Here is a 72,089-nt window from a genome sequence, read left to right as displayed (position 1 = left end):
GAGAAGATGATTTTTTAAGATTTACTGTATATAATCACATGTTTAACTTTAATCCCCCATTGTGGCCCCAACCTACCCCCAGGGGTCATGATTTTCACAACTTTGAATCTTACTACCTGAGGATGCTTCCACACAAGTTCCAGCTTTGCCTTCGAATTAGTTACTGAGAAGAAGATTTTTAAAGATTTACTGTATATATTCCTATGTTAAACTTCGATCCCCCATTGTGGCCCAACCCTACCCCCGGGGGTCATGATTTTTACAACTTTGAATTTACACTACCTGAGGATGCTTCCACACAAGTTTCAGCTTTCCTGGCCAATTAGTTTCTGAGAAGAAGATTTTTAAAGATTTACTTTTTATATTCATATGTTAAACTTCGACCCTCCATTGTGGCCCTACCCTATCCCCAGGGGTCATGATTTTCACATCTTTGAATCTACACTACCTGAGGATGCTTCCACACAAGTTTCAGCTTTCCTGGCCAATTAGTTTCTGAGAAGAGGATTTCTAAAGATTTACTCTATTCAATTGTTAAACTTCGACCCCCCCCATTGTGGCCCCATTCTCAGGTGAGCTAAAAAGGTTAAGTTTACAATTCAATAAGTTGGTTTCTGGAAGAACAGATTTTGAAAATTTTCGTAATAAATATTGACAATTTTTTTACTTTTTAAAACGCTAAGCATAGCTCAGCCCTTTATTGTCGTTAGACTTCAACTTCCGGTGCATCGAATAACCGCCCCCTCTAAGCAAAAGTATACATCATTTAAACTGGTTAGGGAACCAGTTTCAGGGGTTTATGCACATAACTGCACGGGCTATTGTGAATCTAATTTACGGGTTATTGTGAAATTAATGTACGGGGCTTACATACATCATTGCAGGGACTGTCATGCAGTGATGAGGAAATATAGTGCGTATACAGAAGCTGAAATGCTATATACATATATCTGTTATATACATACAGAAGCTGGGTTAGCGCTTTTCAGTACTATCAGTACTTTGATTTAATCTTTAGCTTTTAAGACCTGTGTACAAACATAGAATTGTTAGCAAATCTCTGTATCTTGCTTATAATTCGAAGCAAACACTCAAAAATGGTTAGTAAATAGAAATTGTTAACAATTAAACACAAGAAACATGCACTACATGTATAACAAATAAAGAACACAATTTATTTTTTCGAAATGAATCATATATATACATGTATATACCTACATATTTCCGTAAGCGATATCAAACTCTATTTAAACTGAATAAACTAGAGAAAATGCCGAGCATCTCAACAAAAACCTATTGCATTAATCTACCATTACGCAAAAAAATAATGCCGAATTACCGATAGAATGAATTGTATTTCAGTACTCCTACATCAGATTTTGCTTAATTTGCGCAGGTAAACAGTTAACGTAACTGTTTGATTTACCGAAGTCTCTGTTTGATTTGATACGTAAAAATCACGAAATACAGACGACAGTTTCCAGGTTACAAAGCATAAATAATGAAAACGAAACGAAAATCAGAACAAGAACGTCATGTGTGAAAACTGTCAACGCATTGAAATATTTAGCCTCAATTTACTTCACAAAATCGGCACCAATATATTTTTCATGTTTCAAAAATTTCCCTTCATACGCGAACTGTTGCACAACAAGCAAATTCATCATAGTCAGATCGACCCTTTTTCGTATAATGTCATGGCTGCTTTAAACAAAGAACCTCGTTTTAGAAGTATGGAATACAAGTCTTGGTAAAATGGGTAAGCAAAACCGGGCCGTGGCAAAATAAAAGCCGGGGCAGATCGGCAATCGTCAATTCCAAATACGCATTATTTTGCAGCAATATTTACAGCAAATACAAATATACTGGTCCATCAAATATCCTGAAATTTTAATGAGATTGGCAGATTAATAACTGCTTATCTTTTGTTTTGCCCAGGCCAAGTCTTGTCAACCCATTTTACCGGATGCCGAATCCGAGGCTATTAAACTGATTGAAACACGCCTTTCCTTTATTATTATTTTCGTAATAACTCAGATTTGAAACAGAATTAGACCTTAATTTTTGCAATTTATATTTTCCTTCTCATAAGGATAATTTATGCTAAACTACGTTGAATTGGAATCAGTAGTTCTTGAGAAGAAGATTTTTAAAAATGCACCCCCCTTTTTCTACAGTTTCAAGGTTTTCTCCGCTTTGAATACAGATCGGACTTTTATTTCTGCAATTTATATTCGCCCTCCCATAAGGATGCTTTGTGCCAAATTTGGTTGAAATTGGATAAGTGGTTTTAGAGAAGAAGTTCAAAATGTAAAAAGTTTACAGACTGACAGACAGACGGACAGACGGACAGACGGACGGACGGACGGACAGACGGACGACGGACAAAAAGTGATCAGAATAGCTCACTTGAGCTTTCAGCTCAGGTGAGCTAAAAACCCTGAGAGCAGAAGGAGACGCCCGGTATAACAATCCCACCTTCAGTGCGATAGGGAAAACACCATTCCAAGCTGCCACACAAGTGACATACACTTTAAGTAAAAATGTTACCAAGAAGAAGAATGTTGTGGCAGTGTTTTGTGGCAATAAACTGTGCAAGAAAGGCACCTATCTCAGAGCCAAGGGAAAGGAAGTTACCTGCCCCAGACATGAAGGCTGCACTGCAACCATTCCTCCAGAGACCACCATTGGAGACGAAAAGAGATGGGCTGCGGAATGCATCAGTGAGCAGCTGCAAAGTGATGACCGTCCACTCATCATTTCCCATTTCACCAGTGATGGAGATAGTGCTGCTGTTTCCGGTGCATCTGAAAAGCAAGGGCATATGATCGAAAACCTCAAAGACCTGCGCCACTTCTTTGACTCTCAGAGAAAACAGACTGCTAAAGCTCCATTCAGCAGTCACATGTTTCCTGGAAGAACAAAAGCTATGAGAGAATCCATGCAGAGGAGATTTGCCCTGGACCTAAAGCTTAGATGCAGGACCGAGTACGAAAACTGCTACAAACACTACTCCGGTGACTTACCTTTGATGAAACGGGCCATGTCAACCGCTGTCCATTCCATCATCAGCTGCTACCAAGGACAGTGCGGAAAGTCCTGCCAACTTCATTCCTTCTCCTGTCGCGGACAGAAAAACAACAAGTGGAACTCTTCAGTGTTGCCTCGTGACTTTGAATTAAGCATGACAGAAGAAGACATGTACTTGTTAAAAGACTGTATAAATCTGACTTTGGGACCTAATAATCTTGATAGAATTAGATATCACACTTGTACACAAAAATCTGAATCTGTTAATAGGGCATATTTAAAATCAAATCCAAGATGTATTACAAGTAGTAGAAATTTTGAAAGTAGAATACATAAAGTTGTGCACTCACTCAATCGGGGTCATGGAAATTCAACATTGGAACTTTGTGAATCTGTAAGGGCACCTGCTGTAAAAGGATGTAGAGTTGTCCATCATCTAAAACAACAGCAAAATAGGCAAAATTACTTTAAAATGAAACAAAAACTATTAAAATATAAATACGAAAGAAAATTTTACAGATCTTAAAGATATCAGCTCTATGATAAAAAGTCTAAAGATCCAAAGTTAAACAGGAAGTAGCTAAGTGTGGGTGGGTGGGGGGAGGGTGTAGTTAGCATGTTTGAAATGTTTGTTATATTATACCTATCATATGAATTTTGTATTACATTCAATGATTGCTCTGTTTAAATAATGTGCACTGAATGTATGGTAATGTGTGAATGATGTGTGTAAAATGTGAAATGTCCTTTTAAGGGGTGCTCAGTTCATGTAAATATGTTATATTTTTCATTGTTTCTCTTATTAAAATGATTGCAAACAATTATCTTGATTTTCTTACCTGTCTGATGTACACAACAAAGAGGACTGAGACAATTGGTTGAAATACGGGTATACAGGTGTCAAATTTCACCGTTGGTGACAAGACAGCATCCCGCATTGTTTATCCGCCATTGTTGATCTGTAACAAGGGAGACAACTCCTGAAACTCGAAAAAATGCAGTTTAAAAAAAAGTTACATGTTTCTCTTTAGGTCTCACACAATTAATTTCACTATATGTTACTATATAGCTTTAATTCAGTTAATTGATTAACTATACTCTCAGCATATAATTCATGAAAGAGAAATGCTTCAAGAAAAATTTTAGATCAGAAAAATAACGCCTTATGCGGTTTCTAAGAGAGACAAGTAATAGCTTTCCAAAAAGCTTGCCTGACTAAACAAAATTATTCAATAGAATCATGCATGTATCAATTAGGCTATATTATCAGAAATGGATTTTAATTTTCGCTGCTGATCATAAAGAACTATATAAGAGTTTAATCTGGCCCCCATAATTCACTATTTTTTAAAGTGTGTCGGGTACAATAAAATGTTATGTTATAATTTAGAAGAGTTGATATAAAATATATTTTTTACCTATTTGTTTGATTTATTTGCACTCACTTGCAGTGTATGACGTCAGAAGTGACACTATTTCTATAATTCAATCAAAATTAGTCGAAAATTGACATTTTTCTTATCTTTTTACGAATGGGAAAGATCGAGCGCATGCTTGAACCAGGACAAATTTTTTGTCACTTATTAGACTTGGCTAGATGCATCTCTGATTATAATATTTTGTTAGTTCAAGCATGCGCTCTATGTTTCCTGAAAGAAAAACTGCTTGAAAACAAGATTTTTTATGCTAAAATGCAAAAATGGCGGGAAAAGGTTGTCTTTACAATGCCGTATTTCTAAATTGTGGGCACTTGAATCAAAATGAACATTAAGTTTAAACATCACATATATCCCTGTACAAAGAAAACAAAGAATTACAGTAAAATAATGATATTCCTTTTAGGGGGCCATTTTAGACCCATACCATATACACATGTATAGTCCTTTATAAACGGAACGTGCAAATTAAGGACGAAATGTCAGTCTTTTCCTCGATCTAGAACATGTAAATATATATCAATTGAAATTCATTTATCTTATTAATTCATTTTTTAGGAATGTACACATATCATTTAAGTTTATGTAAGCTTGAAAGCTGGAGAGTAAATAGTCGGGTTTTTTTTATTATACATGTATTTGTTATATTAATTAAGATGCGAAATCAACTGAAAGGCATTTTAAAAAATTACCAACCATATGAAATATGAAAGGGTATACAAACACGTTTTTATTTTGAATGTGTGTGGGCAGCTTAATCAAAATCATCTTGACAAGCAATTAAAAAAGGGTGAATTCTCAAATTCATGAAAAAAACCCTAACTGTAACTTCAATTCAATTAGAATTCCTTATTTGCAGTTTCATTTATTGCATGCTCCTACAAAAGTGGAAGGGGGGGGGGCAAATCCATGATAGTTCCATTTATCCTATAAAGTTAAGAAAAGTGCCAGCTGCCAAAAAAGTGGGGAGGGGGAATGAAGCAGCCTCCCTCACCCCAACTCCCATGGCCACATGGTGTGCTCTGGGGTATTCGCATGATCCCAATTAACGGACTCGTCAACTCGCGCGCAAAAACTATGTAAGTAAGTAAGTAAATCATTTATTATAGTGACATGTGCATTTTGCATGTTACAATAATACAGTGAAACAATAATACAAGAAAATTTGCATGTTACAATAATACAGTGAAACAATAATACAAGATAATAGCACCCGGCCCATCGGACCTATATGTCACTGGTTATATAAATTACATATTTAAAAGTCAACGTGAAAATTTTGATTGTCTTAGTTTTAGAGCATTAATAATAAATTGAGAGCATTGCCGGGGATAAGTACATACTAAAGTTCTGAATAATTCAAATTCTTCATAATTTGTTGAGCCAGTGGTATTTCTAATAAGTAAATTTCGTAAATCATTATATAATGTGCATTTTAGGATGAAGTGAATTTCATTTTCAATTTCATTTAAATTACAAAAAACACAGAGTCTGTCAGTTAAAGGTTCATTTCGAAAGCGTCCAGTTTCAACACGTAAAGGGAGAATTCCACATCGGAGCTGAGCTAGGGCAGATCTTTGATTTTTTGGAATGTTCATGAGAAGATAATTTTCTGTTGAGAAGTTTTGCTTTAGGAGACGGTAAGTTCTGAGTTTGGGAGAGTTTTGAAGATTTGCGAACCAAATGTTTTCTGATGTCGAGTGTTGGTTTTGGATAAAAAGTTGGACGTCACAGCATATTGCGTTAGTATAGATATTTGACATGTTCACGGAATTTAGCACAGCTTTTAGTTGGCAGTTCCATCCCCTTTCGTTGTTAAGGCATTGATCCCAGATGAAAACTTGTTTTGCCGTCCTGTTGTTGTCCATTGTCTGAAATTTGTTCCAAAGGCGGACCATATAAGATTTGTGTCTGGAGCTAGCAGGGGCCCATCCGGTTTCTCCTCGTACGGCTAGTAATGGTGCTAAACGATGTGTTCCCAGGAAATATCTTGCTGCTCGGTCCTGCACTTGGTCCAGTGAATGGAAGTTTTGGTATCCCCATACTCCGCTGCAGTAATCTATTACCGGGGCGACACAGCTGTAAAATAATTTTTCAAACGTAGTGAACCCAATGTCCTTCAAGCTGTGGATTTTGGATATTAAGGAACCAAGAGCTCGTCCTCCAGATTTAGAAAGATTTTCGGCATTATTTTTAAAGTCGTTAAATAACACTCCGAGGTATTTATAAACTGATGCATATTCTAATTTCGTGTTTCCTATGTAAAATGTAAAGTTGCTTTTTTTACTGTTTCGTTTTCGGAAATGTAAGATTTTTGTTTTTGCTAAATTGATTTGTAAGTGCCACTTTTTGCACCAGTTACTTACAACGTCAAGAGTGTCTTGCATATTTCTTTCATTTTCAGTGATGAGAGCTATATCGTCTGCATATAGAAGAATTCCAACATCAGTATGATGAATAGGGATTCCCTTTTTTGTATTTTTAACTTCCCTAGCTAAGTCGTTAATAAAAAGGGCAAAAAGGGTTGGCGATAGGTTATCTCCTTGTCTAACTCCGGAGGTGCAGTTAAACCATGCGGTGTGATGATCTCCTATGCGCACACAAGATTCTGTATTGTGATATAAAGATTTAACATTGTTGTAAAAATGACCGTCCACTCCGTTAGTTAGGAGACTGTATTGTAGTAGATCCCGGTCAACCGTGTCGAATGCTTTCTGTAGGTCAATAAATGTAACGAACGTGGTATCTCTTTTTTGTATTAGACTGTTCAGAGTAAAAACGTGATCTTCACAATTTCGATCTTTTCTAAAACCATTTTGTTCATCAACTAAGAGTTCGTTGTCTTCTAGGTAAGCTGTTAATCTGTTGTTTAAAACGGAACTATACGCTTTGGATATGACCGAGGGTAGACTGATGCCCCTGTAATTCAGTGGAATTCTATGGTCAGAATTTGGGTCTTTTAAGATGGGATATATGATCGCTTTTTTCCCTGTTTGATCCTATCCAAATGTAATCAAAATTGTTCATGTATATTTCTTCTGATTCAGTTAAGTGGGTTTCATTGACGCTGATGATGTCGCAATTTGACTTATTTATTAGTTCTTGTCTCAGTTCTGTGTTGGCTCTAGTCCAACCGCATACATTTAAGTGACCAATTTGTACATAGGGTTTACCGAGGGGTCGGGTAGTGTCCTAATAATCAGGGTCGTGATCGTCGTGATCGTCGTGCTCGAATCGTGGTTCTGGGTTTAAGGTTGTAGACCTCGGTGTCTTTTTAACAATTCGACCGTTCGATGTTATACGAAACTGATTTCCGTTCGGCATTTCTCTCAGTAATGTACGAGCATTGAGTTCTAAAATTCTTTCAGTATGTGATTTGCTTCCTCTGAGAAAAACAGTTTTGTATTGATCTTTTTCTTTCAATTTTCTTTTCTCTCTCAAAACCTGCTTTTTTTCTTCCAAGTTCGAAAAGCTAATCTTAACCAAACCGGGTCTGCCGATTCTCCTCGATCTTAACCGGGCTGCGTCTACTACCGTCACCGCGTCGTTCACCGATTTGATAAGTTCTTTTTGGAGTGAATCGATAGCCTCCGCAATGACAGTCATTCTATGTAACATACCTCCAGAGCCTTCGGGGCTTTCGGGTGAGTTCGCCGCCATTTTCACTTGTTTTTGTTGTGGCTTGGGCGTTGTCCCGTCTGATGACCGGCGTCTCTTTTCCTGCTCCGAAGTAGTTTCAACCTCAGTTTTAGGTTCCTGGTTGTCCTGTCTCTCATTAGGCATCTCGCTTTGGAGGAATTCACTTTGCTTTATTAAAATTATCAGAATTTCAATATTTGAGACTCACTTAGAAAAATTTCGTGGTGTCCATTTTCACGCATGCGCACATCTCCCTATGAATGAGACATTATGGCGCGAGATCCTGCTATTACCGAGAGCCATGGGGAGGCGGGGGTCAGATGAACTTTGGACATTTGTTTTGTAACAGCTACATGTATATACATGTATATTATACTTTGGTTCGGATGTTTTGGAAGAAATCTATCGAATTAAGAAAGACATTTGATTAGTAATTGTTAAATGTAGTAATGTACGTTTAGTAAGACATGCGAGTTATGATCCCTTTTCAAGATTAATGAAATCGCCCAACTGAACGAAAATCGGGTCACACCCCGCTTTGGCGATTTAGTTCCTCCAGTAAACATTCCAGCTGTATAAATGAATCCAAACTGATGACTCTCTTGTAATAATGATAATCCAACACCAAATTATTACTTACATTGTACCGTAATAGACAATACATGTATGTTACAACTTGTTGACATGACCCCCTTCCCCTTTTTCACCGTTCAAATATGGTGGAATGCTGATCTATTTTTAAATCAGGATTACACACGTGTACTGCATGGTGAACGTCCCTTTTACTTGAAAACTCTTGCTCGCTGTTGTTATTACATGCCATATAACATTTTTATCAATTGTGAATGTAAATGCTGACATCTTAAACATGCATCGGCTAATCTTTTTTGTGAAATATCATGTTATTGCTTGTCCCATTGTCTGCACTGTTTCGGAGATTGCAACTTTTAAACCTTAGATATGCCTGACGTCGTCAGGCAATAATTGAGAGTAAACATACCTACCCCCAAGTACACGTGGGTTCCACATGTTGACAAACAGGCTCAGCACCATCCATCATGCGCATCTAAAAAAATAGTTCCACTGAAATTAGTGTGACAATTCCCCTAAAGTAATAATTCTCCTAGCCACTGAGTCCAAAATCAATACTATAGTCCTAAAATAAGGTGCCAAAAAAGGAAGAAAGAAAAGAAATTGTCTCTATATATATGGAACTACAAGTTTGATTGGCTATTTCCTTGCGTTAGACCTTAAAACAAATTTTACTCATGAAATTGAACTTTTTCACAATCCGGATTTGATAACTCAAACCCTGAGTAAACAACGTCCTTAAGATTAGGTTGTAATTTTTTTCAATCATTTTGATGCTTTAAGAGGTACTAAAATATGTCAGTAATACGTGTATTTATTTAATCAAAAATAATAACACATATTTATTATTATTATAATTCAATAAATTTGTTATGCATGTTAATCAGTTCTTGTCGCATGGTTTTACTCTAGAGACTGCCAATTTCCACTTATTTGCCCGTGGTATATCACTGATGCTTGCACGGGTCATTTTCATTAGGAAGTGTTGATTGATTAATCATTAAACCAATCATTGTGTAATTTAACTCAGGTAAAATTAAGTTCCACTTCACTCCACCTGCTTGCTGTTCTCTCTTTTATTCGGTAGAAATATCTATACTTATAAATTAAGACATTTCGCCAATATATCGAAACGCCAGCATCAGTACAGAGTAACTGCGCATACTTATGGTATTTCAAAACATGTGACAGGATGTCCATAAGCCATGATTGAATTATAAATAATTATTGAGAAATAAATAAAAAAACTACTTTTATTTTCGATAAACTAGCTCAAAATGCATGGTTGTTACACGGATGGTTACCACGGGGACGCATAGGTCGCCCTCTTCAAGGCTTACAAAATCGTTTGTTTTTGACTTGTAAGTCAAACCTTACCATGTGTACCGGTGTAACGAAGAATATTGACCCGGGTTGAAAATTGACCCGGGGGTCATTTTTCAACGTTGAATATTGACCCGGGGGGGGGGGGGGGTCATATTTCAACGTTGAAAATTGAGACCAAAATCGTGAAATTTATACCCGGGGTCATTTTTCAACGGTATGAGAAAGATTTTTCTAAACTCTGAAGACATCGACACGTTGAAAACTGATCCTGTTGAGAATTGACCCCAACCTCAGAGTTTTGATATGAACTGGAACTTACTCTACACAGTTTAAATGTACAATCATGCACCTATTTGAAATTTTTAGTTTTAAAATGTTCATACTGTCCGATACATATGCGGACGGGCTAATTTCTTTTAGGTTGATAGGTCCAATTAATCATTTAATTTTGAGACTGAAAATATGATATCCATTTATTATTACTATACTATGTAAATAAAGCTAAGAAAATGACCGTTTGCTTCGGAATGGAACAGGCGAGTAGGGCTAGAATACTTTTTGACATAGATGACATGGTTTTCATTCCCTCATGTGACAGAATTTTAAGTTTCAACTCGTCATAATCTCTGATAAATATATCTAACAAATGTATTGCCCGTTATTGCCACTTTTAAGGCAATTCAACAGAGCTCTATTCGACAAGCACCTGGCGTTGTATTTTTTAATAATTGAAAATATAACCTCTATACTGTTTTATTGAGTACAGGGTATATATATATGTATATATATATATAAAGACAAAAGGGTATAATGTCAGATACCTATGCTTAATTTGAAGAAGTCAGCATCCCTGACAAAAAATAAATGAATGGTTGTCATATTTTTATCTTTTTCATGTATACTGTATTATACATATATACTTAACAATAATTTTTCATAAACTTGTCGGATTAACTTTATTGAAGCACCATCCAATTTTCTGCATATGCAGAGTCATAGTTCTTTTTAAAAAAATGCAATTTATTTAGAACTATCATTTTGAGTTTTCAATTGTATTAATTACCAGTAAATGAGAAACACGGGCAACTGACGTAATATATTTTCTCAAAATTAAAAACATATAGCATACAGTAAAAATGTTATCAATTTTTAAAAAAAGTAGGTTTGCATCTAAATATACAGTCGGAGGATGGTTGATCTAATTATATTAACGGTATACATGAAAAGGCATGCAAAAAGTTGAATATATTAAGATTACTCAAGCATACAATTGATAGATAAACACTTGTTAAAATTCGGCTTTTATCAGACCTAGACTGGAATATGGTGATGTTGTTTGGAGCAGCTGTATCAAGGAAAATCCGAATTGCTTAAACATGTACAAATTGAAGCAACCAGGACAGTGACAGGGATCAGAGTTAATTCTTCTAAAATCATTCCATATTGTGAGCTTAATTTGGAAACCTTATAATCTCGAAGTGATAAACATAAACTAATTATATTCTCCAAGATTATAAATGGTTTAGCACCACAAGATATGTTAGATTGAATTCAATCTGAATTATATTTTCAAACTGAACATACATATAATCTTAGGTCGAATGAGCTTTTTTACTATTTACCACTACATACTTATTACAATATTATTTTACGTCAATTACGGAATAAAGCTAGTAAAGCTTACTTTAAGGATTTTTTAAACTGATGGGAGTCGATGTTTATAGTGTAGGTCTGCATCTGAAGGAAATGTGATTTTTCCCCCTGGATATCCAAGATACACTCAACAAAGAGACGAACTTTTTAAACAACTTATTGACATTAGTGTACCTTTTTATATGAACTATATACTTTATGGTAGTTCTGATTTTTCATATAGATAAAATTGTAAAATTGTTTCCGAGCTTCAAAGCGTTTTTGATTCTCTTAGGTTACACGGTTTAAACCTATTTAAGTATTATACATGCATATTTACTTAATATATAGTCCCCTTTTATTTACTGTTCTTTTCAAATGGGCTGGATCATGAAAATGGCATTCTTATGTTTGTATCCCTGCAGGTATAAATGAAAGTGATAGGTTTGTTAATGTAGGTGTTAGTCAACATGTCTACCAACAATATCTCATACAATCATACACATGTATATGATAAATATTCAGATAATTATTTAATATTCAAGTATCCCCTGACTTATATGCACATAATATCAATAATATTCTGTAAACTTGTAATACTATATTCTTATGACTATATATAATTTCTTCTTGACTTTGTATGTTTGAAAGGGTTTACATAGGCTATGACTCTTATCCAATCCATTCAATAATTTGAACATTCCGTTCAATAAAACACGTTTAAATTGAATAAATTATGTAGGTGGCTGTAATAGGAGGGTCAACCATCTACTCCAACGCTGCTGTATGATCTTCTTCTACATATTTCTATTCAAAAAATGCAATTTACCTATTTATTGACGAAAACAATTACTGTTAGTATTTATGATAATTTTTTGTAATCAAAGCAATTAAGAAACTATTAAAGCAAAATTATTTTATTGTCATCCTGTACAAAGATTAGGTTGCTAACTTGCTACAGATTCCATGAAGAAGAATTATTTATGCCTAAAAATATCAGCGATTTGATGATATCTAGTTACCCTGGTAACTACATAACAAATAAAATTTAAACAAAAATGGCTTTCAAGATATAGTTACTACAGCATTGTTCATGAAAGAGTACATGTTAGCATATTATCATTTTGTACACTGTTATTGGCTGGATAGGTGTGAATACAAGATAATCACAGTTTTAACAAACTGAGTGGGTGCGAGCACAAAAATCTCAATATGAGATACTCTAAATTTTGTATTTGCACACACCCAGAAAATCTACAATGAACAATATCAAAGTTTCAATTTACTGGGTGGACGTAAAACCAAAATTAAACAATATGATGTATTGTAATTTTTTTTAATATTTACATTTGTACACTTCTCCAGCGAATTTAAAAAATGGAGTTTAACTGCATTGAATATTTTAACGTGTAATTAATGTATAATTATGTATATGTCAAAGGGTAGCTGATATATACTATTCTGGGACACATTTGGGAACAATTAAGAACTCCAAGGCCTTTTGTGGAAATGACGCTGAATATTTATTGTTGTATTTGTATATTATCGAATAAATGGTTTCCTCAAGTACAGCTAGGTGATCTATAATCATATACAATTATAATATTACTAAAACACTCTCATTCTTCAGTTAAATAATATTTAAATAACACATATTTGATTAAAATAACTCACCAAGTATAACAGCAATATGAGCTAAGATCATAGTCGGGTTGACAAGCTATGAAGCTTAATAATTCAACAGTCTGTCTTGGGTGGCGTCGTGATATTAAATCAAAGTTCGTGCTAAAGATTCGATAATGCAAACGGACATGCGCACTCACTCACTTTAACCCGAAAAACTAGTCTAACACACCCATGTATTCACTGATCCACCCGCCAAACGTAACCACGTGACCTCTCGTACTACTATCATACTATGAATGATTGTATGAATGAATGAAGCGGTGTGAATGTAAACAAATGAACAATGGGAAATGAAAACATGAAATGTTGAAATAAGTGAACGCAAATATGAATGCTAATTAACTAAAATAATTAATTCTGTGACATATACAAATTATCTTAAAAAACATATATTTTTTAAAGAAATATATAGATATCACACAAAACAGCAATTATACGCGAAAATTTTATTATGAATAAAATAGTTATTACATATTTAAAGGGATAATATGTAAATTAAAAAATATTCATTTATAAAGTTTCATTTTTAACCCCCCCCCCCCACCCCCGTTGAAACATATAAATATAAAGAATAAATATGTATAAACTGATAATTTTTTATTAAATAAACTCAAGTTATAATATTGATTCCTTATTTTGTGCTTCTTTGCTGTTGAATTTTGAACCGGTTTCATGATCAAAATTCCACGATGCGGGTCAATTTTCAACGGATTAGGGTCTTTATTCAACACCTTTCGTCTTATTATTCAACGTTGAAAAATGACCCCCGGGTCAATTTTCAACCTGGGTCAAAATTCTTCGTTACACCGGCCCTAACAACCCCTTATTGTTAAATGAGGTATTTTTTGAGTAATAGGTAATTTTAGTTTAAACATGCGCACTTGCGAAATTCGAATATCGGCTAGTCTGCGCATATGCAGTCATTGGTCATTTTGGAAACATCCATCATTTTCTACTGTCTGGAAAATTTTGTGATTTTCGATCTCGACAGTCCTACAACGATTATAAGCGACTATTTATACCTCGCTAAGGATGCACATCAACAAATATTTGCATAGGTAAATGTTATGCATATCTCGTCCTTTGTGATTTATGCAGGCCTATAAATTTGAAGCATTTGTGAGCCAATGCAGTGCAAATGGCGCCCTGTGATGTTACAGTTAAAACGATGTTTTCTTTCGAAATCAATGTTATCAACGAGTGATATTACTTAATTAGGTATGGTTGTAACTAATTATACGTTATGGATACACTGTATATACCTCAAACAGTTTTGTATGAAAAATATCAAAATTAGGCCCGATAACTGTCTTATATTTTTTTCATAGAGAAGTGTTTGAGGTTTATATCATAGTACTAAGAACACTGACAATGAATTACATTGTCGATTTACGTAATTTTCAAAGTTTTCAGTAGCGTAACCACTGGTAACGTTTTGATATTAAGAACCTCACTAATATTGGACTGTCACAGGTGTTTTAAATGTATATAATGTATATAGCCGCAAGAACTTCTATCCATTTTGTGTGCTATGTGTGAAAATATTAGGGAATTTTAATTTGAGGAGTCAGTTAAACCTTGGCGTAAAATTAAAACAAAATAGAATTATACAAAAAAATATAAAGATTTGGTAATTTATTTTTTATGTACACAAAGTAAATTGCACGTTACAGTCTGTCCCAAGTTACAGTTTCAAAAAATTTTTGCCTAATACTTAGATATCATAAATACATTTGTGTCCAAACTACAACTCCATTATCTTATAAAACGTCTCCTTCTATGCACACCCAGAAATAAAATTTTAAGTAACATCGAATTTTACTGTTCTTTGACAAATGAATTTATCCAACAACAAAAAATATTTCTGAAACGGGAACGTGGGCAGACTAGAACTAAAATGTAACTGTATTACAACGATCTTAGGTAAAATTTGAATAATAATTTTATTTAAAAATAAAAACTCTTTAGACTGGTTTTTTTGACTTTTTATCAAAGAACTTCTTTTTACTTATATAGCATCATGTAAATAACGAATTTTTTCGGTAATTAAAAAAATTAACAAGAAAATGAATTAGTCAAGTCCATGCTCTAGCGTTTATAAGCAGCCAAATATTTTTCACAGAAAAAGTTAAAGAAAATGTGAGAGAATATAATTATGTTTAAAGGGGGTGTCTTGGAGAGGGTAGATATTAAAAATCCATCAACTACAAGGTGAATGCAGTTGCATATTCATGTAACACAGAAACATCTTTTCCAACAATTTGTTGATTGTTAAAACAAATGTAAATTTTTTTTGAATAGTCTAAACCAACTTTTTATATTCTTCCTTTCTCTTTTCTTATACAAAAATTGGTCAAAGTATAATTCCCTTCAAATTTAACAATCGAAAAGTTTCACTTATAAAAAAAAAAATTAAACAGTTCATTGTACAGTTTCAAGTACAGTTGCCCTTTAGTAGCTTTTTTCTCATTTAGTATATTAAGTAACAAAATACTTTCTGTCTGTTGAATTCGTCTCCTAAAATGAGCTCTTCCGAAGACATAATTCACCAATGCACCTTTTCTATTGTCGTATGGAACAAACAGAGTATGGACGTTTTTGTTAAGCTGAATTTTTTCATTGATAATTTTATTTGTTTTGCATTCACCTTGTTTTCAATCAAGTGCTCAATTGGGCATTACTCTACGTTTAAGTAAAGAATACCTGTTGTTCTGTGCCTAATTATCAAATGTGTACAAAACGGGAACGCACCATTTTCATTCTTAAGTTCCCCAGCGGTCGGTTAAATCGTAGCCGTTTCGTGTTACTTCTTCAAAATCTTTTATACAGGCTTTCTTATTGTCAAATCAACGACTGTCATTCAATGTCTACGTCTTTTGGTTTTTCTCGTCTTTTTTTTTTTAGGTCATCTGAGTCATTAGGTGACCTTGAGCAATTGGTCTTCGTCTGTCGTCGTGAGTCGTCCACCGTTCGTTAACAATTTTACGTTTATAACTTCCTTATGAAAACTTCTTCAAAACTACATCCAATTCTTACAATTTTAATGTGAAGCATCTGTATAGTGGAAGGTTTTTCAAACCACCTCAGGGTGTCATAGGTGTTTACCAATATGAAAAAGAAGCAAACTTTTCAAAAATCTTCTCTCACACATGTAAGGAAAAAACTAAATTCATGATAATAAATGTCCATGAAGCCTTGTGCAAAAATTGTGAAATTCATGGCCTCTGGGACAATGGTTCACACCGTGGGGCCAATACAGCCATAGAGTAAAAAAGTATGAAGTCTTTAAAAATCTTCTCTTTTCTTATATATATATTTGAGAAAAACTAAATGCATGGTAATGATGTCGATGAAATCCTCTACTTAAGTTGTTAGGATCCTGCTCTGCCGGTGCCCTATAGTGATCAGTCTGTCCGTCCGATATCGCTTGTCCGGAGCATATATTCTCTCCCCTTTGGTCCAATCTTGGTCATACTTCAGCCACAGAGTGACTTCGGGTAAAGAGTATGCAGTGACCTTGAACCATGTTTCTAGGTATAAGGTTAAGGTCATAGCAGAATTATATATAGAATTCTTGTCCGGGGCATATCCTCTCTCCCCTTAATCCAATCTGGCTCATACTTCACTTACAGAGTGTCTTTGGTCAAAGGGTGTGCAGTGATCTTCATTAAAGTTTGTAGGTCAAGGGTCGATGTCACATCTGACCACCAAAAATTCCTTTTTTAGAGCATTTATATTTTCACATTAGCCATATTTGGCTGATACTTCTAATAAACAGAGATTTGAGTAAAGGATGTGTTGTGACCTTTAACTAATTTTTAAGGTCAAATATAAAGGTAATAAAATCTGGCTCTTGCATCACCAATATAGTGCCTTTGATTATAGGATACGCAGCGACCTTGAATGATGTTTGTAGGTCAAGTGTGAAGGTCATATCGAATCACACAAATATCCCTTTTTAAGAGCATAAATATACTCTCCACTTAGCCCTATTTGGCTGATACTTAAAAGCTTTTTGGGTGATGGCGTGCAGTGACCTTGAACCATGTCAATGAGAAGGTCTTAGCGTGTCTCTTTATAATCAGTTTTAGACCGTAGATTATTTTCCATTTGATTTAACTTGCTCAGATTGAACAAAAATTCCTGTACGCAAGGGGTAATGAGATTAAATTAGAAGTTCAATGCCACGTGGAAAATATTTAAGCTGTATGTAGGTCAAGGTCAAAGCAAAATTGTCTCAAATTATGTTTATCCTAGTGTCCATTACTTAAGCGAGGCCCTTTGAGATGGTCACTATCTAAATGTTGTCTAGTTACCTCTAGGTCAGGAGTACAGACCGTAGAGTGGATTCAATATAGCCATGCAGTGAAAATGAATTAGACCTTAAAAAAATCTTCCACTCTACTCCCATGCATGTTCGTGAAAAACATATTGCATGTTTATGATGTCTACGAAATTCTCTACCTAAACTGTAAAATTTTAAGGCCATTGGTTCATGGGGTTCAGGGCTTAGGACAGGGTCAATATGACCATATAGTAAAAACATATAAAACCTTAAACAATCTTCTTCTTTTCTCCCATATACCGACTTTTGACCCCTACCCCACCTTCCCAAAATTTTAATGAATAAATGTTTTTTCAAACACCAAATAATAAAAGCGGGGCTTCAGTCAGAGGAGTCTAAGATAAGACTTCAAAATGAAGCTTAAAATGCAAAAACTCTGACATGTCTATCTAATGGTTATATGGTACTCGAGTGACTAGCAAAGCATGTTGGTCTCTTGTTTATAAAATTTCTGACGGCAGAGATTTAATATACTCATTAGACTAAGTGTGATTGATTTCAATAGATGTTTATGCTTGATAATGTTAATTAAATTAATCAAAATGCTTCTATGGGAATTATTTTATTTTTAAAATGTAAAAAAGGCGGATTTATTAAAATCTTGCATGATGAATTGGTGGAATGACGTAGTTAAGGCGATAAATTCATGGTAATATATAATGACTATGGCATTAAAATTTCCTCAACAAAAAAAAGCTCCCAAACATTATATTTGAACTGCCACCTCTTTCAGTAAAAAATTTAGTCGAAATTATCAGCTGAGATTTATTACATTACCATGCATTGCTGCTGGAGTTAACCCAATATAGTACGAATATGATGGATATTTCCTACATTTTTGTATAATTATTGATTTGTTCCCTGTTTATTATCTTTAAATGCCATCTACCTGTTCAGCATAGCATATGCTTTTTTGTTATAGATCTGGACATAGGACGATCCCTCTGCTAAACAAGACTCTCGTTTTACTGTTGCTATGGATGCAGACTTTTAAAAAAATTAAACTTGGTCCTTCAAATAAAAGAAAACCGGTTCAATTAAAATTGAAATGTGACATCCCCAGCTCTGTTTTATTTTTAAATCGCTATGAATGCACACTTTAGTTTAAATTAAACTGGGTCCATCAAATAAAAAAACCCCAGTTTGATTAGAATTGAAATGTGACCTCTTGCTATGGTTTATTTTAAAATCCTTGAGAAGTAAATGACAAACTGAAAAACAAAATCGCTAAGGAATAAAATAAGCAAAAAATAGATTCACACCTTATCTTGACCCAACATTCCCAATTTATTTCTTGATAAAAAAAAAAACTCGAGCCTTGTAATTAATTACATATGTGTTATATTTGGTTAACTTTCAATCAAATTAAATGCGTCTTTCTTATGTTGATTATATTATTTATTAACGTATTGTATCAGTTTACCTTGTTTGCCACGATCACTTTATCAAAGAAAAGGTAATTCCATACTTTACATTATTTGTTAACAAATATAAGACTTGAACTTTGTTTACATAACAATATTTCCATACTTTACATTATTTGTTAACAAATATAAGACTTGAACTTTGTTTGCAATAAATTCTTACCTCTAATGACTTGACTTCTAACATCAAACTGTGTTCAATCATTCGAGATACGCAAGTTAATTACTTTAAAGATTAAAACAATTTAAAAAATAAAACTTCGGTCTAAAATCGGGTCTGGATGGCTATGTCCGTTTTTTGTTTTTGTTTTTATCTATCGACTTAATTACCTTAATTAGACGAATAGCTCTGTACATAAAGATATAAAAAATGTGTAAATATTGAAGCTAACTAAACATATTTGATTTTGTTCTTTACGTAATAAAATTGTACCAAAGTAAAATTCTTAAAAGTTTAAGGTGGAATAACACATAAACACAAAATGAATGACCTCTGATCGAAACGACATTTCGTGCTATGAAAAGAATTTTATCGACGGCAATATGTATCTTATTTACTCTATAGCCGATTGGATAATGAGTCGGGCTTTTGATCCGTACATTCTGAGTTCGAATCCCGCGGAGGATTTTATTGTTATTTACGGAATTGAATTTTATAGACATTCATTTGATATACCAAAACTGCAGATTTTTCGCTTATTTGACGTGTTCACAGTTTATTTATTTTAATATCTTTTAAGGTAGGTCTTATGTTGACCACTCGGTCACCGATTATCACAACTGCCAATGTGAATGACTAATTTAAGATTTTAAATTTAAACTTTATTTTAAGACATTTTGTTTGAAACTTCAGATTCTATTCCTTTATTAGTTATTAAAGTCTTATAATTGTATAACATATTCCTCTTTTAAAAACTTTTGTTTACCTAATAATTAATCGTCTTAAATTAATTCTTCCTTTGTGGACTTCGTTTCTGTCACTTTTTGCGTATAGTAATAAATACTATTGTTTACAATTCTTTCTATATAATTTTGTACATGAATTTCAGCAGTCAGGAATTAGGTTTCGGGTTTTTTTTTTGGGGTGATGGATTTTTAAAATTCACCCCACTGATCTAAAGTTTGATGAAGTTATTTTTTGTTTTTTTAAAAACTATTTCAGTCAATGTCGCCGGAGAAACATAAGCAATTTATTTCCTTGATATAATTGTTTTACTGATGTGTCCTATCGTGCATTAATCGTTCGTATCTGCATGTTGTATATTATGTTCTATCGGAATGTTATAAAATACGACCAACCTATTCTTTGTTTTTATTTATCAAGCTATTATGTTTTACTGGGTTTTTTTCCAGAAGCCGCATCGTTGGTCTTTGTAATTCTAAAGTATCAATGCGCATATTCTGTCCATTCAAATGTCACAAACATCCATTCCTGCATTATATGTACTCATAAGCCTTCAAGTACAACAATTCTCAATTTTACAAAAATAATGACAGGTACTTTATCCAAACCTGCTACTTTATTATTTCCACTTGTAAAGAATATGTATAATTACTATGTTTATGCATACAATGTTACAACGTTCAGTTGCAACAAATATTATTAAGGTGGAATAACACATCATCAAAAAATGGCTGACCGCTGATCGAAACGACATTTTGTTTTATTAACAAAAAGGATTTTATGGTTTGAAACATATTACTTATTCCATAGCCGAGTGGATAAAGTGTCGGACTTGTGATCCGTACATCCCGAGATCGAATCTCGCAGGGGCTTTTGTTGTTACTGGAAAAACTATTTTAGATATTCATTTTTTATCCACAAACTGCAAATTTTTCGCTTATTTGACATGTGTACAGTTAGTTTATCATTATATCTTTCAGTATCAAAAAATGTCCTGTTAATTTGAGTGACTTTTTCCAGATGCGTTATTCCACCTTAATTATAAACAGAAACTACTCTGAAACAGACAGACATTGAAATGGTTAAAACGCGTTGTCTTCAAAAGCAAAATATAATTATACGTGAACAAAAAATAAATCCATTTCACTATGGGCAACGGCTAATGTGAGTAAAAGACTGACTTAATCGAACGACAAAACAAATACCCGAAAAAAACCCAAACCCCAGACATCAGCATAGACAACAGACATCAATGCAAAATTGGCATACTCTTAAAACCCTGCCTTTGCCCTCAATTTTGGGTTGCCTCGAAATTTTGACTTGGCCTAAAGAATAGATTGATTGTATTTCTATCGATATGAAACATATCACTAGAGGTATGGATGGATAATTCTAGTAGATTTTGATCCAATCTGAATTTAAATTCCGGAGAACTCAACAATTACATGTAGATGCTGCCTTTGTATTACCATTGTATGTATTTTGAACATTATTAACTCAAACTGTTATCAAAATCTGACAATACCAATTATCTATTTCTATATCAAATGCCGTATATCAGTTTTTTTCCTGCACGTTTCAAATTTCCGCTTTGTTTGCGACGATTATTGACTTGTGGAAAAAAAAATCAGAGTAAATTTCATACAAAGTTTAATTCTTGTAATAGTTATTAATATCTCTGCTTATAAAAACAAATAGGTAAGTAAATGCACGGTAAACTGTGCTCAGCTTACAGGTACATTTATGCAGGCCTCAATATTTCTTTAATAATCCATGACAAGCTCAATAAATTGATAAGTTCCTTGCGTAAACCGATGTCTAATTATACCTGAGCTACTAGAATATGTAACAGTACATGATCTACTGAACTATGAAGATAATTATCGGTAATTATTTTACATTACGGAAAACGTAAATTGTTTCAGTGTCTGAAACTAAGAGTTCAAATTGAGGTGTTTTACTTCACAGTTTACATGTAAATAAATCGTGCATTAATCATTTTTCACTTTGACTTTGAAATAGTGAAAATTTGATTTGCGTAAATTCTATTTACAGCTCGCGGAAAAACATGAAACGGAAAAAAACCTGATATACAGTTCTTGTTTGAAAAATAACCATTGTAAGGGAGCATTTTGTTTATTCTAATCAAGTTTAAAGGATACTTCCAGTCAAACATTTTTTTCAGCATTCAATAGAATTAATGTATATTACAATGCACAAAAAATCTGTACCTTGTTATCTTTACCACTTAGCGGATATAAGCAATTATATGTGACATTTTCTCCCCTCTAACGAAAACGACACTTGCCAAAATTAATGTGGATAAAAGTATATTATATAATCAAATTAGTTCCACAGTGTTAGAATTTCCAATTTTTAAAAAAAATGTTTGACCAAAAATATATTTTAAATGATTTTGGAAAGGTAAATTCTAGAAAAGCTTCAGTGGGATTCGAACTCATGACTTAGAACTTCCTTGTTAACGCGCTAATCCACTGCACTTCGCTTTTAGATAACGATCTTGTGAGAAAAAATATGAAATTTTTCTTGGTTTTAATGTCAATTTCGAAAGGAAGAACGTCACTATATGGATGAGTCCCTTACCACCTCAATAAAATATGCTGTTTGGTTTTTTTCTATGTTAAGGAGCACTACTGAATTCAAAATCCACTGATATTCCCAAAAATCGACTGACATTGTCTGACATCCACTGTACATTGACTGTACCTCACTGTACATTTCACTGACTTCAACTGTACCCCACTGTACATTTCTACTGAACAACACTGTATCGCACAGTACACCACTGTACAGTCCTACTGACTTCCAATGTACCCCACTGTACGCCACAGTACAGGGCACTGACCAGCACTGTACCCCACTGTACGCCACTGTACCGGGCACTGACCATCACTGTACACCACTGTACTATTAATTTGAAAAAAAATCTTATTTTTAAATCTTCAGTATATTTTTTTCTTCAATATTTATTTTAATTATGCTGCATATAGCATTAACATTATGCATAGATACAACTTGACAGAAGAATGCAACAGGTCGTTAAATTTATTTAGTATGTTTTATTTATTAACGTCTATTGTTATTGAATGTTACGATCACAAAATTATGATAATGTTCCTAGCTATCAGGTGGAAGTTCTGAATTTATCATGGTGAATCTGATTATCAAAAAAGTGCATGTCAATATGTTTATTCTGCCAGTTATTGGAAAATACCCCCCCCCCCCCCCCCAACCCGCAAGGTAAATTATCATTCCTTATTGATGATATACGACAATCCCTCGTTTAAATGATAGGGTCGTTAATAGCTCTGTGTCTCATGAGCTGTCTTTAACCCACTGAAAAACAGTCAATTAAACACTGAATCCACAAAATATATTCATGCTTGTTCGTGTACACATGTCCATGAATCATGACTGCGCGCTTGACTACTCCGGTACATTTTGAAGAAAGCGTGCGAGTTTCTAGCTCATATGTTGATTTCTTTTGATTAAAATATTTGAAAATACATTGCAAATGTTGGGTTTTAATTTTACAAAAAAACGTATACTGCAGAATGCATTTTAAATTTTAAACACACAGAGAGAGAGAGAGAGAGAGAGTGAGAGAGAGAGAGAGAGAGAGAGAGAGAGAGAGAGAGAGAGAGAGAGAGATTACATGTATATCACTCTATGCTGGAACTGGCGGTTGTAATGCCATAAGGGGAATTTTAACGTGCTTATTCCGTTCTGAGTCCGGACCTCAATTTTTAGCACTAGAAAATTCATAAAAGAGAGAGAGAGAGAGAGAGAGAGAGAGAGAGAGAGAGAGAGAGAGAGAGAGAGAGATTAATCAGAAATCGATTGGGGTAAAAAAAAATTGATTGTCTATTAATGACTGTGCTTATTTTACATACTGATTATTTTTCTTAAGTCTCAAGTTTATCTCTTTCAACTAACTCCCGGGTTAAAAAAAAATCTGAAATTTCTTACAGAAGAAATGCGCTTTTCATGTATTTGCCATTTCAATACTGTGTAATATTTTAAAAACAATCTGAAAAATTCTATTGAAAATTCCAATAATAGAACAGAATTTTGTTTGGTACCGTCACGACCGGATGTTACAGATAAAATACACTGCATTGATATTTACATGTAATAGAAACAATTTCAATAAAGTTTGGATATTATAATAGCACCCCAACCATTTCTGAATTAAGATTCTAAAACAAAACGTCAAAAATACATAAACAACGTCTCAGGCGTGCGGCGACTGTCCTTACATGTACCTAAAACTCTATATATGTTGTCTTCGGAAACAAATATCGTTTTGCACTAAAATTTTGAGATCTAAATAAATATTTGTAAATATAATACAGTTCGAGATTTTGTAATTACAGCGAGTTTTCATGATTTTATTGCAACTGTGACACTCTTTTTTGAGCAACTTTCGTATCAATCCTACAGTGTTGTGTATTTGGTGTTCTGGAAAGTGCAAATGTCTCCGAATGCTATTCATCTGAAAGTCTCATTTAACGCCAAGCTCGAATGATGTAGAGATTATTTGACTGATAAAATAATTTTTTGTTCATCTATCACTAGCTCCGATTAAAGAATGTCATAATTTTTCTCCACTTTTCCCTTTAAACTAAATCATTCTTTAATTTTTTATGTAAAGAAATGAATCTAATTTTGTGAGGTTTTGAAATGTGAAGTAGTAAAACAAATTTAAATGGTGCTTTAAAGGCGCCCAGACAGCAATCTGAAGATAATTGCAAGGCAGAGTACAATATATTTCTGCATCAAAACGCTTTGTATAATAGCAATTTTATCACAAATTATATACCTTCTATCATTTTTTTTGAAATCTTAAAGAGAGAGAGAGAGAGAGAGAGAGAGAGAGAGAGAGAGAGAGAGAGAGAGAGAGAGAGAGAGAGAGAGAGAGAGAGAGAGAGAGAGAGAAAGCATATCATTGCCTGTGCAGAACACTACAGTGGAACCTTTTTTTCTCTCTCAGATTAAGGGTGTATTCTGATTAGGTAAGGTGTGAATGCCTGCAGGGCTTCCTTTACCCGTGTGTACGTGTCGTGAAATCCTCCGCTAATCCGTATACACCGAAAGAGATTTAAAAACAAAGCGACTAAATATGGTGTTCAAATTATTGTAAAAATACTTATGTTTTTATTTTCTTTTTTTACTCAGATTCGTAAACAATTTGTCAAAATCTAATCCGCTATCAATATTTAATATTCCACAAAATAATTTAGTGATACGGCTATACTGTGATGTACCATACGCTAATGGCCGACTGGTTTATATAAACAAAGACATATTTTATATACATGTAAATGCATATGAGCAAACAGAATAATAACTCTGAGATAAATTGCAATAAGTGACTATGGGTAGGACCTTTTCCTTTAGAGGAAAGCCGGACCTTAAATGTTAACATTAAAGGTCCGGGCGGACCATTTTACGGACCGGACCTTAAATTATACGACACCGGACATTTGGGAGGATAGTTACAACATTAGAGAGAGAGAGAGAGAGAGAGAGAGAGAGAGAGAGAGAGAGAGAGAGAGAGAGAGAGAGAGAGAGAGAGAGAGCGAGAGGATCTCTTTTTTTCTTATTAAATCATCTATATATCATGACAACATTCTTAGCTGTGCAAGAGAAGATACAATGAACAGTGTTAGAATTCAATAGTATATAATTTAAAGTATCGTAACAGAGTGAAATATTAATTGAACACCGTTCGTTATCACCACATTTCATTTTTAATTTAACACTTTACTTATTTTAATATCAGCGACTGCTGAGGGTGGGGGAGGCATTTATAAATATTTAACATGTTTAATATCCGACTTGATTTAAATAATAAAAACGCATCTAAAATGATGAATATAAAGATAATTTCGTTTATTCATCCATGTTATATTTTAAAAAATATATATTTCAACTGGATTTAATACTCTAAAGACTACAAATACCCCTATAAGGGAATTACATAATATCTTGAACAAGGTGTCAGACTGACAATTTACAAGGTTGAATATTGCGACATTCACACCTTTTGATCTACTGAAAGTATGTATACTATACACAGACACTGACTCACGGATCTTCCTTGGAAGTAAAACTTCAAAGACATTTTAAAGTATAGACCAATAAGTTATGTTCTCTCACTTGAAAAAAAAAATCAGTATGTTGAGCACTATGGTGGATTTTTTTTATCTATTTTTTTTTATCTATAAAATGTAATACATAGTTTTAAATTCTCTGAATTTTAAAACTTTAATGTTACATGTAAACTAATATTCATTTGACAATACATATTGATAAAATTAAATTCATTGTAAAAAAAAACAAAAAAAAAAAAAAACAAAACAAAACAAAACAAAAACAACTAAATATTTAGTTACTAGAAAATTGATATTGAAATATATATAAATACTTTCCCCTTTAAATTGGATAAGTTGCTTTATTTTGTATGATAATTGGATTTTTAATACATGCATGGATCGGAGGATGGGGAAGGGGGGGGGGCAGACGATAATTTAGTTTTTTAAAACTTACATTGTACAACTATTCAAAATATGTATAAGCTCCCCCAGAAATCGATTATATCCCCGCACTTTCCCTGGAAAAAGATGCTGACCTAGCATGTAATTTTATATGAACTTAAAGAAATAGAAGCCCATTTTCTCTCCTGTAAGCAATAAGAAAGAATCAAAAGAAATCCAGATTTTGGTCTCAAATAAAGTAAATATTCAATTCATTGCTCGACCATATAAATAACTTATAAAAAAAATTGGTACAGTGGGTAACAGTGGTGTACAGTGTTTGTCAGTACCCTGTACAGTGGTGTACAGTGGGGTACAGTGCTGGTCAGTACCCCGTGCAGTGGTGTACAGTGAGGTACAGAGCTGGTCAGTGGGTAGGTACAGTGCTGTCCAGTAGAGTACAGTGGCTCTGTACAGTAGGGTACAGTGTGATACAGTGAGGTACAGTAGCTCTGTACAATGGGTGTACAGTGTGATACAGTAGCTCTGTACAATGGGTGAACAGTGTGATACAGTGTGCTACAGTAGCTCTGTACAATGGGTGTACAGTGGATATACAGTAGGGTACAGTGAATATACAGTGGATGTCAGACAATGACTGTCAATTTTTGGGAATATCAGTGGATTCAGTAGTGGAGGATTTTACAAATCAAGATGATTTTAGTTCAGATAAATTTAATTCAGAGGGTGCTAATAACGATGAAAGTAACATACTGTCAAACATACGTGTAAAAAAATTCACAAGGACTTTTCATCCTCAATTAAGTTATTGCCAAAATATGAAAATGTCTTATGGCCAGAGAGTTAAACATAGGATAAAAATCACAATTTTTTTCTCCCTCATTAGGCAATCACCCGCTTATCATTAACATCAACGTCAATAAAGAAATAATAGCATGCATAGTCTGTGTGCAAAGCTGCCAAGTCCGTTTTAACATTAATTTCAATGTAACTATAAATAAAGAAAAGGGTCGAACTTTATGGTTACATTGAAATTATTTTCAAACGGGCTTGGTCCCTATGCCTGTGTGTGAGGAGCTGGCGGTGGCGGTATGTATATAAGTAGCACTAACAAACCAACAACACTCGTAATCTATAGTGTCGGATCAAAAGATACACGGTTATAAGATGAGATATAAAAAAACACTAAAAATAACCAACGACACGAACAATAAAGTAAAATATTGTTAAATTCTCGGGACAACCCGTCCGTTCTTCAAGACAACAAAATAAAAACTACATTTGAAAGAAAAAACATCTACAAAGCTAGCACTAAACCAAAAACTAAATAATATATAAAACACCGGATCGGAAAGTGGCAACTACATCTTTGTATCATAAGCCTGGGCGCTTGTAAATAAACGTGTGATCGTTGGAAAAGGAATCGGTGCTTTCAACAAGTTGAGGCACAAGTGCTCCAGTACAGTGCATCCCTAACAGTGGTCTAACTGGATCGCTTTTGAGAACACGATATAATTTACTGCATGGGATTGAACAGAGATTTACAAACTTGTCATGCAAGGCTCGCGTGATAGTATGGGAAGTAAACATGGCGAATTTAGAAGTTGCCTATCCCGTTAGTATATACGTCACTGCTTATGGTCATTGCTATTAAATGTCCAATGAGATGTATTTAATTTAATTATTGTCTGCAGTATTCACGGCGACGATACCTGGTTTTATGGCTTGAATGTTGTCATATTTTAGCGACTATTTCACTCCCGGTACAGGTTTCCACAAACACTATAAATAAATAATTCCTAGCTTCCTGTAGGTTATATCTTTCATATTTAATAGCATCGTTAATTAAATTCCGATTATCACTAGTCAACATGTTTTCAAGTTGTATTTATGCCGTAGCGTATATGACCCACTGTTTCCTTCGAATAAAATGTAAATTATATGAGCCCGTCCTATGGTATCGCGGTAGTTAAACCTTTTGGTCGAAAAATCTATCAATACTGAAATATACCCAGAAACTAATGTTATTGTGAGTTTTGTCTATTATATGTCTATGCTATTATATACCTTAGTGATGTTCAGCGTGCCCCTGTTTACTATGTCTAAAAATATCCCGACGTCAAATGTCAATTTCAGCGCTTCCTACTGTTACTGCAATACTATGGAACGCCTCAACTGCCTTATGTAGATAATCTTCATAATATGATGATACTTCAACATTACATGCTGATACTTTAACATTACGTGATGGTACTTTAACATTACGTGCTGATACTTCAACATTACTTAAGAAATGAAGATAATAATTTTTCTATTGATCGACGTATCAAAGAAAAAATTGACCGGAAAACTTCATCAATGCGCGTAGCGCATTGATGAAAAAGTTTTCCGGTCAATTTTTTCTTTGATACGTCGATCAATAGAAAAATTATTATCTTCATTTCTTATCATTTAATAAAACATTTTCAAATAAAAAATGTGAAGTGTCATTGATCAAAAATGTAAATAATTTAAATGAAGCGGCGCGTATGAATACAAAACAACAACAGCAACAATATTCAAAATGGATGCGCCTTCAGCTGATGCAGAGCTATTGAACTGAATTTAATGGATTAAACACAAATAGTGAGTTAAAATCTGAACCGGTGTAATGAAGTATAATGACCCCCGTAGAATAATGACCGGGGGTCATTTTTCTACGTAGAATAATGACCCCCCTAGCTGAAGAATAATTGGATTTTTCTGAAGAAAAAAGACCCAGGGGTTATTTTTCTTCATGTGAAACATGAAGAAAAATGACCCCCATAAAAAAATGACCCCCCCCGTAAACATGAATAGAAATTGGTTACTCCGTATCCAAGATATGACTTTGAAGTTACTTTATTTTTCACTCTGTTCAACTGATTTTGAAGTTATAAACACCGATTTTGTAAATAAATTGCTGTATTTAGTTTTTCCTATCCGTAGCAAACACACGTAAACACTCTTACATTGTCACAAATTGATTGTTAACAGTTACGTTACTTCTCTTGTCGACAAACGGCGGGAAATGACGCATATAAAGAAAAATTCATACACAATGAGGATATTGTGTGATAATTAACGAACAATAATTATGAAAGAATAATTGTTGTAATAATATAAGCAATATTCATTGGTGAATGAATTGTCAATAGAAGAATGATACATGTATATATCTTTATGGAAAAAGACTATGGGGGCAGGTAACGTAGAAATATGAATACTACTTATTTACATTTCTTGGGGAAAGTTTTTTTTTGTTTTTTTTTTTAAAGCAGTCTGCGTTAGTTTTGTTTTCTTATACGTAATACATGAACATCATTTGTTGTAATGTTGTATTTGTGATCATGGATAGACTTTATTCTTTTAGAGCAAATTTGTGAAGAGTACCTGACTATAATAAATCTTAATAGATAATAAACACTGATCGATTATAATAAGAAAAGATTATTTCTAAAAGCGTTGATAAGAGGTTAGAACCCATGTTAGGGGTTTATATCCCGCTTGATTTTGATCACACGATCTTTATTGTATCCATCGTTACTAATGCTCATACAAACTATTGATGCATTAATCATCGTGGCATTAACTAAACTTACTAAAGTATGCCGAGGATAAAGTAAAATATATTTTCTGTACGAGTACTCTCAGTACTTTGACGATTTTCCTTATTAGCCGTTAACCTCTACTGGCGTAATGGCTGTAACTTCAGCTTGGTTATAATGCCTAACAGAGGAGTAAACTTTTCATAATTTTGGCTTCATCATTAATTCTGAGTGATGTACTTGTATACCCAGCAGTTTGTGTTGCGGAAATCATCAATGCAAGTATAATATTCATGAACAATATGAAGCATATAGAAGATGCGACGGCGAAGCGCGAAGACGAAAGTGCTCGAAGGCGAAGAAGTGATACTACTACCGCTTCTTCGCCTTTGCAACTTCGCACTCTCGCCTTCGAATCTTCGCGCTTTCGCCTTTTAGCTCACCGAGACGAAGTCAATGGGAGCATATGCTATACCCCCGGCGTCGGCGTCCGGAGCTGGTTAAAGTTTTAGTTGCAGCTCCGTATCTAAGCTATTACTTGTCCTCTCTTCACCAAAGTTACATGGAGGATGCATCTGGACCTACTGAATCTACTTCCTAACTTTCAGATGCTGGAGGAGGTTAAGGTTTTTGGAGCAGGTTAAAGTTTTTGTTGCAGGTACCTTAAATAACAATATCTAAGTTACTGCTTGTCCGTACTTCACCAAACTTGCATGGATGGTGTGTCTTATGATAATGATACACCAGACAGGCTTGAGTGCTGAATCTGAGCTATAGGTTTCGGATGCAGGAGGAGCTAAAGGTTTTTGTTGCGGTGCCCTCTAATGATAATATACTGGTGCGTCTTATTATAGTGATACACCTGACAGGCTTAAATGCTGAATCTGAGCCACAGGTTTCGGATGCTGGTGGAGGTTAAGATTTTAAGAGCTGGTTAAAGTTTTTGACACAGGTGCCCTCTGATGACGATATCTTAGTTATTACTGGTCCTAACTTCACCAATCTTGCATTGATATAGTCTTATGATACTGATGCACCTGACAGGCTTGAATGCTGAATCAGAGCCATAGGTTTATGATTCTTGATGAGGTTTAGTTTTTTGGAACAGGTCACATGTTTATAGCTAGAAAGATAGCTTGCATAGTTGATTAAACTATATTATAAATGAAACGTAGAGGTTGCTTCAGATGCAGAGCCTGATCTCCATTATCAAGGATGCTAAAGAAATCTACCTCACTCAAACCTGCTTGATAGATAGATGTAGTTGTTTTTAAATGATGTAACATGATCCCTATGATATTGTAATATTATAAAATATCGTATCATACGATATTGTATAATATGATATTGGTTTATATGATATATTATCATATCACATGAAATTGTATTTTATAAGATTTCAATATATATTATTGTATCATATGATACAATGTTTATAGTATGATTGTATTATTTAATATTTTACTTTATCCCATGATATTGTTTCATTTGATATGATACAATGTTTATCAAATTATATTGTATCATACAATACAATATCATATTCTGTATCAAATATGATACAGTATCATACAATACAATTATCAAACTATAATGTTTACATTCACTTTCTTTCCCTCTATTAAATTGCATTGGTTAATTTTAGTGATATTTACACACAACACAGAAGACTTAATCACCAAATCTGGTGCGTATGAATACATTTAGTATTTCTTCAGTATTTCTCGAAGAACAAGAACTGACTCTTCTCGCGACTTCAAACCGGATAACGACCTGATATTATACTTACGCTGATGAATATATCATTGATGTAAATATATTTTGACAGTTAAATGAATTCAATTGATTTATTTCTTAGTATACCAAGAGTAAATTCATTTAATTACAGAAAGAAAAATAAAATTGTGTTATTAGAATTTAAAACGCTGCGTACTATTTTTGTCAGCATATTGTGGCTGTTCAAGTGGCCATTCTGTTAATTTCGCATTACTTTTTGAATAAGACATAAACAAAAGCCCCTTTTTGAATAAGATTTGGTGATTATTTTTTGAAAGATGTGGTCTCATAACTGCAACAATGAGTGCAAACAAATTTTCATAACGTGCTAGCGCGCGTTATACTATTTGTATGCACACACCGTTGCAGTTATGAGACCACATCTTTCAAACAATAATGATTCAATGCTTAATTATACAATATGATATCATATGTTTCAATGTTATGATGTATTATTGCAGTTTGATATTGTTTCATATAATACTATATTGTATTATGTTTTATGATATTGTATTGTTTGATCAAATACAATAATGTATAACACAATAGAATGTCATATCATATATCATATCTCACAATATTTTACGGTATTTTATGGTATTATATATTATTTATTGTAATTATGATAGGATGCAATTTTAATTTTATATTATTGTATTGATTAACATATGAACATATGATGAACATACAATTTTTTAACAGATGATCATGATATACGATATTGTTTCAAAACAGAATCCATGAATATCCAAGATCATAAAGGATGGTTTTCATATGATATGATGAAGGTGGTCTCATAAAGGCGATGCCTCATAAAGGTGATGCCTCGTCTCGGTGAGCTTTGTAATATGTGATTACCTATGTTTTATAATTGCGGAGCTCTCCATCGTTTAAAGGGTTCCGAGGCATATTTTGAAAATTTTATTTCTATAAAATTAATAAAATAAAATTATCCAGGGGGATGGGGTCCGGACTCCCTCTCCCCTTTTACTGCGTGAAATTATTAATATTGAATTTTCCGGGGGGGGGGGACCCCTTATCCCCCTTTAGATCCATGCATGAGCAAGGAGTGTTGCATAATGAAATTACATTGTTACTGTGTTTGGTCCACGGTAAAGAGACGGCTGGTATGTGACAGGATTCTGGAAGTGCATATGTACACATTATGGCGGACATTAAATTTTGTGTGGAGTAGATAATGATTAGGCATAGCCAGCACTGGTAAACATATATGTTACATGTACACATTTAAATATTTATAAACATTCATAGTAAGCGCGATGGCCTAGCGCATGCGTACCAATAATAGCATTGATTAATCGGAAAACCTTAGCGAGTACGGTGCCCGTATTAAATTCTATGTAATCGACCGAGACTTGCTGAATGCAATCAAAAAGGCGAAGGCGAAAGTGCGAAGATGCGAAGGCCAGAGTGCAAAGTTGGGAAGGAGTGTTAGAAGTATCGCTCCTTCGCCTTCGCACCTTCGCACTTTATGCATCACATCTTCGCGCTTCGTCGTCGCATCTACGCACTTTTGCTCTTTCGCCTTCGCACTATCGCCTTTGCAACCTTGCATCTTCGCCCTAAGGTCGAAGTGGCCCTATCGGAACACCATAGATATATGTAAATGTCATTGTTAAGATGACAACCATACCCCGATGCAATACGTCAATATCTTGTTATAACGGAAGGATTTTTATTTTCTAAGATATACCCTTCTTTCACTTTAAGTTTATTTGAATATGAATTATAATTTCTGTTACTTTCTGTAAACTTCAGCAGTAAAAATTACAATAGTGTAAAGACTATTTCACAAATAATAAAAAAAATATACTGAAAAACTTTAATCTACAAGGGGGTCATTATTCTACAGGGGTCACTTTTCTTCATGTGGAATGTGCTCATTTTTATGAAAATGACACTTATTCTTCAGGCAAAGGGGTCATTTTTCTGCGTAGAATAATGACCGGGGGGTCATTTTTCTGCGTAGAATAATGACCGGGGGGTCATTTTTCTACGTAGAAAAATGACCCCCGGTCATTATTCTACGGGGGTCATTATTCTTCATTACACAGGTATCAAAGAAATTTTTCGACCAATCAGAAGCGCCGATATCTCATCAAACGAATAAATATTAAAGCTGCTTGGTCCGATTTTATATCAAATTTTATGCACGCTTTTAAACGATGGCTATGCTTAGTATATGTATAATAATAGACAATGCAGTAGTTTTACCCGTCAATTATGCCAAATTTCAATGAAGAAAAATACGTACAAAATTTGCTAACAAAACAAGCGACATTAAAACGTACCGCGTTATTTCGCCTCATGGTAAATTTCACCCCTGACGACGAGACGGTTATGGTTGTATTACGAATTTGACATCGCTTTAAATAAAGGTCGAAATGATCAGACAAATTACAAATAAACATGTGTACGTTTTGTTCGCTAATATTTCCAAAGTCTGCTTTCTTTACAATCGATGCATAGCATGAGGGTTGAATAACCCCAATTATTCGGGGGACGAAACCAAGGGGTTTCCTTTTCTTAACATTCCCGTGATGCATTTTGGTTTGTTTTTTCGTTTGCCCAAAGAGAAATTATTTTTATTTACTTTGAATATTTCTAACTTTAAGAGGAGACTGATTCTGCTGGTGTAAATAGGAGAAAGTCCATAACTTTCTAAGATAAATGATTTGTATGAAAAAAAATTTGATACTGTAATTACAAAAAAATCGGACCAAGCAGCTTTAAATGATATGCTGATACTTTAACATTACGTGATGGTACTTTAACATTACGTGCTGATACTTTAACATTACCTGCTGATACTTCAACATTACATGCTGATACTTTAACATTACGTGATGGTACTTTAACATTACGTGCTGATACTTCAACATTACATGCTGATACTTTAACATTACGTGATGGTACTTTAACATTACGTGCTGATACTTCAACATTACATGCTGATACTTTAACATTACATGCTGATACTTCAACATTACATGCTGATACTTCATTATATGATGGCACTTCACTATGCGGTAGTTCTAAAAATAGGGTTAGGGAAGCGTCGCCTAGGGATCGAAATACGCTAAAACTCAGAACACGTGGATGCCTGTAAAGTTTTTAACACTGTGCTGTTTCTCTGTTTCAGAGATTGATCAATGTTAAAACTTCCCTATTTTTAGAACCACCGCATAGTGAAGTACCTTCATTTAATGAAGTATCAGCATGTAATGTTGAACTATCAGCACGTAATGTTAAAGTACCGTCATGTAATGTTAAAGTATCAGCATGTAATGTTAAAGTATCAGCACGTAATGTTAAGATACCATTACGTAATGTTAAAGTATCAGCATGGAATGTTGAAGTATCATCATATTATGAAGATTACCTACATAAGGCAGTTGAGGCGTTCCATACGATACCATAGAACCCGCGATATGATAGGAAACAAGTTTACGCAAGGGGTGCAACTCAAGTTGCTTGCTAGATAGCGCCACCGCATCACCTCGTTTTCGTAATGAGATCTGCCAAGGGTTTATGATATGGGGAGCAGAATGGACCGAAAACCCTTGGCTAGCGAAGATGGGGTTTCTTCGAGTGTAAAACTAATAATTGGATAAGAACCTTTTAAACAATATGATTGTCCTGGTGATTAACAATTAGGCACCAGGGTATTTCATTTTTCACTTCTGTTAGAAGTATTTTAGTAATTTTTTATTCATTCCCCTGTTATAGATTAATCAAGCCTTCAAAAACTGACTTCTTATAACATATATGCATTTTGTAAGTATTTAAAACTGTTAACGGTTAGCTGTTAACGTAGGAACAAAAATCTGGTTTGAGTTCATTCTAGAAAATAGTGTTTAGGTATAACAAAGGATCGAATATAAAGCCATTTTCTCTAGAAACTAAGAACGGCAGTCCATTTTATTTATTCTTTCCATAGCTAATAAAAGCGAGATTTTTTACTGGGACACTTGATTAAAAAAACACTTTGTTTCACTGCTGTATCTCTTAATGGACATATTTATGACGTCACATAGCCGATAAAGCCGGAAACAGTCGACCGCAGGTTGCCCTCACTAAGGTTTGACATTTTGATAACGACTAGCTCAACCATAATCCCGTTTTGTGTTTTAAATGATATGACGAGGGTTTTAAAATAAAATAAAGGTACCCTTGAAAGGGGCATGGTCACGATTTTAGTCAAAATGTATTTTTTACTTTTAATGTTTACAATGCTTCAGTTAGACTTTACTAATAATCAACTAAAATATGAGTTTCAGTCGTCGAGTTATAAGCGTAGAGCTCACAATTTTAGATTATGAAAACATGTGAAAAGCTTCCAATGTGACAGCAAACCGGGTTTTCTTATATGTGAATTAAAAAACTGAATTGATGAACACCACCTACCGTATCCAGTGAAATGAAATACCCTGTATGTAATATTTTGCCAAAAAATGATTAAGTTAAAAAACTGGTATTTTTTCATAAATTATCAGGAATCAAAATCCTAGCTATATGCACACCTCTGATGTATGTACAATTAATCTGCAAAAGAACAACTTCCTATCTTGAAAACTGTAGGAGGATTATCCGTACAATGAATGAGGGTACCCTTTTGGCAGCCGCCTGCCCACCCGCCCGCCATTTCAATAACCGGACTTTTCCGTTGGGAAACCCGGTTAACAAAGCTATAGGTCATGTTTTTTGTTTACATTTTGAAAATTCCAGGTTTATCATTAAAATATATGGAACTGACGCTAGAAAATGTATTTCTGTGTTCCAAAAAAAACAAAAATGATAGAAAATCAACTTAATAAAGAGCTTGAATGGGTATATTGAACCAATGTAAATAAAAAACATAGCACTGGCATTGTTTACATAACAAAGAGTTGTAAGCTCTGTATCTTGATTATAACCCTACGACTGACACTCAAAGTTTGATTGATCTTTAGAAATGCATTTCTTAAGCATTGTAAAAAATAAAAATATGAAAATAATTTTTGACCAAAATCGTGATGATACCCCTTTAAAGGTCATTTTAAAGGTCACAAAATGTTTTGCTTTGTTCAAATTTCAAACAGCAGAGCATAAATCTACCCCAGTGTAGCAGGTTAGCGACAGAAGGAGGCTGATATACAATTTCTGATTTCTGCTGTATAGAGAAATTAGGGCTTGAAGGGTGTTGACAGGTTATGTAACCAAATGTGCATTTTTAAAGTGCATTACACGGAGTTAGAAATTCAATGCTTTGAATTATTTTACAAATATCTGAGATATTTATTATTCCTTCTATGAGGCGAGTCTCTTAAAATGATGTTTTATTTTATTATTCTATGAACAGTTTATCTTCTTAAGTAGGGGGTGGCCCGCGGCTCTGAATTTTAAATGTGATTGTTGAGTATTTGGCATATTGCATTCCTTGGAAAAGTGAGAGCAGTGCAATTAATGTAATTGTACATGCTTGTCATATGTACTTGTGTATATTAACATGATAAAATTTTAATTTGTTTATAACATGGATAAAATAAAAATATGAAACTCAGTCAGTGATATCATTTGTTAAATACATGTGTATTTGAAAAAAAAAAATATTTTACAATTTTTTTTAGAGAATTAGAAACAAAGAGATAAAATTCGTAGAAAATATAAAACTGAATATTTCAAAATTTGAGGCCAAAAATTATCGTAGATGCCAAATATGGGAACCGGGCGAAAATTTGAAATCAGGCCAAATTTGAGGCCAAAAGTGAGGACAGGCCAGGTAAATGTGGCTAGGCCCCGTGTTAGAGTTTTAATTGTCATGCAAAAAGAGCCAACATTAACGCTATATGCCTTGCAAAATATTCATTACCGATTGCTAAACAGCCTTACAAGAAGTAACGATGCCTGCTAAAACCGAAAACGCATTTTTTTTAAAATGACTTAACTTTTATTCAGAAATGAAAGTTCATGCCCTCGAAATAATCTAAATCCATGCATGAAGATATGTGTTCACACCTGATATCATCTTAGTGCTGCAAAATTGAACGAAGTCATTTTATTGTTTTCTATTCTAATACTTAAACATATAAAAAATCGTTAGATCTTGTCTATTATATCAAGTAATAGCAGACGTACACTATAGCTAGTCTTTGTCACGTATCCGTTTTTGGTCACGTCATATACATGTTGTACATGTGTTAACAGTTTAAAGCTGCTTGGTCCGATTTTATATCAAATTTTATGCACGCTTTTAAACGATGGCTATGCTTAGTATATGTATAATAATAGACATTGCAGTAGTTTTCCCAGTCAATTAAGCCAAATTTCAATGAAGAAAAGTACGTACAAAATCTGCTAACAAAACAAACGACATTAAAAAGTACCGCGTTATTTCGCCTCATGTTAAATTTCACCCCTGACGACGAGACGGGAATGGTTGTACAGTGTATTACGAATTGACATCGCTTTAAATAAAGGTCGAAATGGTCAAACAAATGATCAGACAATTTACAAATAAACATGTGTAAGTCTGTTTGCCAATATTTCTAAAGTCTGCTTTCTTTACAACCGATGCATAGCATGCGGGTTGAATAACCCCAATCATTCGGGGGACGAAACCATGCGGTTTCCTTTTCTAAACATTCCCGTGATGCATTTTGGTTTGTTTTTTCGTTTGCCCAAAGAGAAATTATTTTTATTTACTTTGAATATTTCTAACTTTGAAAGGAGATTGATTCTGCTGGTGTAAATAGGAGAAAGTCCATAACTTTGTAAGATAAATGATTTGTATGAACAAAATTTTGATACTGTAATTACGAAAAAATCGGACCAAGCAGCTTTAATAAGGCCATAGTAATATTGATTTCAAAAATACAATAAAACGTTTCCGATTTTCTACAGAAATACAAAAAAATACACAGGAGTATAAATACAATTAGACGAGTTTGCTTCATTGTGATTCTTAAAACAAACAAAACAGTAGCAAACTTATGCGTTTCTATGAATGGTAAATAGTTTAGAAATAACGTTTTTGCACCATCAAATAAAAAAAAGAAACCAGTCAAAAATATTTTTTCTTTCCTTTCAGAGTATGATGAAGGGACTGAAATATGGTTCTTTAGTGTTTTGCTGTTTTCTCGCCCTTCTCTGGCTGTACGCCTTCCTTTCCAACACTTTCCCATCGTCCGAAAACACACATCTGTTATCCAAGAACAAAATACAAAATTAGACGTCGGTCCAAAGGACTCTATTGAGAAATACCTTGACGCAATTTTGGAATAATAATAGGTTTGTATATTTAAAAGTGAAAGTTTAAGTTAACCTCGTTTAGGAAAGAAATATCGGGTGTATATTGTCCGTCTAGTCTGCTACTTTCTTTTGTTTATCTTGATAAAACATTACCTAAGTCATGTTCTTGGTCATGACTAGTAGTGATTGAAAGTTTTATAAACAACACGGCTTCGGAAGTTTTTCTTCACCATCTCATTGGGCAATTGATGTCAGCAAAATAATGTAATCATTTAATTTATAAAATATTTTGTATATTGAATTATTGTTTAATGCAGTCAGTATGAAATTAAAAATTAAATTAGAAAGATTAGAAATGTTTTAAAGATTTATATTTATTTGCTCGCTAAATAAATTATATGTATAATTTGATATGCAAAATACCAATCTTATCTAAATCAGATCTTTGATCTGCTCCGACAATTTTGTCGACTTAGACTTGTTTGTTAAGGTTGGAGCGGACCGAAAATATGATTTTAAATACATGTTAGCAGATTGGCTAATTACAAGTATCGCATATGAATAAAATACCGAAGTGTTCTTGGGCCTGTTCAACGAGGACGAGTGTGCGTTCATACTCTTTAAACTCATGTTTAAACAAGGAAATAAATTAATTAAAACCGTATGCATTAACTTCGCCTCTTTTACAAACATAATAACTTCTGTATTTTCAACTACCGATCTAACTTTAAAAATTCTTCTAGTTTTAGCTGATTATCGTATACGATTACAAACTTCTGATGTCAATAGTTGTATGGTAATTATATTTGTATTGATTCACTCAGAGTTTCTTGAAATGAAAAATAGCCATGTACATGTGTACTTCTCTTCACAACGATTACAAACTTCTGATGTCAATAATAGTATAGTAATTATCTTTGTATTGAATCATTCGGAGTTTCATGAAAAGAGAAATAGCCATTTACTTCTCTTCACAAGCTTATATTAATTGCATTTGTGCATTCGATAACATATATAGAATCATGTCTATTTAATATTAATATTTTGCATGTTCTATTACGTGGTAATTAGCTAGTCATGTCAATCATTGCATTTCATTTTTTGGTTCTCAGGCGTAAGAAAATGATGACATCAGACTAGCGTCATACTGAAAATATAGGATTTTTTGAAATCTGTAAGTTGTTTTGCAAAAAAATTGGCCGAGAACACTTATTGATTATTTTAATGAATTAATTCAAAATCATATCTTCTATAGTCGTGTTGAGTTAAATTAAGTTCATCTTAATAATTTAAAAGTTTGGAGCATAGTTTTGAAATGCGTTTCCCGACTAAGATATTCATTTTACTATATATTTCATTTAAATGGCGTTGCTTGATTTGATCAGCGACACTGTGTTTGAAACACGATAACATTATTAGTAGGTTTGCTCACAAGCAGTAAACCCGCGATCCACCTTAAATAGACAAATTCAATTAGTTTTGTAGTGTTTCATGTAATATTACATTCAGTTATTCAAGGTGGGAGAACTACTTCATACTGGGAAAGGGGTTCGACCTTCTGATGCACCGGTACAACTGTGGGTTTTTTTCTAATTTGATTTTAACCTGTACGTTTATTATATACTATTCATAGTGGGCAAAATTGCAATAACTTCGTAAAATGCATGGATATCATTGGTTAATTTCTTTTCATTTCATTTCATTAAAAAAGTTTGAAGAAAAAAAAAGATTTTTATGATAAAACAAGATATCTGTGAGCCAATGCTCAATAGTGATACCCCCGCTCTGATGTGAATATGCGAAATAAGCAAAGTCGACATTTAACAGAAAGTTGTCATCCGATTGGTACAAAAATATATCCCACAATATGGCATTCCTAAACAAATAGTGCATTAAAATTTAAAGCATCTGCGATAAATATTTGCTGAGAAATCCTAGACGGGTCGGATTGGTACGACAGTATCTCCAACGATCTGGCATGCCTAAAGAAAAAGTGTGTTTAAATTTCAAGCATCTGCGATGAAAAATGCGACAGAATTTTTTTTATTACGGACGGACAGACAGACAGACAGAAGGACAGACAGACACACAAAGGTAAAACAGTATACCACCTTCTCCTTCGGATCGGGGGTATAAAAATACTTTGAAGCTTAGGATCGGAAAACCATAAGTAAAGTATTACATGTACATCTAATACAATCCTTGATTTTATATTTTGAGAAGAGAAGCACCGGGCATTCTATGAATAAACCAAAAACATTTATTTAAGGATTACCTAAGTTTGCCATGAACTTGAATTCCATGGGCCCGTTTCTCAAAAAGGCGTAAATCTGGGCTGAAGTTAGTCCGACTAACAAAGTTACGCCAATATTTAGTCGGGTCTAAGTTGCGTTTCTGAAAAAGGCGTAAGTTAGGGTTTAAATGACATCTCCGCTGAGTACTAAGCATGCGCATATCGTATTTTGTTTTGCTTTGAGGCTATGGTTATATGTGGTGGATCAATTTTCCAATTCATAGTACATGTAGTACAAGAGGTTTCAGAAACCAAATATGTGACAATTAAATGCATTGTAGATGATATTGAGGCACAATCTTACATATTGATTGAACGAAACAATGCATAGAAATTAACTTCAATGTTCGTGTAAACTTCAAATATTTATAGAATACATGGACAAGGTACAGTGGATATGCCCCAATACGTCTGCAGAATGAGAAGTATGCTTCATAGACACTGTAGATCTTTAGATATTTTCAGATGCTGGGATAAGTCTTGATTCTTTTTTATCAATTCACTATATCATTTATAGAAAATAATATGACCATGAGTATAACAGCAACCAACTGACATCGAAAATATCTACTGTATAAATAATAATACATGAACCTTGTCCATCTTCTGTTCCAATATTGAAAGAATGTAGACAATGACATGGAAACGATTCTTGATTTTCTGCGATTCAAATGATAATAGTTTTGAAAGATATTAATATCAACAATTAACAAGACAGGAATTATCAACATTTGAGGCCGGGGTCTCCCCAACTCCCTTTCCTGTTTTGGGTTTACATCGATCGATTTTTTTTTGGGGGGGGGGGGAAGGTGAAAGTAATATACACCTTCCATAAACAGGGAATAATTCGCCCTGTTTCATTTTCAATCATTTCACCCACGTTGTCAGCGGGCAAATTTATGTTGATTTTCAATATCTAATATTAAGTAACTTAGGTAACAGCTGTGACTTGGCGAAGTCACGACCGAGTGAAACTGTTTGTAAGTGTAGAAGGACGGAAATATAACCCTGTATACAGTATCTTGATTAAAATAAAGATATGAAAGCACTTATCTAAGAACACCCTTCCTATTTAAAGAGGGTTTTAAAAATAAAAGGCTTTTACAAGTTTAATGGAAAAGGCATCTAAAAATTCCCCTATCCCCTTCCGGATACGACATTTTGCATCTTTGCGATTTTAACAAGTGCATGTGAGTTTTACTTTCTTCCCTTTTAAAGAAAGTTTTATAAATAAAAGGTTTTTACAAGTTTAATGGAAAATGCAAAATGTCTTATCCGGAAGGGGATAGGGAATTTTTTTAGATGCCTTATCTAAAAAATCCCCCATCCCCTTCCTGATAAGACATTTGTCATCTTTGCAGTTTTAACAAGTGCACGTAAGTTTTACTTTTTTCCCTATCTGCTTTAGGTTATTGGGATTGGGTGTATACAATTGTTCATATAATAAGTATGACAAATGCAAGCTAGTTAAATTTGTAAATAATGCACACTGTTGTAAAACTGCTAAAACAACGTTTTTGTATTGCAAGTCGACAACTTCGAAATAAAGAAAAATCCCTTGATATACGTACATCTTAAATGTGATGAAACAAAACTATCATGAATTCAAGTAATTAAAGATCAATTCAATTAAATGAGTACAAATAAACAATGTATATGAATATGCACGGATATCATTGATAGTACATGTGCCCCATACTTTTTTTAAAAAAGAATTACGATCGATGTTAAATATGAACGCAATTGATCACTTCATCCTAGAATTAATAAGATTAATAAATTTGATTTCCAAAAATTCAAGGTGTGCATGTGAAATTTAATAATAATCGATAACCTTGACAAACGCTTGTCAACAGATCTAAAATTGATGCACACTCTGCACGCTTCTAAAACATATTTTTAAGTAATATTTTAACAAACAAAAATTGATTGTATCTAAATGCGAGTTCATAAACATTCCAAAATACATGTAGCTTTCATACGGTTTTGTAAAGATACTAGGAGCAAAAAAAAAAAAAAATGAAAATGAGAATTCATACGTGTTGTAAAGTTTTCAGTAATACATGTATATGTAAAGAACAAACAACCACACACAAGGACAAATTACAAATGTAAACGTTTTGAGTTGCTCCTATTCATAATTTTGAAATCAGTTTCGTTTCACAGGTTCAAATTTGATTAGAAACATTAAATTCTAGTTCATGCTTACTGAGAATTGATAAAAAAAAATCAATAATCTATTCGTACTTATATACATCTATCTTCTTGGGGAATAAATGTTTAATATAGAAATAAAGCATTTTTTGAATAATTGTGTTTATATCATTTATTGGGGTAAACCCATTCTTCACACTTTAGGTAAATTTCATTACGAGTAGTAATGTATATTACATACGTTTAATAAGGTGAGCCCATTATTTATCAAATTGATTTAATCTTATTTTTTTTAGAAATAGAGACAGTTATCGAATAATAGGTATTTCTTAAAGTTATATGCACATGTACAAATAACACATAAAACAAACCAAAAAATAAAATTATCTGTATATTTTGCCTTAGAAACAAAACACTCGCCATTTTTTTGCACAGACTAAGAACTTACGCCTACCCATTAGCAGGCGTAGATTTAAACTCAAATTTAGTCCCGACTAAGTTTACGCCTTTTTGTGAAACGCAACTTAGTCTGGTTTTGAGGTCTAGTCCCTGATTTAGTCCGGACTAAGCTTACGCCTGGACGTAGGCCTTTTTGAGAAACGGGCCCCATAACTACACCGATCGGTAATTGTATGATAAGCTATCAATTTAGTCTTTTTGTGTCTTGTATGCATACAGTGCACTTGCGTAACGGACAAGAGCAAACATCACTTAATCTTCCTCTTTTGAATTCAATGAATCAATGAAGTTCATATTTTTCTTGTAATTGCTAATCTAATATGGAAGATAAAAACGTTTATGCAAGCTCACATGACATGATCATCAATGTATATTTCCTATTTAGATGTATCCTAGAACGTTTCAACTTTTTTGCAAACTGAATAGATTAATGTATAGCCAATTTATGATTTAATACGATTATTTGATAATTTGATGAAATTGAATTTTCCAGGGGGAAGGGTCCGGACTCTGTAAACTGCGTTTATAGATTGATAATTAGATCAACATCTCAAAATATTACAAAAAAATATAGAATGATTTTTACAATCATGTTTTCCAACTCACTTTTGCAGTTAAAGCTGTAGCATTGAAGAATGAAAATAAAAAGATATTTCCGAACAAGTAAGACTTTATCGTACAATATTACTTGATTTTATTTGGATTGTGTTTTTCAGCTCACCTGAACCAAAGGTTTAAGTGAGCTTTTCTGATCACATGTTGTCCGGCGTCCGTCCGTCTGTAACTTTTTACGTTTTTTACCTCTTCTCTAAAACAACTGGGCCAAATTTAACCAAACTTGATACAAAGCATTCTTATCTAAAAGGAATTTTAAATTATAAAAATAAATAATCCCTTTTAAAAGAGGAGATAAGTAAGAAACAGTGAGTATATAGGGTGTGTGTTTTTAAAAATGATCTTCTCAAGAAGAACTGCACCAGAAAAATCAATATTTATTCAAAAGCTTGTACATATAGTGAAGTGGTTAAATTGTAAAGTTCGTGACCCCCAGACCAAATGGAAGCCCCGGCGGGTTTCAAAGTTTGAGATAGAAATACGTAGGACAAATGTGTGAAAATCTCCTCAAGCGCCACTGTACCAGAAATGTCAATACCGCATACCGGGTATTTTCTGCGGCTCAAACTTTTGGCAGTTTAAGCCCTTAAAAGTATCAAATTATATTCTGCGTTTTCAATTTCTGCGGGTACATAAGACCGCAAAAAAAAAAAATACATATGCTTACATGGATATGACTTAAGCAACGTAAACTAAAGAAGCAAACTTAAACTATTGTAGCGTTTTTATTTCCGTATTAATACAAAATATTAGTATTCACACAAGCATACAAGTTTCTTTCATAACTGTTAAAAGACAAGATTCAAATACTTCAGTAGATAACTCCATCTAAAATGAGTGCAGTTTTATACACAATGTATCTATAATCAATGGGCACAATACATGTAGATCACTGCTCACATGATGGAAACTTGTAGCCATGATTTTTGTCGGATTAGTTAATAGCATGAACTTGGACAAGCCATTTTGCCGACAATGGCTTTAGAAAATTAATGAAAGTCGCAGATCAACGGGTGTCAAAGTTTGGTCAGTGTTACCGTTCACTAGCCGTTTTGATATTTGATTGGCGTACCATTTTTGAAAGCGTTCTTTTGATTTGTTTTTGACGATTTTTTGCACGGCCAAATCCATCAGCTGTAGTCGGTCGGTACAACTTGGGGGTACGAACACAATACATATAGTATTACTCTTTATATTTCAATCATTTATAAAATCTTCTCCCGTTTGCATCCTGAATACGTCAAAAATGCACAATGGTTTCTGTGAGTCAGGAATTCCCAGACGCATTTTTGTACGCGGAATCTGAGGCTTGATGATTTTTGCGGTATATATTCTATTTGTGCGGTATTGTTAGCCCAGTGGTTTGGACTGTGTACATGTAATATGCCAAGCCAGGGGAAAATCATGCTGGGTGACAAGCTGAAGGGCATACTCTAAAACCTGACCTGGCCTGGCTTGGCCCCATTGGCCTGGCCTGGCCTCAAAATTGGCTTGGCCCCAAATTTTGGCCTGGCCTCAAAAATTGGCCTGGCCTCAAATTTGGCCTCTTCAAAAATTTTTGGCCTCAAATTTATTTTTATATTTTCTTTACATATTTGATGATTTTTATTGCTTTTTTATTGATTTATTTTCAATCCATATTAAACATCTTACTTGGTGGCTGTGATAGTCTTTTAAAAATAACATAACTTTTTTTGTACAATTGAAAATATAGTACTAACAATGTATATTTATGACCAAAGGTATATCGAGTAATCCATTCTAAATGATTTTTATTCAGCAGCAATCAGCCTGTTTGAAATTCTTAAGAACTTAAGAATGTGATTTTTGCCCTGCCATTGTATAACCATGGCATGTTTTTGCAATGTATTTAGATCAAACTGCTCTCAGGATTGGACAATATCTATGTAACTCATCTTTAACCAACGACTTGTTTGAGAAAAAAATTTTGGAAGAGGCCAATATTTGTTCTAACCAACACCAAAGGTCACAAAATGTTTTGCTTTGTTCAAATTCTGATAATGACAATTCCCCACTGTTTCCTAAATATACAAGCAACACATGCATGAAACTCTACTCTAATTAGGAGGTGATGATTAATGACCATTGCTGGGTCAAGGTATCGGAGGATGCAATGTTGCAGTTGTTCACAAATGCCATTAATGAAATTAGACCGTGTGAAACGTTAAATGACAGGATAGGCGATGAATCTGACCCCAATGTAGCAGATTAGCGACAGAAAAGATTAATATTGAATTTCTGCTGGGGAGGGAAATTTGGGCTTGATCGGTGTTGACAGGTAATGTAAACAAACTGCAAATTTTAAAGTGCATTTAATTTACACAGTGACAACAATTTAATGATATGAACCAGTTTACAAATGTTTTGGATATCAATCAGGTTTGTCTCTTAAAATGATGTTTAACTTTTAAATAGGAGGGGGGGGGGGCGACTCTTAGTTTTAAAGTAAATAGCTTTGGTATTGGCATAATCTATTCCTTAACAATAGTAAGAGCAGTGCTGTACATGCATGTCTTAGGAATTTTCTGTGTGTTTAAACATGGATGAAATTAATCAAACTTGAAAAATCAGTCACTTGTTGTATATATTTTTTCATATGATTATTCTTTTAACATAAAAAAGCACCGAATTTTCAATTTCTTAAAGAAATTAAAAAAAAATCAATCAAATTCTAAGAAAGTGAAAAAAAGAAAAATTTTAAAATTTGAGGCCAAAAATTTTAAAGAGGCCAAATTAGGGGCCAGGCCAAAATTTGAGGCCAGGCCAATTTTTAGGCCAGAAGTGAGGCCAGGCCAACTTTGAGGCCAGGCCAGGCCAATGGGGCCAGGCCAGGCCAGGTTTTAGAGTATGCCAAGCTGAAGTTGTGAATTACTTGTGCAGGAACAAATTCCCCTGTCAGTGTGCCTACAAATTATATAATGGAGCAATTATATTTATCAAGACAATTTTCTTTTTACATCATACAGTCATTAATTACGTAGCTAATCTTTGAGTGCATTGATCTAGCTGTGAATCTGTAAGAACAACAATTACATAGTATTATTAACCGATAAAACAAAACAAACCCGCAAAAACTGCCGTTATCTTGCGCTTTTCGTTTAACCCAACAATCGGGATCTTCTGAGAACCCTGAATTTCCATGGTCCAGTTTGATACGGGGACGTAGTGTAGGCTGGTGTGGTCCCAATTATAAATAAAATCAGGTGATATGTCATTTTCTGTGACGGCAGTAGTTTTAAATCTCTGTTTTTATTGCATCAAACTTTTCATCAGGAAAGTGTTTTCGCAGTACAGCTTCCGCGGCGCTTAAGGTACCTCACTACACCCAGACTTATACTTTTTAAGACACTACGTTACAAGATGGCGATTTAAATGTTTTGTTTAATTGTTTATGTTTTTCGATTTGATTGTCATCGTAGACAAGTAATGAACGTATTGGGCTTCTGAACCGCAGATCATGAGTTCGAATCCGCCTGGAGCTTTTGTTTATGTTTACTAAATTAAATTTTCGAAAATGTAATTTTTCATCCAAAATTGCACATTTTTTTGCCTCTTTGGCTTGAATACTTCCTGTCCATTTTGATATCTATCACAATCAAGTAATTTTCTGCTGATTTGAGAAAATATTTCAAGGTGTAGTGAGCCACTTTAACAAAGTTTATTCGTTGTAATAAAGAATAGGCTGAAGTCTTTGTAAGGGTCATTGGGCCCCTATTCTCCGAGAGAAGTTGCTTGTCTTCAGACAAAACAATGCCCACACCAACTGCACGCACTATTGCCATGTTCACTACTCCCCCATATTTTCGCAAGTTAGTAATATAGATCTGAACATGATGATCCATATCGTCTGACAACAGAGTTTTACGGCCGCGTTTTTAAGTTTTAATTTCTTTAATTTGGCACTCCTCAGAACAATCAAAGTCCAATTTTCTTTTTCTGTTTGTAATCTCGCGTTTATATGTCTGAGTCTCTAAAATATCTTGTCGGGGTGGATAATCTGCTTTGAATTTTCCCACAGCCGCGACAGGTCATGTTCAGCGGTGTAGTTCCCGATTATGGCTCGGTCCCTAGGTAAATAGGTCGAATATGAACAACGTTTTACTCGTTTTTAGGCGGTGGCTATAAATAGCCACGGTCTATTGCTACGGTCCTGACCGGAAGAGTATTTTTCACGGGGACCCTAGCGGATAAGGAACGATAACTCTGTTAGGCATGCAGTGTTACACGCAGTGTTTTATCTTTGTGTCGATTTCAGTATGAGAACTAATTTTAATCTTATCAGATATTTTAAGCATTATAGCAACTAATTATTTTGTACATATATTTAAATAATTTATGAAATTGTGTTTTATTTTAAATGAGCCGTTACCCTGTCTGCTTACGCGGTATCGATAATCTATGCACCAACTGCCACTTGTGCCGTTAAACTCTGTATCGGGCTGCATAAACTATATCACTGCGATAACTGGCTAAGAGATCTCACAATAATCGCTTCTTGTTTTTTATGATGTAAACAATTGTCAGAAACACACAATTTAAACAGGTTTGCCATTTCATATTTCAGCAATTAGGCTTCATCGATAAATTCAGTCATTTTCAACGAATTAATTTTAGTTGAAGAAATATATTTATTTTGATGTAGCTCATTCCAAAGAATTCGCAACAAATACTGACAATATTAATGAATATTAAATAAATTACATTTTATTGAACTTTAACCGATCAATGGCACGCTTTCCTCTACAAGTGTGCATGGTTTTTTTTAAACTTACAAAAAACTTGAAAATTACGATACAAATGTGTTTAATTTTTGACTGACCTATGATGTACCAAATTTTGTAACCTACTCAGTCTGTAGGAACATTAATTTTATTACAGGCTCCTCAATATTCACCAGACAATATTTACAACTGATGTTAACGCTTTACTTGCTGCTGACTTTCTCTCAAACACGCTAATCGATCGACCTCGGATTGTAAAATTCACGTGCAAATCGAGTCACCATTTTACATTTTACATATATACGTGTATAAACACATTTTACGATGTTTCAAAGAAATAAAGGGATTAAAGACATATGCTGTAAAACGTCTTATGAATTTCACGGCCTGTCAGCTACTGTACATGTATCTTTAGTTTGCAGCATCAAACGCTAGCTTTTTGTGAGAAAAACCAATCGGTTCAAGTCATGCAATATTCCATATACATTTATGGTACATTGTGAACGGTAATGCAAGATATAATAATTTTGTTCACTAAACAGTTTCTGACGAATTTTTTCACAATAAACTAAATAACGCAATTTGATGAGCGAAGTACAATCTGTGACTTTAATCCATATGGGCCCGTCTCTGCTATTAGAGAACCTTTTCTTTGGTTTTGGGGGGATTTTTTCACTAACAGATAAAATTATTTACTTATGTATGTAAATATCGCCCCTTTTGTTCTCAAATAATTTTTAACTCGCTAGTACAACTCTATTATGAGCTTTCTTCGACATTTGTTTCCATTTACAAATAGGCGGGCCTATATAAATGCGTCAGTTTGTTGCGACTCGCAATCGAAATACACACCAGTTAGAAAGTGTCATCACTCAACGAAATGCTACATCGGCCGTAGCGTATCGTAGCGTATCCATTATATTATTGCGATAAATAATGAAACATGAAGGCAAACAATGTGCTTCATAGATGACTGTAGTATTCTGCTGAGCTACATAACTATAGCTTTCCGGAAATATTGCCGGGATTTGCGAACCCTAGATCTATTGAATAGTACATGCAAAGAATAAAATAAAATTTATATACACAGGTGTACGGTCAGAAAAACATGCATTCAACTTGGATTTTTTTTTGTTTTTGGTGTTTTTAAAAACTAATTTTGAATGACTAGAAAAGTTTAATGTAGCAAGAAAATTATGCGTGTTAAAGTGTTCTGAGGAGCGATAAAATATACATATGACTTTACCAAATTCATTCAAATGATTTGAATAAATCTATAGCTAAATACAACAGGACAAATGTACTTTAAAACGTTAATTAATGAAACTGCCGCGACTGAATATTGTATGATATTTTTTTTTTCAAATTTAGTGAGCAAATGGAAATAATCTACTAAAGTCGAAGATAAAAAAATTGATTGACTCTTCTGTTTCACGATGACGTGCAATCCAAAAGCAATTCCAGTTTTATCAAACAGGTTCTTGTAAACCATTCCGTTTTCTGTACACCTAAATGTATTAACTGACTATGAGGACAAAAGTAAGTGTGATGGTCCACGAGACTGCAACTTTTTCCCCGTGAAGAAATTGAAGGAAAATGTTGTCGAGAGGGACAATAAACATACTACATGTATGCCCAAATAATTAGTAAAAACCTGATAAGTATTTTATTATGCAAAAGCTTTATTTGTTCTCGTTACTTTGAGAAGTCTACAATATCTTTAAAGCACAATAGTCAAATCCACACTTTTCAAAAGTTGTTCCCCTTTGCGGTGTCAACCCAAAGGTCAAAAGGAAAAAAAACAAAATTCCCCTTCTTTATACAATTCGGGCGTACTGTGATGAAATCGCTTTGGATTTGATTTATTAATTCAATATGTGGTGGCAACCCACATATTTAATGAGTCATTCTGGGGCAATCAAAATACATATATGTAGTACATGTATTACCCAAAACGGAGTTTTAATGTCAACTGATATAGATACAAACATATAGATACAAACATATACATGTAGATACAAACATATGGATACGAACTTCTATACTACAAAGGCTACTGTGATAAATCTATGGGTTTTCCCCAAAAGATGACGATAAAGAGACACAACATTTGTGAAGTGTGGATTGTGATCACAACTACGATTTCCACAGAATTATCCATGTATGAAACTCACGACCAGTTGTGCGAGTATGAGTTAAGTATTAGTACATGTATGAGATACTGGCTGTGGATTTTCGAGAACAATAATTACCATACATGTAATATGCCACTTTCAAACGGCGCCACCGTCTAACAGTACTTTCAGTACTTTGATTACTTCAGACACCCTTGTGTTACACTCTTTGGTCTATCTAGGGAATAAACTTGCCGATAGCTGTCCGTTAGGGTTTTTGAAGAATATTTCCGCATTTTACATTTCTTAAAATTGACATTTTTACCGTGTTCGCGGTGAATGAGAAATAACTCTCAAATGTTTTACATGTCTACTAAATACTGCGTGTGAACTTTTTTTCAGATCATTTTTATTTTTTACTCGACTTAACACACGGTCCTTATATCTGTTTAGCTATAATTGATATCGCACAGGTAACGAGATAATTAGGACGTGTGAAATACGGCGCACAGCCCCCTAATAGCGGACTGATCACGTATGAAAGTTATAGCGTCAAAATTAGTGATTTTAAAATGATTTTTAAGAATATTTTGCGTTTTGAATTTTTGCGGATTTATTGTACGCAAAATATCTCAGAAAATGAACAACCACAGAAAATACCCGTAATTTACACAAAAGCTTATATACAAAGTGAACCCCGATCCAAAAACTGGGCCCCAGGTGGGGTTAAATATTGCACGTGGAAATAGGTAGTGTTTAAACATTTTCTTCTCATAAATTTCACAATTTTGGTAGAGGGCTTCATGGATATCATAACTATACATTTAGTTTTTTACACATATATTTTGGAGTAGAGAAGAAAATTTTTTAAGATTTAATACATTTTTACTATATGACCACATTAGCCCCACCCTACACCCCGAACCACTGACCCAGGGGCCATGAATTTCATAATTTGGTAGAGGGCTTCACGGAATTATAACCATGCAATCAGTATTTTTCCTCACATGTGTGGGAGAAGAGAAGAATACCTTTGAAAAATTGGCCAATTTTAGCTCACCTGAGCTGAAAGCTGAGGTGAGATATTATGATCTCATTTTATTGTCCGTCCTACTGCCTGTCCGTCTGTAAATTGTTTACATTTTTAACATCTTCTCAAGAACCATCAGGCCAATTTTAACCAAACTTGGCACAAAGCATCCTTGGGCTACTAGGATTTAACGTTGTGAAAATTAAGTACCACGCCCCGTTGAAGAGGGAGATAATTAGGAATTATTGAAAATCTTAAAGAAATTTTCAAAAATCTTTTTCTCACGAACCATAAGGCCAAGAAAGCTAAAACTTTTGTGGAAGCATCCTCAGGAAGTGTAAATTCAAAGTTGTGAAAATCATGACCCTTGGGGGCAGGATGGGGCCACATGGGGGGGGGGGGGATTCGACTTTTTTTTACATAGGAATATATAGAGTAAATCTTTTAAAAATCTTCTCAGAAAGCATTCAGCTAAGAAAGCTGAAACTTGTGTGGAAACATCCTCGGGTAGTGAAGATTCAAAATTGTGAAAATCATTACCCTTGGGAGTAGGGTGGGGCCACAATAGGGGGTCGACTTTTTAAAATGAATATATAGAGTAAATCCTTAAAAATCTTCTTCTCAAGAACCATTAGGCCAGAAAAGCTGAAACTTGCGTGGAAGCAACCTCAGATAGTGTAGATTCAAAGTTATGAAAATAATAAACCTTCTGGGTAGGGTGAGGCCACAATGGTGGGTTGCATTTTAACATATGAATATATAGAGTAAATCTTTTAAAATCTTCTTCTCAAAACCATGAGGCCAGGGAAGCTGAAACTTGCGTAGAATCATCTTCAGGCAGTACAGATTCAAATTGTGAAAATCATGACCCTTTTAGTTAGGGTGGAGCCACAATGGAGGTGGGGGGGTTACACATTTTTACATAGGAACATATAGAGTAAATCTTAAAAAATCTTCTTCTCAAAAACCATTTGGCCAGGAAAGCTGAAACTTGTATGGAAGTATCCTCAGGTAGTGAGAATTCAAAGTTGTGAAAATCATGACCCTTTTAGTTAGGGTGGAGCCACAATGGAGGGGGGGGGTTACACATTTTTACATAGGAACATCTAGAGTAAATCTTAAAAAATCTTCTTCTCAAAAACCATTTGGCCAGGAAAGCTGAAACTTGTATGGAAGTATCCTCAGGTAGTGAAAATTCAAAGTTGTGAAAATCATGACCCTTGGGGGTTCGGTGGGGCCACAATTGGGGGTCGACTTTTTACATAAGAATATACAGAGTAAATCTTTAAAAATCTTTTGGCCAAGAAAGCTGAAACTTGTTTGGAAGCTTCGTCAGGTAGTGAGATTTCAAGTTTATTCAAATCATGATTCCCGGGGGTAGCATGAGGTCTAAAGGGGGGGGGGGGGGGGGTTACATAGGAATATATAAAAAAAATATCTTTAAAATCTTTTTCTAAAAAACCATTTACCTAGAAAAGCTGTTTCAGATAGTGTAGTTTCAAATTTCTTCAAATCACAATCTTTAGGAGCAGAATAGTGTAAGGCAACATTGGGGATTTAGTTGTACAAAGGAAAACATTTTATTTATTCACAAAAACTAAAATGTTATTATACTTGTATATGCTTTTACTTATATGCACGCATTTTTATGTATTACTGATTCTTTAAAATTGTTTAAACTTTGGCCCCTGGACGATTATTGGGCCACACAAGGGGTCAGAGTTTGATGTAGGATTATATCCTGTATATAAACAATTGTCAAGGGTCTTTTTCAGAACTACAATGCTGAATGTGATATGAATATAAAATCATCCTGTTAGAAAAGCCACTTGATTTAGATATAAGAATATCCAGGGGGATACATATTTTTTGTATAGGATCTACATGTATTATACCACATTGTCCAGATATTTTGTATTATGACTCCATCAAGCTGATTTTATCTTGCCTATTGTTGCTCAGGTGAGCGATATGGCCCGTGGGCCTCTTGTTTTGCATATTTAGCCCTGTCTGTTACCTGTGGGGACGGTAGAGCCATGAATTTCACAAATACTGAGTTTACACAGGTGGCCTAGATCTTTATCTCGAGAACTACAATGCAACAGTATGTGAGAATATTATTCAGCATCCCCAAATTGTAAGGATTCTATATTCTGAAAGCCGTGACCCCCAGACTAATACTCGCCCCAGGCGAGGTTTAAAGTTTATCATAGAAATATACTGTAAATTTCTGATTAAACGCGAGGAGCATATCTCACGGATTTTAAAATCTTGCTCTCTGTTATGGGCAGATGTAAACTATTTTGAATTATGAAAAAAGATTGCGACTCTCACTACTTCATGCAAAACCATTAAATCACGAAATTAAGAACTCTCGTAAAATAAGGAATATACAATGTACCGTTTAGGAAATATGTCTAAAAATCTTCTTTTCAATAACTACAGTGCAACGGTTTGTTGGATATCAAGCAAGCATCCGTGGTTGTTGTAGATTCTCAACTGGTAAAAAAGTTACCACCAGACTAATACTGGGGTCCCCAGAGGGGTTCAAAATGTAACATAAAAGTAAATAGGAAAATGTTTAAAAGCCTTTTTCTCGAGAACTAAAATTTGTGGGATTACTATGCAAGCATCTTTGGATAATAGAGATACAATTTTTTTAACAATAGTGACCCCTTGAACTATTCTTAGAACCCAAGTGAGGGTTCAAAATTTGACGTAGAAGTTTATAGGGAAAATGTTCAAAAATCTTCTCGAGAACTATTGTGCTTCAATTTGTCAAATTACTACGAAAGCATTCTCAAATAGTGTAGATTCTAAATTATAAAAGCAGTGACCCTCGATTTAAACTGGGGCCCCAAGAGGGATTCAAAGTTTAATATAGATCTAGCAATTAAGCTACGAAATAGAATGTTACAAGGAATTGTTGTTTAGGTGAGCAATGTGGCCCTGGGGCCTTTTGTTTTGTTTTGTTTTTTAAATATTAATTATAAGTTATATCTATATTTTTTTATTAAGCAATATTTGCCGTATCCAGTATAATGCTTTTAAAGAAAGATATGTGGTTTTTTTATAAAGCTGCATTTGTTATAAACTTTCTGCAAATTATACATTTTGATTCAAACGCATTTATAAGTATTTAATAAAAATTTTGATTATTTTTTTACATTCCGGTCCGGACTGTAAACGTCTCTGTTTATAATACCATGATCAGTTTATCACATGATGCCACAAGGCTTTTAGTATGTAAACAAGAAATAGACGCAAAAGCGTGATCGGCATATAAATGTTGTGTTATACTTTCATGTTAAATACTGAAATCTGATTGGTTAAGACGAAGTTAATAATATTTTCTATTACCCTCAGCGTTAGCAACGCACTTAGCAACGGGTAACATTAAAAATGTTACATGCGCGAAAATTATGCGCGTACGGTTCGCTGTAGAATTCACGTTATTCCTATATAAAAGCAGTAAAATTTTCTAAAAAATTAAGACATTCAGTATAACAAAATAAATAGTGCCTGTTTGGAAGGATAACAGTTGAAATTGACACCCCTCGAAAACCATTGTCAACCTCCGCTTCGCGTCGGTTGACAATGGTTTTCTCGGGGTGTCAATTTCAACTGTTACCCTCCCAAACAGGCACTATTTATATAGTAGTGTTTGAAAAAAAAAACCCGAAAATCAAACTGAAGATAGATCAAGACATAAGAAAAATTTTGTGTCGAGGGGCCTCCCGAAGGAAAAATATCGATGTTCCGTTTTATTTATTGTCTCTGGTAGTCTTAATGTGTATTGATTTTGTTAACGCTTTCTTGTTATGAAGGAATATTTTTTTTCCCAACATCTTAAAGTATAATTATTATTCTAATTAATTTTGTAAACAAACTTGTGTTCATCCTCTTTCCCCACGCTGTTTCTCTCGATTACTTTAGTTGCACAGATCTACATGTAAGTGATTCTTTTGTAAATATGCATAAAAAATATTCGTTTTCCCTCAAAGTACTTAATACTAAGTGTAATGAATAAGCTGTTCTATTTGTCAAAGTTTTTCAAATACATGTACAGCTCATCTATTGACTGATTTTCAACATAGCAAAATTTGAGATAAAAACGGCTTATATTGGTTTAATCATCTTACATTAAAAAAAACTTGCACATTTTCATTTTTCCTTCTTACATGTTCCTGTTATTCATGATATTTATTGTTCGTTTGATTATATCAGTCATAAAATTTACGCATAAATTTTTTTTCAGGAGTTATTCCTCTTTTTGGGATAGGATTGATATTCATTTTGATTGTGTGGAGGAACGTCCCTAGTTCAAAAAAAGTTCTAAAAAGGGAAATCAATGAAACAGTGATTGGTCAAATGTTTGGAATTCAAACATTTGAGGACATAGCGTGCGTGAAATTCCAAGGACGCCTGGGGAACTTAATGATGGAGTACGTGTTCCTCTACGTGATAGCAAAAATGAAACATTTGTATCCCGTTGTTCCAGAAAACTTTGAATTGTTCCAAATATTTAACATTGAAAAAACAACGCTCGCCGCCATCGGAAAACCACCAGATTCGTGTGCCAAGTTACCCGAATACAAAGAGAGGTGGGGACTTTCTTATGATGAAAAGTTACTTGCTGTCCCACCCTACATGAGCGTGAAATTCGATGGGTACTTTCAATCATGGAAGTATTGGATTAAGTACGAAAATGAAATTCGAAAACTTTTACGGTTTAAAAATCCGATTAGACAAAAGGCCTTCACCCAAATGAGAGATATTATAGAAAAAATGAAGTTTGAAGTCAACAAGGAGAATGTTATTGTCAGCATACACATCAGACGGGGAGATTACGCAACCGAGGGGCATTATGAGTATGGAAAGCTGACACCCAATGAAACTTATTACGCAAACGCCATGCAATATTTCAAAACAAGGCACAAAAACGTATTATTTGTTGTAGGATCTAACGATATAGACTGGTCAAAAGAAGCATTGGTCAAAGAGAAAAATGTGTATTTCTCGACAGGAAATTCACCGGCAGAAGACATTGCTTTGCTTTCTCTAGCTAATCATACAATAATGTCCGTCGGTAATTTTGGTTGGTGGATCGGATGGATGGCACAGGGAACTAGTGTATTCTATAAGAACATTTTCAGACCTCAATCAAATTTTTCTTTAGAATTCCGAAATAATTCTATTGATGATTTTATCTATCCTGGGTGGATTCCAGTGGAATAAAAGTTTCAATTCCCTTATGATAAGTGTGTTGAATTATTATCTGCGGACACTATGATTATAATTTTTTGTCTTGTTTTATAAGCTAATAAGAAAGCTGAAAGTTCTCATAAATTAAATAAATTCTCTGAAAATTAACAGAAATAAATAAATCGTTCAAATCATTTTCATGTATGTTAGAATGGAGATACTTGACTTATAAACTTTGGCATATCAAATAAGATACCATTTTTTTTTTCATATGTTGTGGATTTTTGTGTGATTTTTTTTTACAAATTGAAATAAAAAACATTTATTGATAAAACTAGTACATGTATCATTATTTCTCGAGGCTTATTAAAAAATATTCATATGTTTTAGGCTTAAATCGCGAAATATATAAATTAATATCTTAATAGTATCAAGAAAACTAAATATAGTTTAAAAAAGTGCCACAAATAACCAGTCCTTTTTAAAATGTACTTATTTATCGCAAATGACATCTTGAAAAGGTTAACATAGTTTGAATATACCAGTATATTTCATTTCGCATCTACGATTCACTACACATTTTGCAAGTATTACACACACACACACACACACACACACACACACGTGTGTCCGGTCAAGTGAGGCCAGTATACAAATCCGGAATATTATGACTTATACGTTTGGTTTTTTGTTATGGAGTAAACGGTCGAAATAAGTCAGCAAATGTGATGTTTTCTTTCAACTCGCCAAGCTACACATCTTCCCCAAAATATCGACAATAGTTTACGCAGTGGTGATGTCGCGGCTGCCTCTAATAAAAATGTGTATGATTAACTGATGAAAATACATGACGGTTGGGTTACAAACAAATCCAAAGACAGGTATATAAAGGGCAGTCTCGAACAAAAATGTCTTGTTTCAATGAACCTTGGCTTGTAAATATTTGATATGAAGGTAGCGACATTGCAGAAAAAATACATAACCCGCTAATGCAGAATAAAAGTTCAGTTTGGAGAGTATTTAAGAAATTTTATCGGAATTTAAGGATGTAAGTAGCATGCGCTTGATGTGAGATTTTCAAAGATTAGTGCGAAGGTTTCTCGACTTGTTGCAATACTGCTGTTGATCCCATCGTGAGCCCTGGACCGGTAAATGTCCGAGTAAAAATAAACTGGCGACTTCGAGAGAATAATGACGTATTTCTCCGCTATTTTAAGACCCATCAACTTGAAATTCGGCATGAGTGTGTCTCAGACATGACTTTTCCGAAAAATACATGCTTATTGCGAGTGTTTTAAAAATTAATTGATTTAGTAGGCTTTTGAAGCGAGCTGGTAGTTTTTTATTTGGGTCAGAGTTCGACCCCTTTCTTTATTTATGGTTACATTGAAACTAATGTTAAAACGGGCTTGGCCCCTGTGGGTTGTGGTAAACAGTACTTGATAAGGTTCTTATTGAGTATATCGGTATTATGGTAATGTGCTCTTGAGCATATATGACAGAGGCGGATCCAGCAATTTGGAAAAGGGGGGGTTCCATTTGATGAAAATCAATATGTACAAAATTCATCATTTGTCAATAAACAAGGACTTTTTTAACGTTTTCCGTGCGTATACAACTGTATTTAATAAACATTTATCTCATCACTATCTATTTCACATCTATTTCAACATCAGAGTGCACTGCATTATTGAGCGTTTTTCCGTTTTGGTTTAGGTAAGGAAGATTTGCATAATATCTAGCCTTAAGAAACCCAAGTTTCTAGCAATGAGAAAGTGCGTCTATGCTTGATAGAAAAGAAACACTAAGAAACAAAAAATAACTCAGACTAATTACGACAAACTATTATAAAAATTGATATTTGGGTAATTTTTTATGTCTTTGATGTTTTTAAATTCTGAACTATTAATCAATCTCGATTTCTATCGATTGCCTTCTTAAATAAAGGTCTAAATGATAGGATATGACAAAAAAATGGGGATAATTTATCTGCTGAAAAATGGTGCGTGTGTAATACAATGGTAAAAGCAATTGTCGTCCCAGGGAACTTGATGGGTGGAAACAAAACAAAAAAGGCTTTCTTTTGTGTTTCATGCGGGTTTGAAGGTAGCTAGCATACCAGAAAAATAGCATAACCCGCATAAGCGGGTCATGTGGTCTTCTTTGTATTTTTCGTATGAAACGAAGTAAAACTCATCTATTATAATTAAGTTAATTAACTAAACAATACATTTGAAAGCGGCGTTTTAAAGTAAAAAGAATGCGTTTACTCGTAATTGAACGTCGTTTTACTCAATGGCTTGTCAGTTCAAAACAGTATGTACTATAATCGATTTTTTTTTTAAAGAAATAGAGTAGAAAATACATTGTAGATGTTATTATAAATCTGTGATACTGCTTAATTTTAAGTATTGTTTAAATTTTCCACATGTTTACTCAGTGTAGTAAACACCGGATACTGAAAGGGGGTACAATGTAGTTTATTTCGATAAAAATCAATGGGGATTTTCATATAAGAACAAAATTATGGGACGTAGTACGAAATTCTTTAAATAAGCAATTTTAAAAGCATTTATTTGAGAAAATTACAGTATTTCAATTATAAATGGGAAAAATTGCCTTTAAATAGGCATTAAAGGTTTTAAAAAAAAAAAAATCATGTGTCCCAGAGAAAGGGGGGGGGGGGGTTCCGACCCCCGGAACCCCCCCCCCCCCCCTCTCTCTGGATCTGCCAATGTATGACAAGCTGCTTGTCAAATGAGAAGTTTTCAGATATGGTTTATGTGGCATATTGCAGAATATTGCTGTTGAATATTGCAGATTGTGTGAGAGTGTGGGAGTAATGAAAGAACGCAAATGCTCTGTAATGCAAGAACGCAAATGCAAAAAATAAATATTGTATTTTGTTTTTGGTATTTATTGTTCTTGTTAAGTGCAAGTACAAAAGAAAGCAAATTCCCAATGAAAATTTACACGTATTTGTATTTTCGTGTCTGAGTTTATCCATGTAAATGTGATATTGTGGAAGCATAACTAAAGAGCCTCCTGTGATTTACCGTGAATGTAATGCGCAAGATTGTAAAATCCAAAAAAATCCAGAGGATTTCCGGTTTTTTAATGAATTTTCGTCGATTATTAATTAGCAAAGCTTGATTGAGAATAATTAAAAACAAACTGGTAATCTTCAAGTACTGATGATGTTTAAGATAATTATATAAAATAAAAGACAGTACTCTTCCGATAGACGGGGCGTGTAGATTTCAGTCTGGTTGTTTCTATAGAGCTATGAATTAACTATAAGTTTCCATAGTAAATAGAGGAAACAAGCATTCTGAGAGTATTTCACAAGCAATACACGTCCCCTGCCGGTTTGTATTTGTCTATGAAACCTTTGAAGCATACAACTATTTCAGAACTACCGGTATTATAAATAGATGTTATGGTTTAATCAGAGATAAAAGAACAGAGGAAATTTAAACTATATGGTTGATAAAGAAATTAACTACAAAGTGGGTAAAATAAATAAGAGCCATTCTCTGTAAGGACCCCAGATTGGGTTCAAATGAATGTCACCAAATTTAATAAAACTTATATGAAAAATATTAAAAGTGTATATGAGATTTATTATACATATGTGAGCGAGTCACATATTTTTATAATATTAGAATGTATTCCGGATTTCTTCCTATTTCTGTAGCTCCGGTTTTGTTTTCTATTATACGCCGGAAAAAGCGGTAAAAAAGAACGCTGGCACAACTATTGTTCTTCAACAGATATATTTGCTGAATTTATAGGTAATACATTACATGTTGTTTAGTTATTATTGTTATTCATACATAACTTACTGCAACACTATTTTTATATATTTAATCTGTCAATGTAAACATGCAGTCTATATTCACGGTCGATCACGTGTACACAACAGTATTACACCCGTGTTATTTTCTCGAGTTTATGGTCATGATATTTGAAGTATGATACAGTTATTGCATAGATTTGTAGAGTAGGTCTATTCTGATTTGTGTATCAGTTGCATGTTGTTACTTTAATACGTATTTTGCATATTTGCACTCATTTGAACTAGTTTTAGGTACCCATATCATCGAGATGTATTTGAAGGCATCAGTGTTCACAATTTAATTTGTAATATGATATTTTGTACATGTGTGTGCACATCATTAAGTAACCCATCATTTGTGCAAATGTATGGAACATAGATCTAGTCATAATGTTTTGATTCAGTAAACTTCTTGTAAAAGATCTGGTTTAGGATGTTGTTCCACCTATGTATCTTTTGATCTACCGGAACATGTATAGTGCTGTTAATACATGTAGATGCAATGTAATGTTGTCATGAGTAGGTTCAATTAGACAGGTGATGACCGTTTATTTTAGTTGCACACTTGACAAGAAATTCTTAACTGAAACTTGTTTCTTGTGAAAATGAATGTTTATTGTACAATTTATCACATAATTGTGTTCACTTACGAAGGTATATGTACCTTGTATATAGCTATTGTATTACTTATTGTGTTCTTGTTTATATTGCAGATTGTTATCCTGCCACCTTTTTCATCCAATAAATATGGAAATGTCTTTCGTGTCTACTTGGTCACAAATGGCGTCGCCGGTAGGATAGTTTCCATTGCCAAAGAAGACTCTATGAAAGGTGGTAGACGTAAGCGACGACAAGCTCAAAACCGGACATGGCTGAAGAGAAGGTACAATCCTTGGAGAGGGAACTTGCAGATTTGAAACTGAAATTGGCCCATGTGATGGCCAGAGATGCTGCAGAACCAAAAGTGGTATTTACTCCAAGGGAGAGGAAGATCAATAACTTTTCGGGGAAACGGGACAGTGATATAACCGTCGATGAGTTTATTGAGGACGTTGAACTTGCATTGAAGACACGACCAACGTCGGACATTGAAAAAGTGAATTTCATCATCAGCCATCTGGAGGGTCCAGCAAGAGAAGAAGTGCGTTACAGGTCGACAGCCGAAAAAAAGAAGCCAAAAGATATTTTAGATATCCTCAGGGAAGTGTTTGGAGACAGAGGAACCATATCTGAACTCCTCTCAGACTTTTATCAGTGTAAACAAGAGGATGAAACTTTACAAGAGTATTGTCACAAACTCATGTGCAAACTAGACCGAGTTTGCAAGAGAGATCAAAAAGTCATCACGGATCGCGACACGACCCTGAGAAACCAGTTGGCAGAAAATGTCAAAGAGGTATGGTTGAGAAGAGAGCTGAAGAAAAGAATCCGAAGCACACCATCTATTACCTTTAGTGACATTAGGGAAGAGGCAACACTTTTGGTTGAGGACTCAAAGGACACCGCAGTGGCAACAACCAATGACTACGAATATGAGGTACCAGTTTTGGCCACTCAGTCTGTACCCAAAACTACAGAGTCAACCGACTTGTCCAAACTCCTGCTCGATCTTAAATCTGAAATGAAGAACATGAGAGAGGAAATGGAATTTCTGAAAACGCAGAACAAAAGTCAGAAAACTGGTAACACAAGACAGTGCTACTATTGCGGGAAACCAGGCCACATGAAGAGAGAATGTCGTAAACGCCAAAGAGATTCTGAAGCATCAGCTAACACTCAGGATTTAAACGGATCAGGCCTACGGCTGAGAGCCGACTTGTAGGCAGTGACAAAAAAGGCTCGCCACTAGTACAGAAACTGATAGGAGATAGTCCAGTTATAGACTTAAAAATTGGTGACATAATTGTGCCATTTATTTTAGACACTGGATCTATGGTAACAACAATTAACGAATCATTTTTTAACCAATTTTTGAAACCTACATTTGAAGTACAGTCCGGTCGTAATTGGCTCAGACTTAAGGCTGCAAATGGACTGGATATCCCATATATTGGATATATCGAGACAGATGTATACATACCTTTGCTTGAAAAGACCATTGAGGGCAGGGGCATTCTAATTGTCAAGGATTGTCCGGAGAAGGAGGGTAGGATTGACAAACCTGGCCTAATGGGGATGAACATCATTTCGCAATGTATGGAGATATTCAAGAGTTTCTTGCCGAACATTGGAAAACATGTGAGGTCAGAGGTCAAGGGATTTGCCAGAGTGGCAGGGAGAAGTGAAGTGTGTGTTCCTGCAAATTCCGTGAGTGTTGTGAATGTGGTTGGGCCGACACAGAAAACTCTGTCTGATAAAGTTGTGAACATTGAACCACTCTCAGTTAATGCAGAAGTAATGGTCATAAACTCTGTGTCTACAACTTCTAAGAACTTATTTCCAGTCAGGATAGCTAACCTCAAACCAACAGACCTTTGGTTGAAACCGAACATGAGGATTGGAATCATAAGGGAGGTGAACTGTGTTTTTGATAGAGATTCAGAGATAGAGTTTTTTCAGACTGGTGAGAATGAAGAGACTGTCGTCTTGAAAGCTGATTTCGAGGAGGTAAAAGAGAATGACCCTGTCCCTATGGATTTCCTGGAGGAACTAGATATCAATGAAAGTGAAAAACAGAAAATCCGACACCTGATGGAAAAACACAGAAATGTTTTCATATCTGACGACCTAGACCTTGGCTATACGACCAAAACACAGCACCGTATCCAGCTGTCAGATGACCAGCCAATAGCTCAACCATACAGACGGATCCCACCGAGTCAATTTGAAGAAGTGAAAAACCACATACAGGATCTCTTACACAAGGGCATCATTAAAGAAAGCACAAGTCCCTATGCTGCGCCTATTGTGGTAGTCCGGAAGAAGGACAGTTCCATTCGCCTGTGCGTGGATTATAGAAAATTAAATTTGAAGACAGTACGGGATGCGTTCCCACTACCTCGGATAGACGAATCCTTGGATGCCTTGCTTGGTGCGAAATATTTTACAACGTTGGACCTAGCTAGTGGGTATCACCAAATCGCAATGCACCCAGATGACCAACATAAAACAGCATTCAGCACACCTTTTGGACTGTACGAGTTCACTCGAATGCCCTTCGGCCTGTGTAACAGCCCGGCTACGTTTCAGCGGTTGATGCAGAATATTTTCAATGACTCTGTTTTCCAAATCTTGCTCGTATACCTTGATGACTTGATTATATATTCATCAACATTGGAGGAACATTTGACTCGCTTGGATAAGGTATTGGGAAGATTGGAAGAACATAACTTAAAGCTAAAAGGGCGAAAGTGTCATTTTTTTAAGGATCAAGTTAGATACCTGGGCTATGTAATCTCAGCTAAGGGTATAGCCACGGACCCCGAAAAAGTAAACGTAGTGGAGACTTGGCCAAAGTCAAACACTGTAAAAGACCTTCGTTCCTTCCTTGGGTTTGCAAGCTACTACCGGAGGTTTGTACCCAAGTTTGCACAAGTGGCAGGACCACTCTACCACTTGATAGGAGTGTGTAACAAGGAAAAGACTACACCTAAAGCTAACTGTAAGCTACAGGCATCATGGACACAAGATTGCACAGAAGCATTTGACAAGTTGAAGGAGAAACTGACCTCCTCCCCCGTTTTAGGATACGCAGATTACAAATCAGAATTTATCCTTGAGACCGACGCCAGCCTCCAAGGACTTGGTGCAGTGCTAATGCAGAAGCAGAATGATGTTCTACGTGTGATAGCCTATGCAAGTCGGACTCTTCGACCCAGTGAACGGAACGATTCCAACTATAGTTCGGCTAAATTAGAACTGTTAGCAGTCAAATGGGCTGTAACAGAGAAATTCAGAGACTACTTGCTTGGTTCCAAGTTTAAGGTCATTACAGATAACAACCCTTTATCTTACTTGCAAACCAGTGCAAAGCTCGGAGCTGTGGAGCAAAGATGGGCTGCCCAATTGGCTCAATTCAACTTCACCATAGAATATCGCTCTGGAAAACTGAATCAGGCTGCAGATGCTTTATCAAGGTTGCCAAAGACCACAACAGAAATTCCACCTACACTCCAGGTGACCGCCTATCAGAACGCTATAACATTGCAAGAGGAAGAAGTAGACAAACAACGGAACACATGTGAACAAGACACACTCTCTGTGTTCTGTGGAGCAATTCATACATTACCAAGATACAGTCGGAAAGATATTATTTCCATACAAGAAAGTGACAGTACCATTAAACAGTTTCTTGTGTACTTTAAAAGTGGACGGACACCTTCTGCCAAAGAAAGAGGTGGAGAATCTCCCAAAGTTATTGCCATGCTGAGGCAGAGGGATCGCATTTTCCTTACGGGTGGACTACTGTTTCGAAAAGTGACTGACCCACACCTTGGCGAATTACAACAGCTCATTGTACCAGATATACTGCAAAAGCAAGTGTTGGAGATGCTCCATGGCCAACAAGGGCATCAAGGAATAGAAAGAACCACAAACTTGGTCTGTTCCAGATTTTATTGGACTGGAATGCGCAAGGATGTTGAAGAATACTGCAAAACATGTAAACGTTGCAATGTTGCCAAAATGCCATCACCTCGCGTGTCTGTCCCTATGAACCACTTGTTAGCTAATGAACCGAATGAAATTCTAGCAATGGACTTCACTCTTTTGGAGCCAGCAAGTGATGGACGAGAAAACGTACTAGTGATAACAGATGTGTTTTCAAAGTTCACCGTAGCTATCCCTACTCGTGATCAGACTGCAGCAACTACAGCAAAAACTCTCGTGATGTCATGGTTTATGCACTATGGTGTACCACAGCGTTTACACTCTGATCAAGGGAGGAACTTTGAGTCAGAATTAGTTGCTGAACTCTGTAAGATCTACAGTTTGAAGAAAAGCCGAACTACGCCTTACCACCCTCAAGGAAACGGCCAATGCGAGAGGTTTAATAGAACATTGCACGACTTACTCAGGACCCTCCCACCAGAACAGAAACGACAATGGCCGCAACTTCTACCGGAGTTGTTGTTTACATACAACTCCACTGTCCATGCTTCCACCGGGTTCACACCGTTTTATTTGATGATGGGTAGACACCCAAGGCTCCCAATAGACTCACTTTTAGACCTGGATGAGGAGGGACAGAAAGACAACCATTTCCAGTATGTCACCCAACATCTAGAAAAAATGAAGATGGCATACAGAAAAGCAGGGGAGCGCCTTCAGAAAGAAGCTATTTCGCGTGAAGCAGCACACAAGGTGAAGCCCAAGTCTTCTCAACAGCTACTAGAAAATGGAACTCAAGTGTTGACAAGAAACCGAGTCCAGGGGCGAAACAAAATACAGGATAAGTGGAATTCCTCTCCGTTTGTGGTTGTGAAATGCCTAGACCCTGAGAGACACATCTACTTAATTGAACCTCTTGGCAAGTCTGGACCACGTCGGGTTGAAAATAGGACGAATCTACAACTGCTTCGTGTCAGAGAGCAAAGTGACAGTTCTGACGAAGATGATCTTCCATCCGCTCTTGGATACAATGGATACCGCGAACTAAGAAGATCCACCCGTTCTACCCTAGGGAAACATACCAATGTACATCATGAACCAAGATCTACCCTGTGAAATATGTTAGATCTATCCTGTAACCTAGTTGTGTTTTACATGCATGTATATATGAATAGGTGTACTGACATCTCTGGTTTATGGATGACTGTTTTTGCTGTACTTTGCATTTTTAAGTTTTTTTCTGCTGAACAATATTTTTTTACAAAATTTTCTGGGTGCTTTAAGTTTTTTTTCACTGTAACAAAGGCTCTGCACTCTATCTAGTCAAGGGATGCTGATTCTGACTTTGATGAGGCTCATTTTGTGTAACATAGTTGATTATTACATTTTTGCTACAGTAACGAGGACGTTACCTGTTTTAGCAGGGGAGTATGTGAGCGAGTCACATATTTTTATAATATTAGAATGTATTCCGGATTTCTTCCTATTTCTGTAGCTCCGGTTTTGTTTTCTATTATACGCCGGAAAAAGCGGTAAAAAAGAACGCTGGCACAACTATTGTTCTTCAACAGATATATTTGCTGAATTTATAGGTAATACATTACATGTTGTTTAGTTATTATTGTTATTCATACATAACTTACTGCAACACTATTTTTATATATTTAATCTGTCAATGTAAACATGCAGTCTATATTCACGGTCGATCACGTGTACACAACAGTATTACACCCGTGTTATTTTCTCGAGTTTATGGTCATGATATTTGAAGTATGATACAGTTATTGCATAGATTTGTAGAGTAGGTCTATTCTGATTTGTGTATCAGTTGCATGTTGTTACTTTAATACGTATTTTGCATATTTGCACTCATTTGAACTAGTTTTAGGTACCCATATCATCGAGATGTATTTGAAGGCATCAGTGTTCACAATTTAATTTGTAATATGATATTTTGTACATGTGTGTGCACATCATTAAGTAACCCATCATTTGTGCAAATGTATGGAACATAGATCTAGTCATAATGTTTTGATTCAGTAAACTTCTTGTAAAAGATCTGGTTTAGGATGTTGTTCCACCTATGTATCTTTTGATCTACCGGAACATGTATAGTGCTGTTAATACATGTAGATGCAATGTAATGTTGTCATGAGTAGGTTCAATTAGACAGGTGATGACCGTTTATTTTAGTTGCACACTTGACAAGAAATTCTTAACTGAGACTTGTTTCTTGTGAAAATGAATGTTTATTGTACAATTTATCACATAATTGTGTTCACTTACGAAGGTATATGTACCTTGTATATAGCTATTGTATTACTTATTGTGTTCTTGTTTATATTGCAGATTGTTATCCTGCCACCTTTTTCATCCAATAAATATGGAAATGTCTTTCGTGTCTACTTGGTCACACATAATCAAATTTTTGGTTGAGACACATCATAGCCCTAATATTCATTTCAGGGTTACATGTAACCCATAGCAAACAGACTAAACAATCATCAATTCGTCATTTTATGAAAAATCCCAAGATAAGTTTATAAAATTTTAGCAATACTTTAAAAGTAAACATACTGTATTTATTATTTATTTTAGTTTTGGAGTCTGAGATGTGTTTTGTGTATTAAGAAAAAGAAATGCATATAAAAACTCTGAAAATCTTGGTTTTGGCTAAAAGAGTTATCGCCCTTTGTAAAACTCTCTAATGACTGCAGTGAAAGAAGGTAAAAACAGTCCGATTTGTAAGCATGTCGTCTGGACTGACTGGAGTATATTTATACAAACCTTTGGTTTTCACTAGTTTTATACCAGTTTACAGTATTTTTATGATCTTACATTGATAACTTTAAAAGAAAGTAACCAACATGGAATGCAGCTTTGTTGGGAGATGTGATTTAGACTGTTCTGAAGAAATACAGCATCTCGTGAATTTCAGCTCGGATCATGTTTGTATTATTTTATCTGAAGTAGGCCTTAAACCTTGTGTTGCATTCGCTAAATACATACACGAGCCATTTTAACTTTTATTTGAAATCAAATACAAAACGATCAAAAAGGAAGCTGTGTCAAATCCCAAGTTTACTAAGCTCCCACCCTCACATAGACAACACCAGAGAAGATGGACTTAGATCTCTTCCTATTCGTACGCATATAAAAAGTGCAAGCAGGGGATTAAAGGAGAGTGATATCATCCATTTGATAAGTCATGCTGGTATAAAACTACCTGTGAATACACGTAAGTATCTTTTGTAGATTTATTATATCATTATAAGTTCTTATTTAAATATATTGATAAAAAAGACTAAACTCGTGTTCATTACACATGTCATGTACTTGCAAATGATAATGGTTTCTGTCACATACATGTATTTTAATAGAATGCCAATTTTTAAAAGTTTTTAAAGCAAAGTAAATGTTAACATATCTTTGATTTACTTGAATTGAATGATCATAAAAAAATTCTCCAAAGTTTATTATAGCCTGTCCCAAGATAATTATGCAACACATTTGGACGATTTTTAATAAAAATACACCTACCTGTGAAAGAAGTGCAATTGAAATAGTTGAAAGGGATATTTTCCAAGATAATTTCATTGACAAATTATCATCTTTCACTCGGAAAAATTCACAGGAACGAAAACAGATTCCTTACGGAGATTTATAATGGGGAATGTTTACATTTTTTCTCCATTCGGAATACACTCGGAATACATCGCGCAATTTTTCAACGTTATCATCCGGGCTTGCTGCAATACAAAATCTCCGTAGACATTTCATTTTTTAGCATTGTATTGAAACCTGATAAGCTAACAGGGGCGTTTCGATTGAGAAATCTTGGAAATTTTTCATACTTTTGAATGAACATCATTTGAATCCTGAGGTATTTATAAATATCAAGCAATTAAGCCAAATGTTAATCCAAAATATCTTGGGACAGAGTATAAGTAATAAAATAATTATTTATATAAAAAGACCCATTTTGGCAATCTGTCAACATAAAATAAAAGGCTTTGAATTATTTTGAATTTATTGTTCATGTAGCATGCTGTCCCATGTGTCTTAAGGAAATAAGAGAGGAACATGAGAATGAAGAGGATCATTACATGGAGTGTTCAACATCAGACAAAGACAAGGTTCATTTTGAATTCCACTGAACCCAATCACAACTTCTCAAGCCTCCAGGCAGAGCTCGGAAAAACACCTTGAATGTATCTAGATACTGAATAAAGTATTCAAATTTCTTACCGCAGCATTTATATGAATTAAATTGATAAACAATGAAAGAAGAAATAAAATAAAGTTCGGAATAACGTAACTCTCTTCGGCTATTTCTGACGACAAAACGTGTATGTTTTACGTCTAAAATATGACGTCATAATGTAGACTGAGCACGAGACGTATTGTCAAACTTTGGCTAACGATTTGAGTAGGCAACCAAGCGGAACCTACTGTGTGTGTATCAAATAAATTTTGTTCTACAAAAATCAAACTGCACCCTGTAAAATCTGCGCTCGGTCCAACGGTCACACTGTTTAAATATTAATGTGAATGATTGTTGGGCCTATTCAAAGACTTAAAATGTCTGCAGTCTCCACACCCAGAAATTAAATAAAAAAACTTTGCCTCTGGTTTTTTCTTGTACCTCTTTATATTTATTTATAACACATCACTGCCCTATGAAACTATTTATTGCATTGATAATTTAGCTAAAATAACCAAGGATAACTTTCATCCATCATTCCATGCTGTCAATCTGCACTTAAAAATCTTTAAAACGCTTTGATAAGAGTTGTTTTCTATTGAATTGTTACAAGCGTTTTTTGAACTTTGATTTTGTAAAGACTCTATTGTTTAAACCAATTACGGTTGGTAATCTGGATTTAGAATAAAAATTGTTAGGGTCGGCGCATAAAAAATAGGGTCGGTCGGGCAACCGGTAACACACACATTTTTTTTTTTGCCTAATATAATCTTCTTAAGATTGCTGGAAAGGGGTGTGATATACCCTGTAAATCTTATACATCACTCCCAGAGTTTATATAACACAGGTAGGCAAATTTACGGTTTATATGGCACAGGGTGGAAAAGGGTATGTTTTCTATAAGTATATGATATAAAATTCTAACATCCAGTAATTTTAATGCATTCGAGGCTCTGCCCAAAAGGCCGGAGAAGTTGGATAAAAATTATACATACCATCGCAAATCATGAGAGATCCAATACACATATAATTATTATTATTCTTGTGTCATATTTTAATTACCAATTTGAAATTTGATTCTGTTTTTGAATTTATAGCAACTACAGCAAGCTACATCCACTGAGATGGAAGGGTCTTATCTCTCAGAAGCAAGGGAACCACCTAGCATTACATTAAGTATTCTCAAAAAGTAAAGTGTACCAGTGTGTGGTATAAATAGCATTGATGTTCATTGATATAATTTTTATATGAAACATCACTTTTAAAAGAAATATGTTAATTATTCAGTGAATTTGAATTGTCATAGATATATTTGGACACATTTACACTATTTACAATTCCATTCTACATGTACATATGTATCACTTTTCCTATAAGTATCAATTATACTGAGGTTTTTTAAACCTTTTTAAAATGCTAATGTTACAAAAATTTATGATATGGAATATTTACAATATCTTGGTAATGATTTTCAGGTTACTGAAGATACACTTAGTACTCAAACTTCTTGTGAAAATACTGAAAGTACATGTAGCCTTTCTCAGACATCTTGTGACATCAAGTACTGTAAGTACAATAGAGAAACATATATTTAAATGAAATATATGACAATAAGTAAAATATGAGAACGGTCAAAGTAAGTGTCAAATGAATCTAATCATTTGATATATCAATATGTATCGATTTGAAATCTAATTTTTAACATCGCTTTTGATAGAGCCTAAATACCTATGAGTAATGTTCTGGCAAATCAAAAATAA

General features: G+C 34.4%; 1 protein-coding gene and 1 pseudogene across 2 annotated transcripts; both read left to right on the top strand.

Annotated features, from left to right (window-relative positions):
* The first annotated feature begins 14,259 nt into the window (after positions 1-14,259).
* LOC128165619 (galactoside alpha-(1,2)-fucosyltransferase 2-like) lies at positions 14,260-57,977 on the top strand. 2 transcript variants are annotated; one of them, XM_052830343.1, is made up of 4 exons: positions 14,260-14,398; positions 38,967-39,166; positions 44,648-44,696; positions 56,793-57,977. In XM_052830343.1, the coding sequence occupies exons 3-4, from the start codon at positions 44,669-44,671 to the stop codon at positions 57,770-57,772; spliced, it is 1,008 nt and encodes a 335-aa protein (XP_052686303.1). In that variant the 5' UTR covers positions 14,260-14,398; positions 38,967-39,166; positions 44,648-44,668; the 3' UTR covers positions 57,773-57,977. The 2 variants fall into 2 exon arrangements, with proteins under 2 accessions (XP_052686303.1, XP_052686302.1); XM_052830342.1 differs by having other exon boundaries at positions 14,276-14,558.
* Positions 57,978-69,284: 11,307 nt separating this feature from the next.
* LOC128165622 (uncharacterized) overlaps positions 69,285-72,089 on the top strand; it is a 6,644-nt pseudogene continuing 3,839 nt past the window's right edge.

The sequence above is a fragment of the Crassostrea angulata genome, chromosome 10 (assembly GCF_025612915.1).
Source record: "Crassostrea angulata isolate pt1a10 chromosome 10, ASM2561291v2, whole genome shotgun sequence".
NCBI lineage: Eukaryota > Metazoa > Mollusca > Bivalvia > Ostreida > Ostreidae > Magallana > Magallana angulata.
This window is presented reverse-complemented; position numbering and strand designations above follow the sequence as displayed.

Bases quoted from the DNA above. Each gene is read 5' to 3' on its own strand.
- LOC128165619 (XM_052830343.1), top strand. From the start codon at position 44,669: ATGAAAATAAAAAGATATTTCCGAACAA. The intron at 44,697-56,792 runs GTAAGACTTTAT...ATTTTTTTTCAG, and splicing joins AAAAAGATATTTCCGAACAA to GAGTTATTCCTCTTTTTGGG.